Source organism: Lonchura striata, chromosome 4A (genome assembly GCF_050655825.1).
Source record: "Lonchura striata isolate lonStrDom1 chromosome 4A, ASM5065582v1, whole genome shotgun sequence".
Lineage (NCBI taxonomy): Eukaryota > Metazoa > Chordata > Aves > Passeriformes > Estrildidae > Lonchura > Lonchura striata.
In genome coordinates, this window is record NC_140742.1 from 20,613,679 (window position 1) to 20,679,023 (window position 65,345).

General features: G+C 53.5%; 2 protein-coding genes across 2 annotated transcripts in view; both read left to right on the forward strand.

The window, feature by feature from the left end:
- Window positions 1-1,544, forward strand: part of LOC144248776 (olfactory receptor 14A16-like) — a 2,630-nt gene extending 1,086 nt beyond the window's left edge. Inside the window, exon 1 of the mRNA XM_077790771.2 lies at window positions 1-1,544. This exon is cut by the window's left edge and continues 1,086 nt beyond it. Coding sequence (XP_077646897.2) covers window positions 1-547 — 547 coding nt within the window. The 3' untranslated portion in view covers window positions 548-1,544.
- Window positions 1,545-35,227: 33,683 nt separating this feature from the next.
- LOC144247133 (serine/threonine-protein kinase PAK 3-like) lies at window positions 35,228-60,136 on the forward strand. The gene is made up of 9 exons (XM_085570737.1): window positions 35,228-35,249; window positions 47,710-47,773; window positions 48,604-48,652; window positions 49,663-49,772; window positions 57,141-57,258; window positions 57,651-57,750; window positions 58,165-58,361; window positions 58,779-58,916; window positions 59,365-60,136. The coding sequence occupies exons 1-9, from the start codon at window positions 35,228-35,230 to the stop codon at window positions 59,452-59,454; spliced, it is 888 nt and encodes a 295-aa protein (XP_085426863.1). The 3' UTR covers window positions 59,455-60,136.
- Window positions 60,137-65,345: the final 5,209 nt, after the last annotated feature.

Sequence of the window (65,345 nt, forward strand, 5' to 3'; positions counted from 1 at the left end):
CTACGGGACCCTCCTGGGCAGCAGAGCTTGTGCCCACATGGCAGCAGCTGCCTGGGCCAGTGCCTTTCTCAATGCTCTCATGCACACAGCCAATACATTTTCCCTACCCCTGTGCCATGGCAATGTCCTGGGCCAGTTCTTCTGTGAAATCCCACAGATCCTCAAGCTCTCCTGCTCCAAGTTTTATCTCAGGGAACTTGGGCTTCTTGTGGTTACTGGTAGTTTATCATTGTGTTGTTCTGTGTTCATTATTTTCTCCTATGTGCAAATCTTCAGGGCTGTGCTGAGGATCCCCTCTGAGCAGGGACGGCACAAAGCCTTTTCTACCTGCCTCCCTCACCTGGCCGTGGTCTCTCTGTTTGTCAGCACTGGTGTATTTGCCTACCTGCAGCCCCCCTTAAAGTCCTCCCCATCCCTGGATCTGTCCCTGTCAGTTCTGTACTCAGTGATGCCTCCAGCCCTGAACCCCCTCATCTACAGCCTGAGTAACCAGGAGCTCAAGGCTGTAGTGAGGAGACTGATGACTGGATGGTTTCAGAAACATTAAATAGCTGGCCAATTTCTGCAAATCACTTGTAATAAAAGTAATCTTTGATACTAATTGTTGGTTTCATTATAGAGGTGCTTTTTTACTTTGTTTTAGGTTTTTGAGATTGCCCACAAAAAAGTATCATTGTTTGTGCCATTTCTCATTTTGTTACTTCCACCTTCCCTGTGCCCACAAACTGTGTCAATGAGGGGTTGAACTCTTGGTGGATTTAAGGAACTAAATTATCTCCCAGCACAGTTTTCTGCAGAGATGCCCTTTTGCTGCATTCTCTGGAGCTGCAGCAGCAATGTCTGTGTGCAGAGCTGGGGCAGATCAGTGCTGGCACAGCAGCTCTGCTCCTGCTGGCCACACCATTCCTGATCCAGGCCAGGAGCCATTGGCCTTCTTGGCCACCTGGGCACACTGCTGGCTCATGTCTAGCCTGCTGTCCATCAGTCCCTGCAGGTCCCTTTCTGCCTGGCTGCTGTCCAGCCCCTCTGTCCCCAGCCTGTAGCGCTGCAGGGGTTGTTGTGGTCAAAGTGCAGGACCCAGCACTGGGACTTGTTAAACCTCACCTTGTTGGATTTGGGCCCTGGATCCAGACTACCCTGGACTCTCTGCAGAGCCCTCCTACCCTCCAGCAGATCCACACTCCTATCCAGCTTGGTGTCATCTGCAAAGATGTCCTTGGTTCCAAGGGGCCCCTCAGCGTCAAAATGTCCCTTTGGTTACACCAGGCCCTGCACTGTCACACTGGTCTCCTTGGTTCCATGGGGCCGCAAAATGTGACAATGGATTCCTTGGTTCCATGGGTCTCCACAGTGTCACAATGTTCTTGTTGGTGCCGCAGTTTCACAGTGGCCCCTTGGTTCCATGGGGCCCCATGGTGTCACAAAGGCCCCATGGTCACATGAGGTCCCACACTGTCACAATGCTCTCTGTGGTTCCACAAGTCCCCTCAGTGTCACAATGGACTCCTTGTTTCCACGAGGCCACACAGTGTCACAACGGCCTTCCAGATTCCCTGAGGCCCCAGAGTGTCACAGTGGCCCCTTGGTTACACAAGGTCTTGCAGTGTCACAATGTCCCCTTGGTTCCATGAGGCCCCGCAGTGTCAGAAGGGCCCCTTGGTTCCCCTGGGCCCTGGACTCTCCCAATGCTCTCCTTGGTTTGGCAGTGTCATAGTGGTGAAACCCCTCGGTCACACGAGGCCCCGCAGTGTCACCATGGCCTCTGTGGTTCCACCAGGACCCAGTGTCACGGGGACTCCCTGTTTCCATTTGGCCCCAGAGCACCACAATGGAGCCCTGGTTCTATGGGGCTGCACAGTGTCACCATGGTCCTCTTAGTTCCACGAGGCCCTGCAGGGTCAAAATGGCCCCAGAGTGCCCCAATCATCACAGGATGTCAGAATCAAATAGGCTGGAAAAGACCTTTGGGATCATCAAATCCAACCAATGCCCTAATACCACCTTGTCACCCAGACCATGCCACTGAGTGCCACTGGAGAGGGACAGTGACTCTGCCACCTCCCCCCTGGCCTGCCCATTCCAATGCTCACTCACCCTTTCTGTGAAGAACTTCTTCCTCTTGTCCAGCCTAAACCTCCCCTGGCGCAGCTGAAGGCTGTGTCTTCTTGTCCTGCCCTCCAGCAGATCCACACTCACACCCAGCTTGGTGTCACCTGCAAATTTGGGGATGGTGAGCTCGATCCCCTCCCCCAGATCATCAGCGAAGATGTTAGACAGGACTGGGCCCAACACAGATCCCTGGGGACAGCGCCAGGGACTGGACACCAGCTGGGTGCAGCACCATCCCCACCCCTCTCTGGGCCCAGCCTCCAGCCAGCTCTTCCATCTCCCAGCCAGGAGGGAACCTGCCCAAGCCGTGGGCTGCAGCTTTTCCAGGGAATGCTGTCAGAGACAGTGTCCAAGGCTCTGCTGAAGTCCAGATGGACACATCCACAGCCTTTCCCACACCCACAGGTGCGTTACCTGGTTATAAAAGGAGATCAGGTTGCTCAGGCAGGACTTGCCCCTCTTAAATCCACGCTGGCTGGCTCTGACCCCTCGGCCATCCTGTGGGTGCCCTGTGGTGGCTCTCAAGGTGATCTGTTCCATAACCTTGCCGGGCACCGAGGTCAGGCTGGCAGGCCTGGAGCTCCCCACATCCTCCTTCCAGCCCTTCTTGGGGATGGGCTCCCACTGGCACCTCCAGTGCTCTGGGACCTCCCTGGTGAGCCAGGACTGATGGTAAATGATGGAAAGCAGCTTGGGGAGCTCATCCACCAGCTCCCTCATCCCCCTAGGATGGATCCCATCCCATCCACCTGTGAGCATCTGAGTGGCTCAGTAGGTCAGCAGCTGCTTTCTCCTGGATTACAGGGGCCTGTCCTGCTCCCTGTGTCCATCTACTAGCTCAGGAGAAAGCTTGTCCTGAGGACAACCTCTCCATAAAATGAAAATTGAGACATACAAGTTATTAAGTAGTTTGGCCTTTTCCTTTTCTTTAGTTACTCTAATCTCCACTTCATCCAATAAAGAGTAGAATTCCCCTTATACCACGTTTTGCTATTAACTTATTCATAGACAACTTTTTTATTATTTTTCACAGAAGTGGCCAGGTTAATCTCTAATTGAGATTTCACCTCTTTCCTTTTTTTTTTCCTACATTACCTAACAACATCCTTAAACGCTTGCTAAGTTGCCTGACCTTCTGCCCAAAGTTGATGCACCCTCTTCTTTCCCCTAAGTTCCCACAAAAGCTCCATGGGCAGCCAGGACAGTCATTTTCCTCACCAGCTCATCTTTTGCCACACTGGGATGGGTTGCTCCTTCCCCCTTAAGATAGTCTTGAACTATGTCCATCCTTCCTGGACTCCTTTGTTTTTAAGGGCTGTTTCCCATTAAAAAATCAGTACCTGGAATTGTTTGAGTTGTATTGCCCCCACTCCAGGATGAGCATCCTGATACAAGAACTTAATTGTGTTTATATCTATCACAGAACCATGTTTGTCTAAAATTAATTTTAGTATGGAAATCACTTGTGGATGCTGGACTCATTAGACACTTCTGGGATGTTGCACATAGCTCAGGGAAGAGCGTGATTGTTATTAAATTGTGTCCTGTTCATCCATGGTCTGTTGGCCATGAAGAGAAACTTTCTGTGCCTCTGAGCCTCACCAGTACCTGTTCAGGCATCTTGAACAAATGTTTATGAGCTTTTGTAAATGAATTCCTGAAGTGAAGAGCTCAAGAAAGAAGAGGCATCTGGAGCAGTAAAAATCATCAGCAACCCCCAAGTGACTGAGGATCCATCCCCATCAGGGCAGCAATGAGCAGAAATGGGCACAGCTTTGTGGCTGCCCCAGCTCTGGGATGGGCCCTGGGCCTGGAGCAGGAGCAGCTCTGGAGGGCCCCAAGGCCGGGGCTCTTGTGCTGGCGTGGGCAGATGGGATGGCAGGAGGGGCTGCAGAGCTCTCAGCACCTCAGGCAGAGGGGAGCAGGGCAGCCAGGGAGCTCCTTTGGCCTTGGCCAAGCCCCTTCCCCCATGGTGGGGCTGAGTCCTGGCTGAGCTGCAGCTGCTGCTGTGCCCTTGGCAGGGGCTGAGGCCGTGGGGCAGTGCCCAGAGCAGCCTGGGCTGAGCAGAGCTGTGGGGCCAGAGCTGGCTGGGCTGTGCTGGGGAGAGGCCCTTGGTGCTGCCCAGAGCTCAGGGCAGCTGGCAGAGCTGGCAGGGAGCTGGGCTGGGCTGGGAGAGCCTGGCACAGAAACCATCAGTGTCCATCTCAGCCTGGCTGAGCGGGCAGGGGCAGGACTCAGCCCAGGCCTTGTGGGGCAGGGCCAGCGCCTGGGCAGGCATTGAAAACAGGCAAGAGCCCGAGAGAGGAGGCTGCTCTGTGCCATTGGGGCATGGACAGAGCAGGGAGGGGCCCAGGACATTTGTCAGTGCCAGCCTCTGTCTGTGCCAGCCCTGGGCAGCCCTGGCTGCTGAGCCCAGCTCTGCCCTGGGCTGAGTTTGGCTGTGGCCCAGCTCCATCCTCCTGCGGGGCTCAGGGCCTGTTCCCAGCCATGGCCAGCCCTGGCCGCCTCTCTGCTGGCCCCGAGGCCGGCAGAGCCCGGGCAGGGCTGTCTGTGCAGCCCCACAGGTGCCACGGGCTCGGCAGGAGCTGGCAGAGGCTGCCCAGCAGGGAGGCCATGGGGCACAGAGCCCCAAGGCTGCCCAGGGCCCCACGGCACAGGGGCCGTTCCCAGCCCCAATGCTCCTGTCCTGGCCTGGGCTGCACAGGGGCTGTGGCACCATGGCTGGGCCAGCACAGGGCCACAGAGGGGCCACGCAGCCGCTGCCGGGGCTGGCAGCAAGGCCGGGCACAGACAAGGAATTGCTGAGCATGGCCTGCGCTGGCCAGGGCTGCCTGTGCCCAAGGCAGAGCTCAGCTGCCCTTGGGGCTGCAGGAACACTCAGGAGCCCAAAGAGCCTCCATGGCTGTGCTGGAGACCAAGGCTGGAGGAGGGAAATGCAGGGCTGCTGTGCCATGGGGAGGGCATGGAATTCCAGCACACACCTCAGCTCTCTGATGGTCCCGGCACCGTGCTGGGCCCTGTTCCAGACTGGAGCAGAGCAGATGTTGATGGCACAGGAGCCCTGCGGGGCTGGCAGGGACCTGCAGCTTGCAAGGTGCTCTGCTCTCCCTCAGCTCCTCTCTGAGAGATCCAGTCCCAGCTTGGCACCTCAGGGCACAAGTGGCACTGCCTGTTCATGGGCACACAGCTGATGTCTGCCTGGAAAGGGGCCCAGGTGTTAATACTCATACATTTCATGTTATGGAATCAAATTTTTATTATCTGGGTTACTTCAGTACTTTTAAGAAATGGCAAAGTTTTCCCACCTGGAACAGGAATTTCCTAGAAGTGTAGTGTTGGCAGGAGGAGAAATACTGACATTGCCTTCTACTTGTGTCACCAATATTCAGTTTATTATTTCCTCTCCCTCTTCCTTCAGGCGTTTCCAGCTCTCCTGTATAAATGGCCATGTCTAAGGTCATCACTAGTCCAACTGGATTTATGTCCTTCCTGCTGCTCCCAGATTTCCTTCACCAGATGGTTTCTGGTCATTAAAGTGCCTCTCAACTGACTGGCTTCATGCTTTGAGCTTCCAGAAGTTGCCCAGTCTTTCAGAGGTTAATATAAATACCATATCAGTCAACATCCTTATTGTGCTTATATATATCAAAGAACTACCTTTTCTTATGTCTTTATCTGAAGCTGTTCCTGTACAGAAATGCCTTGGGTGTGGGGGACATGTCAGATGCTGCAGGGACATCCCAGAGAGATGAGGGAAGAGCTGTGATGGTTATTAAACTGTTCAAATGTTCAACTTGTGTTTGTTGGCAAGAAACCTTTCTGTGCCTCCGAGTGTCACCAGTCCCTGAGCCCAAAGGACACAAACCTGATGAGTTGTGGTTCCCACTGCCGGGGCACTTGTGTTGGAGGGTGCCGTGGGAGACAAGACTCATGCTATCATGATCATCAAGTCTCAGTTTATTGTGACAGATTACACAGTTTATATATGTTCATTAATTAGCTCATACATATTGCAAAAGCCAAGCTCATGATTGGTTGCTATGTGACTTGTACTGTTATTTTAAAAGTATCTTTGTGTTTGATACTTGCCTGTCCAGCTGGCCTTGCAGTTAGAAGGGCTTAGCACTTCTTTGTTCTTCTCTATCTACTTCTACATACCAAGCAGTTTCAATATCCTGCTTTCTGCACACCATCTGCTCTTCAGGGTCATGCGAACCTTGCAGCAGTCACGTAGCCCACCCTACTTGGATTAATTTTACACCATCATGTGCCCTGTTGTACAACCATTCCTCTGCCAACCTCTCTTCAGACAAGGACAAGGAGGATGATGAGGATGAGGAGGAGGAGGACAACGAGGAAGAGGAGGAGGAGAAGAAGGATGAGGACGAGGATTAGGAGGAGAAGGATGAAGATAAGGAAAAGGATGAAGATGCAGAGGACAAGGAGGACGAGGAGGTCGAGGAGGAGGAGGAGGAGGAGGAGAAGGAGGACGACGAGGACGAGGAAGAGGACGAGGACGAGGACGAGGAGGAAGAGGACGAGGAGGAGGACGAGGAGGAGGACGAGGAGGATGACGAGGACGACGAGGAGGACGACGAGGAGGACGAGGAGGAGGACGACGAAGAAAAGGTGGAAGATGAGGAGGAGGAATAGGAGGAGGAAGAGAGAGAACGAGGACAAGGAGGACGAGGAGGAGGAGGTCGAGGAGGAGGAGGAGGAGGAGGACGACGACGACGAGGACGAGGACGAGGACGAGGACGAGGACGAGGACGAGGAAGACGAGTAGGAGTACGAGGAGGAGGACGAAGAGGACGACAAGGACAACGAGGAGAAGGACGAGGAGGAGGACGAGGAGGAGGACGAGGAGGACGACGACGAAGAAAAGGTGGAAGATGAGGAGGAGGAATAGGAGGAGGAAGAGAGAGAACGAGGACAAGGAGTATGATGATGAGGAGGAGGAGAACGAGGAGGAAGAGGAGAATGAGAATGAGGAAGAGGAGGAGGAGGAGAACAATGACAAGGAGGATGAGGAGGGGGAGGAGAAAGAGGGGGAGCAGGAGGAGGAAGAGGAGGAGGAGGAAGATGACAAGGACTAGGGCAAGCACAAGGAAGATGAGGAGGAGGAGGAGGAGGAGGAGAATGAGGATGAGGACGACAATGAGGAGGATGAGGAGGATAAGGATGCGGAGGATAAGGAGGAGGAGGATGAGGAGTAGGACAAGGATGAGGAAAAGGACGAGGAAGAGGAGGACAAGGAGGACGAGGAGGACGAAGAGGACAAGGAGGAGGAGGATGAGGAAGACGAGGAGGAAGAAGAGGAATAGGAGGATAAAGAGGATGAGAATGAGGATGTGGAGGAGGACAAGGAGGAGGAGGACGAGGAAGACGAGGAGGAGGAGGAGGAGGAGGACGATGAGGAGGACGAGGAGGACGAGGAGGAGGACGAGGAGGAAGATGAGGAGGACGAGTAGAACGAGGAGGAGGACGAGGAGGATGAGGAGGAGAAGGAGGAGGACGAGGAGGAGGACGAGGAGGAGGACGAGGACAACGACAACGATGACGACGACGACGACAACGAGGACAAAGAGGAGGTGGAAGATGAGGAGGAGGAACAGGAGGAGGAAGAGAGAGAACGAGGACAAGGAGGATGATGATGAGGAGGAGGACAACGAGGAGGAAGAGGAGAATGAGGATGAGGAGGAGGAGGAGGAGGAGGAGGAGGAGGAGGAGGACAATGACAAGGAGGATGAGGAGGGGGAGGAGAATGAGGAGGAGCAGGAGGAGGAAGAGGAGGAGGAGGAAGATGAAAAGGACTAGGGCAAGCACAAGGAAGATGAGGAGGAGGAGGAGGAGGACAAGGAAGAGGAGGAAGCAGAGAAGCATGAAGAGGAGGAATAGAAGGAGGAAGAGAGAGGACAAGGACAAGGAGGATGATGAGGATGAGGAGGAGGAGGACAGCGAGGAGAAGGAGGAGGAGAAGAAGGATGAGGACGAGGACGAGGAGGAGAAGGATGAGGATGAGGAAAAGGATGAAGACGCAGAGGACAAGTAGGAGGAGGAGGAGGAGGAGAAGGAAGATGAACAGGAGGAGGAGGAGGACAAGGTGGAGAATAAACAAAAGGAGTACAAGGATGAGGAGGACCAGGAGGAGAAGGACGAGGAAGATGAGGATGAGCAGGGTGGGGAGGATAAGGAGGAGGAAGAGGAGGAAGATTAGGAGGAGGAGAAGGAGGAGAATGAGGATGAGGAGGACAATGAGGATGACGAGGATAAGGATGTGGAGGATAAGGAGGAGGAGGATGAGGAGGAGGACAAGGATGAGGAAAAGGACGAGGATGAGGAGGACGAGGAGGACAAGGAGGACAAGGAGGAGGAGGACGAGGAAGACGAGGAGGAGGAGGAGAAATAGGAGGATAAAGAGGATGAGAATGAGGATGTGGAGGAGGACAAGGAGGAGGAGGACGAGGAAGATGAGGAGGAGGAGGAGGAATAGGAGGATAAAGAGGATGAGAATGAGGATGTGGAGGAGGACAATGACGAGGATGAGGAAGACAAGGAGGAGGAGGAGGACAAGGAGGAGGACGAGGAGGAGGACAAGGAGGACGAGGAGGAGGAAGAGGAGGAGGAGGAGGACGAGGACGACGAGGAGGACAAAGACGAGGAGGAGGAAGATGAGGAGGAGGAGGAGGATGAAGACGAGGAGGACGAGGACGAGGAGGACAAGGAGGATGAGGAGGACGAGGAGGACAAGGGGAAGGAGAACGAGGAGGACGAGGAGGAGGAGGAAGAGGAGGAGGAGGGGGAAGAGGAGGAGGAGGACGATGAGGAGGAGGACGAGGAGGAGGACGAGGAGAAGGACGAGGAGGAGGACAAGGAGGACGACGAGGAGGACGATGACGAAGAGGAGGTGGAAGATGAGGAGGAATAGGAGGAGGAAGAGAGAGAACGAGGACAAGGAGGATGATGATGAGGAGGAGGAGAACGAGGAGGAAGAGGAGAATGAGGATGAGGAGGAGGAGGAGGACAATGACAAAGAGGTTGAGGATGGGGAGGAGAAAGAGGAGGAGCAGAAGGAGGAAGAGGAGGAGGAGGAAGATGACAAAGACTAGGGCAGGCACAAGGAAGATGAGGAGGAGGAGGACAAGGAAGAGGAGGAGGCAGAGAAGCATGAAGAGGAGGAATAGGAGGAGGAAGAGAGAGGACAAGGACAAGGAGGATGATGAGGATGAGGACGAGGAGGAGAAGGATGAGGATGAGGAAAAGGATGAAGATGAAGAGGACAAGGAGGAGGAGGAGGAGGAGGAGGAGAATGAAGATGAACAGGAGGAGGAGGAGGAGGACAAAGTGGAGAATAAAGAGGAGGAGGACAAGGATGAGGAGGACCAGGATGAGAAGGACGAGAAGGATGAGGATGAGCAGGATGGGGAGGACGAGGAGGAGGAAGAGGAGGAAGATGAGGAGGAGGAGAAGGAGGAGAATGAGAATAAGGAGGACAATGAGGAGGATGAGGAGGATAATGATGCAGAGGATAAGGAGGAGGAGGAGGAGGATGAGGACAAGGATGAGGAAAAGGATGAGGATGAGGAGGACAAGGAGGACGAAGAGGATAAGTAGGACAAGGAGGAGGAGGATGGGGAAGACGAGGAGGACGAGGAAGACGAGGACGAGGAGGAGGAATAGAATAAAGAGGATGAGAATGAGGATGTGGAGGAGGACAATGAGGAGGAGGAGGAGTAGGAGGAGGAGTAGGAGGAGGACGAGGAGGACGAGGAGGATGAGGAGGACGAGGAGGAGGAGGAGGAAGAGGAGGAGGACGAGGAGGACGAAGAGGAGGAGGAGGATAAGGAGGAGGACAAGGACGAGAACGTCCTCCTTGTCCTCTGTGTCTTCATCCGTTTCCTCATTCTCATCCTTCTCCTCCTCATCCTCATCCTTCTTCTCCTCCTCCTCCTCCTCGTTGTCCTCCTCCTCCTCATCCTCATCATCCTCCTTGTCCTTGTCCTCTCTCTTCCTCCTCCTATTCCTCCTCTTCATGTTTCTCTGCCTCCTCCTCTTCCTTGTCCTCCTCCTTACCCTCATCTTCCTTGTGCTTACCCTAGTCCTTGCTGTCTTCCTCCTCCTCCTCTTCCTCCTCCTGCTTCCCCTCTTTTTCCTCCCCATCCTCATCCTCCTTGTCATTGTCCTCCTCCTCCTCCTCCTCCCCTCATTCTCCTCTTCCTCCTCGTTCTCCTCCTCCTCCTCATCATCATCCTCCTTGTCCTCATTCTCTTTCTTCCTCCTCCTATTCCTCCTCCGCATCTTCCACCTCCTCTTCGTCGTCGTCGTCCTCGTCCTCGTCCTCGTCCTCCTCCTCGTCCACCTCGTCCTCCTCCTCCTTGTCCTCCTCCACATCCTCATTCTCATCCTCTTTATCCTCCTATTTCTCCTCATCCTCATCCTTTTCCCCATCCTTGTCCTCCTCCTCATCTTCCTCCTCTTTATCCTCCTCATCCTTCTCATTGTCCTCCTCATCCTCATTATCCTCATTCTCCTCCTCCTCATCCTCCTCCTCTTCCTCCTCCTCGTCCTCCCCATCCTGCTCATTCTCATCCTTCTCGTCCTTCTCCTCCTGGTCCTCCTCATCCTTGTCCTCCTCCTGTTTATTCTCCACCTTGTCCTCCTCCTCCTCCTGTTCATCTTTCTTTTCCTCCTCCTCCTCCTCCTCCTACTTGTCGTCTGCATCTTCATCCTTTTTCTCATCCTCATCCTTCTCCCCCTCGTCCTCGTCCTCATCCTTCTTCTCCTCCTCCTCCTCTTTGTTGTCCTCCTCCTCCTCATCCTCATCATCCTCCTTGTCCTTGTCCTCTCTCTTCCTCCTTCTATTCCTCCTCTTCATGCTTCTCTGCCTCGTCCTCTTCCTTGTCCTCCTCCTCCTCGTCATCTTCCTTGTGCTTGCCCCAGTCCTTGTTGTCGTCCTCCTCCTCCTCTTCCTCCTCCTGCTCCTCCTCTTTCTCCTCCCCCTCCTCATCGTCCTTGTCATTGTCCTCCTCCTCCTCCTCCTCCTCCTCCTCATCCTCATTCTCCTCTTCCTCCTCGTTCTCCACCTCCTCCTCCTCATCCTCCTTGTCCTTGTTCTCTCTCTTCCTCCTCCTATTCCTCCTCCTCATCTTCCACCTCCTCTTCGTCGTCGTCCTCCTCGTCCTCCTCCTCGTCCTTTTCCTCGTCCTCCTCCTCATCCTCCTCATCCTCCTCCTCCTCCTCCTCGTCCTTCTCCGCCTCCTCCTCTTCCTCCTCCTCTTCCTCTTCCTTCTCCTCCTCCTCCTTATCCTCCTCCTCCTCATTTTCCTCCTCCTCCTCCTCCTCTTCCTCCTCCCTCTCCGCCTCCTCCTCCTCCTCCTCCTCTGTGTGTGGTTCTCAAGATTCAATGACTCTAGGATTCCAGGAACCTGGAACTCTGGGATTCCATGGCTCTGTGACCCCATGGATGGATTCATGACTGTCTCCAAGGCCACAAGGGAACGTTGGTGCCAGCGGGAGGGGCTGCAGTGCAGGGGCACCAACAGGTGAGAGGCGACTGCAGCTGCTGCTGCTGCTGCTGCTGCTGCTACTTCTGCTGCTGCTGCTGCTGCTGCTGCTGATGCTGCTTGTGGGGGTGCTGCTGGCAGGGGCAGTGCCCTGGTTTGGCTGAGCGTTGCCATTTCAGCCTGCGAGCTCCTGGGAGATCAGGACAGGGCCAGGACTGACCCAGGTTGGCACTGCACTTGAGGACAGACACAGAGAATGGAAAGTGCCCATGGAGTGGTTCAGAGCAGGTCTGTGGGAAGGAGGAGGGAGGGAGGATGAATCCCCTGCCCAAGGCTGCCAAGGGAAGCCTTTGGGAGGGAAAGCAAGCCTTGACCTGACACTAAGTCCTTCAAGGGCTTAGTTGCCCACGCTGAGCAGGATTTCATCGCGCAGAACTGACAGGGCCAGATCCAGGGATAGGGAGGACATCGAGGCAGGCTTCAGGTGAGCAAATTCTGCAGTGCTGACAAAGAGAGAGATTACAGCCAGGTGAGGGAGGCAGGTGGAAAAGGCTTTGTGCCGTCCCTGCTCAGAAGGGAACCTCAGCACAGCCCTGACGATCTGTACATAGGAGAAAACAAGAAGCCCAAGTTCCCTGAGGTGGGAATTGGAGCAGGAGAGCTTGAGGATCTGTGGGATTTCACAGAAGAACTGGCCCAGGACATTGCCATGGCACAGGGGTAGGGAAAATGTATTGGCTGTGTGCATGAGAGCATTGAGAAAGCCACTGGCCCAGGCAGCTGCTGCCATGTGGGCAAAAGCTCTGCTGCCCAGGAGGGTCCCGTAGTGCAGGGGTTTGCAGATGGACATGCAGCGGTCGTAGCACATGATGGTCAGGATGGAAATCTCTGCTCCAATGAAGAGCATAAAGAAAAAGATCTGAGCAGCACATCCTGTGTAGGAGATGTTCCTGGTGTCCCAGAGGGAATTGTGCATGGCTTTGGGGACAGTGGTGCAGATGGAGCCCAGGTCACTGAGGGCCAGGTTGAGCAGGAAGAAGAACATGGGTGTGTGCAGGTGGTGGCCGCAGGCTACGGCGCTGATGATGAGGCCGTTGCCCAGGAGGGCAGCCAGGGAGATGCCCAGGAAGAGGCAGAAGTGCAGGAGCTGCAGCTGCCGCATGTCTGCCAGTGCCAGCAGGAGGAAGTGGCTGATGGAGCTGCTGTTGGACATTTGCTGTGGCTGCACATGGGCACCTGTTCATGGAGAAAGGACAGTGAAGAATTAGAGGCGATGCCTGTAACCAAAATCAAAGTAATTTCCCATACCCCCTCACATGGAACACATATAGACAGTTTTTGTGTTCTACAATTCTGGGGTTTTCTTCATAAACACCCTTATATCAGTCCTGCTGTTCCTGGAAATCAGAAATCCTCAACATTCCTGCTGCACTCTGGGAGAAATGAGTAAGTTCTCTGTGGCAAAGTGATGAGAGGAGAGTGAGGGGAGATGCTCTGTCATTCTGACGTCTTTAGAATTTCTCTGGGCTTTAACCTTTCTCTGGGTTAGGATGATCAGCTTCCCACATTTTCCCATAAAAACCCCCAGGTACATCTGAGAGCAGATGGATCCACCACAGCCCAGCTCCACATTTGTAGTCAGGGACTCACATTGCTCATTTCACCAACCCAGAAGCATTTTCAGTCTCAGAACATTTCTGCCTCTCCCCATCAATCTTATAACTCAGAGATGCTCTAAGACAGGTTGGCACCCTGCATTGAAGCTCCCAGCTTGGACTGAAATCTCAGGGACACTTCCAAGTGTCCCTCTGATGGCACTGGATGAAGGGAGGTGCAGCTCCTTCCCTGGCTGCACTGCCAGCATTGCCCAGAGCCGGGCACTGGGGACAGCTGTGTCACCCTGAGCCAGCTGTGCCCCCTGCCAGAGCCCCCAGTGCCGGGCAGCTGCTCCCAGCCCTGTGCTCTGCAGAGGGAACTGGGCCCGGGGCTGCAGAGCTGCCCCACGGCTCTGCTGCAGCTCTGCCTGCACAGGAGGGGCTGCACGCCTTGGAGCCCCGGCCCTGAGGGCAGAGGCTTGGCTGGGGCACAGGAGGGAGGGGGCTTGTGCAGAGGGAGGGGCTGCACTGGAGGGGATCCTCTGGATATCTCTAAACTCTCCCTGCCTCAGCATTTCTGGGTTTTGTTTTCTCTCCTTCCCTGATCTTCTCTCTGCTTCCGGGAGATTTTCCTCCTGCAGGTGTTTCCCTGTGCCTCATCTCTCCCTGTCAGCACTCCCAGACCCCAAATCTCTGTGCCCTCTCCTTGGCCTGACAGAACCCTGCCTGTTTGCAGGGCACGGGCTGGGGGCAGGTTCTGTTTGCAGCTGGGAGAGAGGACAGCTCAGACTGAGCCTGATGGCTCCAGCAAAGGTGATGCTGGTGCTGTCCATGGGCAGAGTGGCTGAAAGCACATTAGGGATCTCCTGTGAACCTACTGATCACTAAAAGTAACAGTTCAGACGTCTCATGCACTTGTCAATATTCATAATCAACCTTTAATATTTATCCTTCTTTCCCTGCCATTCTTCAATAGTAGACAGCTGACTACAAATTCTTAGGAAATTTCCAAATTTTTATCAAAATCCTTGTCTTGGAAATATTCTATGACTAATCAGAAGCCCTCAGCATGTCAGAGCTTCATGAGCATTTCACCTTCCCTGCACCAGAAACACTCAGTACTCACAGGGTCTGTGGGCATTGGCATGTTCCAGCTTTAGGAGATCTCTCCAGGAGCTGCAGCTGCATTGTCCTGCAGCCAGAGGTTCCTGTGCCAAGGGCTGGCAGTGATTCTGCCCCGGGCACTTCTCAGCCTCTTCCCAGCCCTGACTGATTGAAGCTCTCTGTGCCTCTGTGCTGTGCCTGGGCTGGCTGCAGGCAGTGCCCCAGCCCTGCTGGGCTGGGAGAAGAGCCGCTCAGCAAGAGAAATGTGCTTTTGAAGCTCTGCTTGATTACCAGGATCTCCCTCTGTGCCAGGAGCCCGGCCCAGCTCAGCAGCACAGACACAGCACAAGGACTTTAATGACCCTCTGGGGCTTTGTGCTCAGGCCCTGAACATCAGGCCCTGAGAGGGAGCTGCAGAAACCTCTCCAGAACTCCAAGTCAGAATCCAACTCCAAAGTTTCTTGGACTTTTAATGGGTCCCACTGAGAGACACGACTGAGAAAGTGTCCCCAGGCCCCAGGCAGAGCAGAGAACTGGAGGCACTGATGCCAGGTGGGGACAAAGAGAAGCCAAGTCTTGTTGCCCTGGGGCACAGCAGTGTCTGTGCCACCAAGGGCTGTGAGGAGACACCTTGTCCTGAGGCCCTGGGGCCTCCTGGCACAGCCCCAGCCAGGCTGGGCACTGTCAGCCCCTGCTCCTGCCCTCTGCATCCCCCCCCAGCCCACATCCCAGTGGCCTCAAGGATCTGCTGGAAGGAGTCCCTGGGGAGCCTTGGTCAGGAATGGCTCTGCGGGCTCCTTCATGCTCCCAGGGACTGCAGGTTTTTCAAAGGTCTTTGGGTTTGGCTTTTGCCTTGGAGTCTCTGAGAGCTTTGTGCAATCCTGGCCTCCAATTATCTGCTTTAATTAGTCCCTGGAGAGGCTTTGTCAGGAACAACACTCAGTGGGGCGCATTAATGCTTCAAGATACTCAGTTCTTTAAGGAACTTGGCTTTCCCTTTTGATACAGACTCTGTGAGAAGTTTGTGCAATCATGGCCCCAATTATCTGCTTTAATGAGTCCCTGGAGAGCTTTCTACTGACACTCAGTGAGGTTCATTAATACTTTGAGATACTCACCATTTTTCAGGTACTTTGGATTTTCCTTTCCACACTGAGAGGTTTTTGTGCCATTTTGAGTCTCTGAGCGGGTTTTTATGCCATCCTGGCCTCTAATTCTCTTCTCCAAGGAGTCCATGAGGAGCCTGTGTTGGGCATGGACCTCAGTGGGTCCCATTAATGCTTTGAGACACTTTGAGGTTTTCTTCTGACTTTGACTCCTGGAAAGTTTGTGCAATCTCCTCTCAGGGCTCGAGGTTCCAGGTCTCAGCTCCAAATGCACCATGAGGCTCATTAGGATCAAGCAAGTCCTGACAAACCATGGGTCTTCCTTGATTTCTCTCTGCTCTAGTGCAGTTCATCAGGAAGTCTCTGTAGTGGTTTTGGTTCATCAGTTTCAGGTTTCTCAGCCAATGCATCAATTAGTGTGGTGTGTTCAGTGTTGGCTAATTACCAGTGCACTGACTAGAATATAGTTACTCATTTCCTGCTGTAAGATAGAATTAGGAGAAAGGCAAAGTAGGCTCAGAGTTAAGGAGTATAGAGAAAAGTTTGTTATAAGTAACTAAAAAAAAGAGAATAATAATTACAACAAAACATTCAGAACACTTCCCTTCTCCATACAACATTTTCTTACTTACTAACTATGTTAAGGGGCAAAACCTAAAATTTTCCATCAGTTTTCCAACTGTAGAATAGTCTTTCTTCAGTTCACTTAGGGAGAGAAGTTTCTCTCGTTAATGTTATGGAGACTTCTCTACAAGAAAACAATTATCTCATGGCTTTTCATTTCCAGAAATAGCAGCTGCCTGGAGAAATCTGCAATCATGAAGTCCCTCCCATTTTTTCACAGCTTTTCCCACAGCTGTGTTTATGGGCCATGTCAACTTATGCAGTATTGGTTTAAAGATGAGCTATTTAAGACCAAAGGTTCTCTTCATCTATTTCCAAAATCATCTTCAGCTCTGGGAACAGAGGTCTTCTTCTCTCCCTGAGGGCACAGGGTCTCATGACTCTGTACTCTTTGTCTGTTCAAACCTCTTATGGGATCACAGCTACTGCAACATTTGCTTACTTTAGCATGGAGGCCTTTGCTGAACAAGTCACCTCCCCATACTTTTCAATGCATTATAGGGAAAAAGAGAGTCTGATGTATCAATGAAATCCTTCTCCATAGCTTTAGCAGAGGATTCCAGCCCCAAGATCAAGGCATCTCCTCATCCCTCCCATCTGGGTCTCAACTTCCTCTTCCCTGCCCTCGGTGTGTTCATGTTGCTCCTCTGTGCGCCTGCCCTGTGTCCTTTTCTCTCACTGGAGGGAGGATGGCAGCACTGGCAGAGTCAATATCTCCCTGGGGCCTGCAGATGGTTATGTAACACTGGCCAGGCTTGGTGGCCAATTCTTATTTTGGCCATGGGCCTTGGACATGAAGACCATTTCTATTCCATAGGAATGAAGGAACATACCTCAATATTTTGGGGGCAGATGAGAGGTGACCACCAGAGGCAAAGGCCAGACGCAGCGCCCCGATTTTGTTCTGAGAGAACCCCTTGAATATGGGGAATGTATTAGGCACTGTCAGTTTTGGCAATGGGCATCTGAAATGCCAGACAGTTCTTTTCCGAAAGAGAGCACTAGGCCCCATGCTCCAGGAGCTGATGAGAGGCAGCCCTTGACATTCCAACATCAGCCAGACATCTCAGGAGGCCCCTGGCAGGCCAAGCCAGCCAGACCTGGTCCATGTTCCCTCAGTTCCATGGGGCCCCACAGTGTCCCAATGGTCCCTTGCTTCTAGGAGGCCCTGAGGTGTCACAATGCCCCCTTGGTGACACAAGCTCCTGAAGGGTCTCCATGGTTCCATCAGGCCCCACAGAGTCATAATGGTCTCTGGGTCCATGAAGCCCCACGGTGTCATCATGGCCCCTTGGTTCCATGGGTTCCAGTGGTGCCACAATGATCCCCTTGGTTCCATGAGGTGCCCACAGTGTCACAGTGATCTCCATGGGAAGGAAAGAACTGAGCCCCAGTGTGGCAGGGGCAGCCACCAGAGGCCAAGGGCAGCCAGCCTTGATGGTACGGGCACTTTGCCTGGGAGCAACCCTTGGATATAGGGAAATTGGGAGGTGGAACCCCAATTCCAGCCATTTCTGTGTAGATTAGAAGGAGGGCTCTTTTCCATAGGAAGGAAAGCCCAGAGCCCCAGTGTTTCAAATGCAGGTGAGAGGCAGCCCCCAAGGGGACAAAGGCAGCCAGACCTGTCTCGCCTGACTGGTTTCACTTGGAAGCACTCCTTGGATGTACGGAGTTTTGGAGGTGGAATTCCAGTTTTGGCCATGAGAGGATGAATGATTTTTTTTTTCCTGTAGGAAAGAGAAGTACGAAGTTTAAGTGTTCTGGAAGAAGATGAGAGGTGGCCACCATTAGGCCAAGCCATCCAGACCTGTCTCTCCTGGTACCTTTCGTCTAGGGGCTATCCTTGGACACAGGGCATTTTGGAGATGGAATCTCAGTTTTGTCTGTGGGTGCCTGGACAGGAAGAAGAGTTCTTTTCATTAGGAAGGAAAGCATAGAGCCGCAGTGTTTCAGAGACAGATGAGTGCCAGCCCTCAGGAAGCCAAGGCCATCCAGACTTGTCAGTCCTGGCAGCTTTTATCTGGGAGCTATGCTTGGATACAGGGAATTCTGGAGGCAGATGCCCAGTTTTGGCCATAGGTGCCTGGTTGAGAAAGAAAAGAAAAGCACATGATTCCAGTGTTTGAAATGCAGATGAGAGGTGGCCCCTAGGTGACCAAGGCAGCTAGAGCTGTCTCTCCTGGCAGATTTCATCTGGGAACAATCTTTGCAATATAAGGAAATTTGGAGAAGGAATCCCAATTTCGGCCATGGCCCATGGAGGAGAAGGAGAGTTCTCTCCCATAGGAAGGAAAGCCCAGAGCCCCAGGGCTTCAGGGCAGGTGAGAAGCAGCCCTCGACATGCCAAGGTGGCCAGGTGGTCCCCAGGAGGCCCAGCCAGCCAGACCTGGTCCGTGTTCCCTTGGTTTGGTGGTGATGCCTTGAGAGGCTGCCTAGAACAGAGCCAGGCAGTGTTAAAGGAATAAAGCAGGTATTTATTAAAAGGCCTTCAAGGGATGCACCTTGGGCAGTACAAGAGCCTGGCCCTGGCTCCATCCTAGATGGAGCCCAGGTCACGAGTTTTCACTGGGGCAAACAGGGAGATTTGGTCTGGCAGGATGTGTAAAACAATCTCCTGTAATATCTACCTGTTCTCACACAGAGCACTTGGCTGCAGGGACACATTCCCATCATTCCTGCCCAGGTTTCAGGATTCAAACACTGCTGTCCTTCCCAGGAGCTGTTCCTTCAGCTGCCTCGGGAGGGCCTTTTGGCCTCTGGAGCCACACTCTGGCTCCATTATTAGCACTGCTGGATCCAAACCCTTTATCTCCACCAACAGCAGTGATTTGAGGTGGATCTCCTTTTTTCCCAATTGTTTTAAACACAATGTCAATAATTGTGCTACCCTGTCATGGGTTTGAATAATCCAATCTTGTTCACTGTCCTTTAACCAAATTACTGCATTTACCCCTTGATAATCTCCATCAGTTCCTCCTCCCATGACATGAGCACTTTGCAAGGCCAAGCTCCAGTGAGCAGTTACCAAACCAAAGTGTCCTGGAGGACTCTGGATTCCTGTTCCTGTATTGTTAACTCTCCTTTGCTTCTGATTTATCCTGACTAATTCCAGTGCATGAAGGTCCAGCCCTGCAGCCTCTGGGTTGGCCCTGCCAGGGCCATCACACCCAGAACAATTTCCCAGGCAGTCCCAGTCTCACTGCCCAGGGCTGTATTTGCACATTGGGAGCAGCCGTGCACAGCCAGGGGGTTTCCATTTCCCCAGGAGCCATTGTTAAGGGCATGGAGCACATCTGGAGATGGGTTCTCCATGGGGACAGGTTCCCAGATCCTCATTCTTCAACTGCTCTTTTAACAACCCCTTCACCCGTTCAACCAATCCTGCAGCTTGTGGATTGTCTGGTACATGAAAACCCCAGCACTCCTAATCACTGTATTTCTCATGTAACCCACAAAGCATTCCACACCACAGTATCAGCAAGCCCTATAAAAATAGCCAATTTCATCCCTTCCTCCTTTATTCTTTGTATACAATCTTGCAGAATTTACCACTGACATTTGCGTCTTGCCCAGTCCTTTTCTGTAGGGGATTCAGTGTCACAGCGAGCAGCCAAAGCTGACAAATTAGTATTGTCAGAATTATTTCACATTATCAATTTTTTATTATGTCAAAAAATATATATGATCACATTATATTTTTATATAACTGCTATTATTAATAATAATAATTATATTTCCCTTGCACAAATGAACCTGATTCATTATTTAAACCTTTCTCTGTCCCTCCATGTGGGAGCATTCCAAAAACAATTCTTCCTTCTGTTGGTGCTGTTTCAAATGTGCTGTTAACAAAATTCACCCTCATCTTCCCAAACCCACAAGTTTTTTTCCTTCTTCCATATGCAATTTTTGGATGCATTTTAAGGCATCCAGGGGTTCAGCCTCTTTTAACCGACTGTTCCACTGCTCACATGGTGCTCCCACCTCAGCCCACTCCAGAGTTAGGGAACTCCAGGGAAGGGCTTCCCATCTGGGAATTTCTGATGGGACTGATTCCTCACATTTACATATAAAAAGTGACATTTTGTTGTGATCTGGCCAGACTGTGCCAGTTTTGTTTTACCCCTGGGCAGGGTCAGCACCAAAGGCACAGACACCAGCTGAAGGAACCAGTGCCATTGACTGTAGCTCAAAGCACAAAGGATCACAGCAGGAGCAGCTCAGCAATGCACCCAACCATCACCACCAAAGGTTGCAGCAGTGGCTAAGAAAGATCCAGCACCAGTTACCCTCAGGCTTTGCCATCCCCCAGATCCACACAGCAGCTGGGGAAGCTGTCACAGCCAAGGGCTGCAGAGCCACTCCTGGACACTGGGAATTCCTGCAGGTGCCTCCAGCCACAGGTGAGGCTCCAGCCTCGCTGGGAGAGGGCCCAGCTCTGACAGTGCTGAATGAACAGACTGACAGCACTTCTGCTGCGGGAGCATCTGGACCCCCAGACCCCCCAAAACCGCTCCAGGACCCCCAGACCCCTCCCGAAACTCCCCCCGGATCCCTCCCCAAAGGCCCCGATCCCCCCAGCCCCCCCATCCCCAGCCCCAGCCCCTGTGCGGACCCCCCTCCCCAGCGGCGCCGCCCCAGCCGCTCCCGCAGCTCCGGCCTCTCCCAGCGCCTCCCCCGCTCTGGCAGCGCCGCCCGCAGGGCCCGCCCGAGCCCGCTCCCGGCTCCCTCTGATTGGCTGCCGCGGCGCGGGGAGGCGGGCGCTGCTGAGGGGAGCCGCACGCTGATTGGTCGGTTCGGCACGGGGCGCGCCGCTATTGGCTGGGGAGCCCGCGCGCGCGGCGGAGGCGGGAAACTGTGAGGGGAGCGCGGCTGAGGAGGAGCTGAGGGGGGGCCGGGGGGAGCTGGGGGGGTTTGGGGCGGGTCTGGGGAGAAATTGGGGATTTTGGGGGGGATTGACGGGAAATAGGGAGTGTGCGGTGGGTTTGGGGGGAATGAGGGGTCTGAGGGGGCTTTGGTGGGTCTGAGGGGGTTTAGGGAGCTTAGGGGGGAGCTTGAGAGGGTCTGGAGCATTCTCAGATGAGTTTAGCGGGATCTGAGGGGAATTGGGAGGGTCTGAGGGGATTTTGGGGGGGGTTGTGAGAGGAATTGGGGGGTTCTGAGGGGATCTGAGGGAATTTGGGGGGGTCCGAGGGGATTTCATAGGGTTTAGGTAGGATTCAGGGGTGTAAGGGGGATTTGGGGGGGTCCAATAGGATTTGGGCGGTCTCAGGTGGGTCTGGGGTCAATTTTGGGGTAAAGTGGGGGGATCTGAGGGTACCTGGGGGCTTTAGGTGGGTCTGGGGTGGATTTGGGGCTCTGGGGACACCTAAAGGGGTGCCAGGGGGTGAAGGGGTCGCAGCCCCCCAGACGCCCCTGAAGCCCCCCTGTCCCCACAGAGGGGTCCCGGCCCTGGCGGTGCAGGACCCCCGGCCCCAGCCCAGCATCTCCATCAACCACCTGAACCGGGACACCAAGGAGGACGGGGATGGCTGGGGGGTCCTGGGGGCTCTGAGAGTGTCCGTGCCTGTCCCCAGGGGCTCAGGCTGTCCCCTGGGTGTCCCCGAGCTGGAGAAGTCCCTCTGCGCCGTTTCCTCGCCGTTTGGGCAGATTTTGGACATTTTGGTGCGGCGCAGTCTCGGCCTGCGGGGCCAGGCCTTCCTCACCTTCAGGGAGATGAGCAGCGCCACCAACGCCCTGCGCTCCCTGCAGGGCTTCCCCTCCTGCGGCCAACCCGTGGGGAGACAGCGACTGGGGGAGTTCTGGCACTGGGGAAAGAACTGGAATTCTGGGGAAAACCCGCCAAACTCTGGCCTCAGATATCCCCAAAATCCAACTTGGAAACCCTCCAAATGCACCCCGAACACCCCAAAGCTTCCCCTTTTATGACAAGCCCGTGGTGAGACAGAAATGCAGGGGAAAATCCTGGAATTCTCAGGGAAAAAACCCAAAATCCTGAGGGAAAAAAACCAAACTCAACCAGGATTCCCCCCAAAATCCCATCAAGAATCCCTGAAATCGAATTGGGAACACCCCCTAAATCCAACCAGGAACCTCTTAAAGCTTCCCCTTCTATGACAAGTCCATGGTGAGATCCAAATCCTTGGGAAAATCCTGACATTTTGGGAAAAAATCCTGAAATTCTGGGATAAATCCTTAATTCCTGAGGGAAAAACTGAAAATGCAGCCTCAAATATCCCCATAGTCCAACCAGGAGCCCCCCAAAGCTTCCCCTTCTACCACAAGCCCATGGTGAGAGAGAAATAAGAGTAGATGTCCTGCGATTTTGGGAACAATCCTGAAATCCTGGGGAAAACTCCAAAATCCTTGGGAAAAAAACCCAAATCCAGCCTCAATTATCCCTAAAATCCACCCTAAAACTCCCCAGAGCTTCCCCTTCTGGGATAAACCCGTGGTAACAGCAGAATCTTCAGAAAAATACCCCAATTTTGGGAACAATCCTGAAATTCTGGGAAAAAAAGCACAAAATTCAATTGGGAACCCACCCAAAATCCTGTGGGAAACACCCAAATCCAGCCAGGAACCCCCCAGAATTCACCCTGAATCTCCCAAACCTTCCCCTTCTACCCCACAGTGAGATCCAAATCCAGGGGAAAATCCACAGATCCTTGGGAAAACAGGAAATGTTGGGAAAAAGCCTGAAATCCAGGGAAGAAACAGAAATCCACCCCCAATCCCCTGGGAAGGACCCCAGACCCCTGTTGGAACCTCCTAAATTCCTCTGAATTCCCCCAAAATCCTGCTGGAATTTACCAAATTCCTTCTAGGACTTGCCAATATCCCTCAAAAACGTCCCTGATTGCTCTTGGAACTGCCCCAGATCCCTTCTGGAGCCTCCCCAAATCCCTCAGAACTCTTGAAAATCGCTTGGAAAACCCCAAAATCCTTCTTGGAACTGCCCCAAATCCCTGAGAATTCCCCCAGATCCCTCAGAAAGCCCCAAATCCTCCCCAGATCCCCTCTGAATTCCCACAGACCCCTCAGAAAGCCCCAGATCCCCTCTGGAACCTCTCCCAGATTCCCCCAAAATCCTCGGTAACAACCCCAAACCCCCCGAGCCGTCCCCAGCTCCTCCCGGAGTGATCCCAAATCCCCCCGGAGCCAGCCCAGGTCCCCTCTGGAAGCTCCCCGAGTCCCTCGGGAAGCCGCAGATCCCCGGGAGCCGCCGGGCAGCGCCGGGAAAGCCCAAAGCCCCGCGGCAGTGCCGCATCCCGGCCGGAGCTGCCCCGGGAGCCCCGCGGGGCCGGGGCCGGGGCCGGGATGCGCCGTCCCAGCGGATCCAGCGCGCCCGGCCGGGCTCGGCCAGCGCGGCCCAGGGCAGGGAGCGCTGGTGGGGCGGGAGCGGGAGCGGAGCGCGAACGGGACCAGCGCAGAGCCAAGGGGGGAGAGGCCCCGGCCCCACAGAGAGCGGGGCCGGAGCGCGGGGCCGGGCGGGGATGGCTCGGCGATTGTTCCGGGCGATTCGGGCACTCGCAGCGATCTCTGCGGGATTCTTGGGCTGCTTCTGGGAGGTTTGGCTGGGATTTTGAGGGAAGTTTTCGTGGGGATTTTTTGGGTGGATTTCCTCGCACTTCGGGTGGGATGTGATAGGACTTGGGGGCATTTTTGGGGAATTTGAGAGGGGCTTGGTGGGATTTTGGTGCGAATTTTTTGAGTGGATTTGGTGTGGATTTTGGGGGGGTTTTGGGGAAATTTTGGTGGGATATTTTGGGTGATTTGGTGGGATTTTTTTGTGTGGATTTTGTGTGATTGGGGAACTTTTGGGGGCATTTTTGTACAGTTTTTTTCTGTGTGGATTCTGTGGGATTTTCATGGGAATTTAGTGGGACTTTTTGAGGGATTTTTCTGTGGGATTTCTGGGGATTTTGAGGGCAATTTTTTATGGGGATTTTGAGGGATTTCTATGAGCCTTGGGGTGATTTTTGTGAGGAGTTTTGGGGTGATTTTTGTGGGCTTTTGGGTGGAATTTTTGTGGAGATTTTCCTGGGATTTTGTGTGGATTTTCTGGCATTTTCGAGGATTCTATGGTGGATTTTTTATGTGATTTTAATGGTATTTTTGGTGGGATTTTTTGTGAGGATTTTGAGTGATTTTTATTGGATTTTGGTGGGGTTTTGGGAGTATTTTTTGGGAGATTTTTGCTGGATTTTGGGTAGTTTTTTTGGGGATTTTATGGGATTTTGGTGATATTTTTGTGGGGGATTTTGGGGAGATTTTTGTGAGTTTTTTTAAATTATTAATATTTCGGTGGGGTATTTTTTTGTGGTTTTTTTTTCAGGATTTTGTTGGGATTTTGGTGTTTTCTCTTGGGATTTTGGGCAGATTTTGTGTTGCGTATCCAGAGTGACTTTGGGCAGCTCTGGGGCAGCTTTTGGGGTTTGTCTCCCGTGTCCCCCGGCTGTGGGAAAGCCCCGAAGCACATCCTGTTCCTGCCCAGCTCCCTGAGCAGCCCCAGGAGCTGATGCTCCCCCTGCTCCTCAGCCAGGGAGATCTGGGGCAATCCCGGCATTCCGGCATTCCGGCCGGGCTTTGGGGCACTGCGGGATTTTGGGGCTTGGGGGGTGAGAGGCTGAGGGGGCTTGGGGCTGGATTTTTTTTGGACAATATTGGAATTTTGGGGGGGAATGTCTGGATTTTTAGGAGGAAATTTCTGAGTTTTTTGAGGAAAATAACAAATTTGAGTGGGAGGAAATTCTGGACTTCTTAGGGAGGAATAATTTGGAGTTTTGGTGGGAAATTTCTGGATTTTTGGGGATGAATTTCTGGATTTTTTAGGGGGGAATTTCTGAATTTTTTTTGGTGGGGGAGTTTCTGGTTTTTTGGGGAGGGATTTTTGGATTTTTTTGAGGGGGAATTTCTGGATTTTTTTGGAATGTTTCTGTATTGTTTGGAAATTATTCCGGATGGGGAACAGGGTTGGGTTTGGATTTGGGGAGAAATGTTTCTGGATTTTCTGGGTAAATTTCCTAGTTTTTTGAGAATATTTCAGGAGTTTTTTGAGGAACATTTCTGGATTTCTTTGGGGAACATTTCTGAATTTCTGGGGGAAATGTTTAGGATTTTTTTTTTTTTTTGAGCATTTCTTGATTTTGGGGGATATTCCCGGGTGTCTGGGGAACATTTCTGGGTGTCTGGGGAACATTCCCGGGGTGTATGGGGGAGGTTCCCGGGGTGTCTGGGGGAGGTTCCCGGGTGTCTGGGGAACATTCCCGGGTGTCTGGGGAACATTCCCGGGTGTCTGGGGAAGGTTCCCGGGTGTCTAGGGAAGGTTCCCGGGTGTTCCGGGCTCTCCTGGCCCTGTTCCCATCCCAGGTTCCCGGGGTTCCAGGAGCTGCGCTGGTGCCTGGGCGCCGCGACATCGCCTCGCTGCAGTTGGACACCGAGGTGCAGGCGGGCGCCGCCCGCGAGGCCCTGCAGGGCTCCAGCATCACCCAGAGCCACCCATGGAGATCTCCTTCACCAAAAAGTGACCCAGAACACCCCAAACCCCACCAAAATAACCCCAAACCCCCCCAAAATGGGCCTGAAATACCCCTCAAAAACTGCCTCAAACCCACCACTAAATAACCAAAATCTGCCCCCAAACACCCCAAATCCCTCCAAACCACCCTGTAATCTCAGAGGAATGCCTTGAAATCCCTCCAAACCACCCTGAAATTCTTCAAAGCTGCACCTGAATGCCATAAATCTGCCCCAAAACACCTCAAATGCCTTCAAGCTGCCCCAAAATCCCATGGAAACACCCTGCAGTCCCTCCAGACCACCTAAAAATCCCATAGAAATACCCTGAAATCCCTCAAAGCACCCCAAAATCCCATAGAAACCCCTGAAATCCCATAAAAGTGCTCCCAAATCCCATAGAAACACCCAAAAATCCCTTAAAACCACCCCTAAACACCCTAAATCCCATAAACCTGCACCCAAATCCCATAGACCTCCCGCCAAATCCCAAGAAAATACTCCAAAATCTCAGAAAACTGCCCCAAAAATGGTCCTGACCCTGCCCCAAACCCCCTGCACGCCCCCACTCCCCCAGGTAAGTTCAGCTCAGCCCAGCCCAAATCCTCCCTTTTTTATCCTAAATCCTTTTTTGTCCTACATCCTCCTTTTCTATCCCAAATCCTCATTTTTTTTTATTCCAAATCCTCCTTTTTTAACCCCAAAATCACTTTTAATCCCTAATGTCTTTTTGACCCTAAATCCTTCTTTTCCCAACCTAAATCCTCCTTTTCCCATGACAAATTCTCCTTTTTTCTCCCCACATCCTTTGTCTGTCCCCAAATCCCTTTTCCAATACCAAAATCTCTCTTTTCCACCCCAATTCCCCGCCTCGCTCCCCTTTCCACATCCCAAATCCCCTTTTCCCATCCCAAATCCTTCCCTGTCCACCATAAATCCCCTTTTCCCACGCAGGATCTTTCCCCATCCTGAATCCCCCAATTCCCACCCATTCCCCTTTTTTTCCCGGTGTTGTACCCAGGGTCTTTCTGCAGACATTGCACCTGGAGCTGCCCCAAATAACCCCAAACAAACCCCAAATAACCCCAAACAAACCCCAAAAAACCCCAAACAAACCCCCAAAAACCCCAAACAAACCCCAAATAACCCCAAACAAACCCCAAATAACCCCAAACAAACCCCACTGTGTCCCCCAGGACTGGAGTGGATATGGGGGGGTCATGACCCGAAACTTTGGGGACTGGGAGGATTGATCCTAAAATTTGGGGTTTAGGGGGGTTTGACACCTTGGGGTTTGGGAGTTTTTGACCCCAAACTTTGGGAACTGGGGGAGTTCAACACCCCAGGCTTTGGGATTTTGCGGTTTTTTTCCCATGATTTGGGGATCAGGGGGTTTCACCCCCAAACGTTGGGATCAGGGTGATTGGACAACCCAGGTGTTTCAACCCCCAGGATTTGGGGTTTGGGGGTTTAGACCCAAAAATTTGGAAACTGGGGGGATTGACCAACTGATTTTGGGGGATTTAACCCCAAAGTGGGGGAGATCAGGGGTATTTGACACCCCAGGGTTTGGGATTGAGGAGGTTGACCCCAAAGTTTGGGAATTGAGGGGTTTCACCCCAAACTTTGGAGAGGAGGAGGGTTGGACAACCCAGGTATTTCAAACCCCAGGAGTCGGGGATTGGGGGTTTTAACCCCAAACTTTGGGGGCTGGGGGTGTTTGACACATCAGGATTTGGGATTTGGTGGTATTTGACCCCAGACTTTGGGAATTGGGGGTGTTGGACACCCCAAATATTTTGAAACCCAGGATTTCGGGTCAGGAGGGTTTAACACCAACGTTTGGGATTTTGGGAGTGTTTGACACCCCAGGATCTGGGATTTGGGGGGTTTGATCCTAAAATTTGGGGTTTGGGGCAGGGGGGAGGTTGACATCCCAGAGTTTGGTTTTGGGGGTGTTTGACCTCTCCCCTCCCAGTGTTGGGATTTGGGGTGTTTGACCCCAATGTTTGACCCCCCGGGTTTGGGGTCGGGGTTGGGATAGGAGCCATTCCCTGGAAACAGCGGTGGGATCGGGATCGAGAACAGGAACGGGAATGGGATCGGGATCCGGAGTGGGAGTGTAATGGGGTTGGGAATGAGATCGGGATCGGGAACTGGCCCGGGAACGGGAACAGAAATGGGAATGGGATCGGGAACAGGATCAGGGAACGGGATTGGGATCGGGAAGGGGAGAGACCCTGACTCAATAATGGAGCCCACCCCCAGGGAGCGATCCTGCCCCAGTCCCGGAATGGACCCATCCCCTCAATCCCGGACCCCTCCCCAATCCCAGCCCCTCCGCAGGCGCTGACCGGACCCTCCCTCAATCCCAGCCCGCCCCAATCCGGATCGGAGCCATTCCCGGACCGGACCCTTCAATCCCTTCTTGGGGCGGCTCCTGCCGCTTCCAGCCCATTTTTGGGACTTCCAAGCGGCTCCGGGGACCCTCCCCATTTTGGGGTGTTGGGGTGGCCCCAAGGCCGCCCCGGGGGCCGAGGGGGGATGGAAACCCCCAAACCCGGGGGGCTCCTGGGGGTCCCCAGTTCCTCCCGGCCCCGCCCCGAAGCAGATCCTGGCCAATCAGAGCGCGCGGCGTTGATGACGATTCAGTTCCCAGGCAGGAACTCGGCGCTGGTCCCGCCTGGCGATTTTCAGCCAATCAGCGCCCGGGATGGCTCTGACTCATCAGTTGCCAGGCAGAGCCCAGCGCCTCTCGCAGCACCGGCCAATCTAAATATACAATGGAACACAGCTTAGTAAAACAATTCATACTACAAATATACTAAACACGAAACCAAACACCACTATAATGTCTCATACAATTTAACCAAACAATTAAACTTTAAAAACACCCTTAAACACTCTAAAAAAATTTAAATAGTTTTAAAAAATATAATTGCAGATGGGTGGTTTTATATTAATGTTGGTTTTTGGATTGTTTGGGCCAGCTGATTTTAAAAAAATGATTTTTATAGGAATTTAATCAGCTGAGAAGGAGCCACTCTACAAACAGAACTGACTGAAAATGAAGGGGACATAAATCAGTAACTCTGAAAGTTTTCTTTGCTATCAAATACATCCCACCACTCCAAACTGGGATCCCACTTCTCCCAATCTCCTCCCAACCCCATCTCACCCTGGCAGCTGTGGAATCAAGTGAGCTTTCTGTGGGATTGAGTTTTTTTGAGGTCAGAACATGCAATTTGAGGTGGGATTGTGCCTTTATAGGTAAAAATTCAGTTGTTTTTAGTGGAATTGAGTGGTTTTGTGGTGACAAATTCATCCCTCTTGGCTTTTGGAGTGCAAAGAGATGGAGAACACTGCCCAAAATTCCCCCAGAACCCACAAATCCTCCAGAAGTTGAGTTCATGGTGTCCAGGGAGCGTGCAGCTGCGGGTGCCAGGAACAAACGAGACGGGGCTTGGTTTCACAAAGCTACAGAATCCATTTCTTACCCCCAAAAGACAGGGCAAAGGCAGGGCTGTAGGGTTTTTAGAGAACCTGGCAGAGGGGCAGGGCAAGGGAGAAGCCTGTGAAGAGCAGGTTTGGCATCCACCTGGACCTGCAGAGACCAACCCAAGCACCTGCAGCAGCGTGTGTTACCCCCCTTTGGACAGAGGGGTGAGCAGAACCATCTCTGTCCATCTGTGAGCCCCAAAGCTCTCTGTGGGAGCTGTGAATTAAAAGGCCTTTACACACTCACTTTTCACATCTTCCCTGTCTGCTGTGTTGCGACTCTTGGCAAGATTTGCCTCCTGCTTACTGGGAGCTGCTGTGGCCCAGGGCCAGCACAGAGCTGGGCTGGGTGGGCCAGGCAGTGTGGTGGAGAGTCTTGGCTGATCTTGGTGTGTGCCAGGCCTCAGAAAAGGCTTGGAAGGTTTGCCTCCCAAGTGCCCTGCTCACTGGCTCTCCCTGTGCATCTTGGAGAGCACAAGGGAGGCATTTCTGGCAGCTGGACATCAGCAGGCCTTCCAATGGGGGCGTGTTGTGGAGCGAGCCCAGCTGAGATACCCTGAGAGGAGCCCAGGGCTCCTTGCTCCTCTCTGCTGGCCCGTGAGCGTCTGTCTGCTCTCGGGATGGCCCTGGCTGTGTCAGGGCTGCTGCGTGGGCACGAGACAGCCGGTCCTGTCCCGCTGGGTCCCAGCAGTGCCTGGCAGCCGTCCTGCATCCACGTCAGGATGCTGGCCAAGAGAGGCCCTGGAAGCTGAGGCAGCTGATTTGAAGCTTTTGCAGGTGCCAACAGGTCAAGGCCAACAGTGTTCCCTCAGGATACAGCATTCCTGAGGGGCTTCCCCAGAGCTGCCTGGTGCCACCCACTCCTTCTGGCAGCAGTTGCTTTCCTGTGGAAGGTTCTACCTTCCCCAAGAGCACAGAGGGAGCTGGAGAAAGAGCTTGCCAGGCTGCTCTCCATCCTTTACCAGGAGCCCTGGGTGAGCGGAGTAATCCCAGCTGAGCGCAGATGTGCCAATGGAAGAGCCGTGCCAATGGAAGGCTCCGTGGGAAGGATGATCCGGGATCCATAGGCCTGGCAGCCTGAGCTTGCTGCTGGGGAAGGCCTTGGAGCAGATCCTCCTGAGTGCCATCCCATGGCATATCAGGGAACCAGGGCATCTGTGGGAGGGTGGGAAAGGGACAGGGACAAGGACAGGGACAGGGACAGGGACAGGGACCGGGACAGGGACAGGGACAGCTGGGGGTCCTGGCGGGATGCTGAGGGCTTCTGTGTGGTGTTTGCAGGCTGTTGGTGTTGGAGGTGTGTTGGAGAATGAGTTGTCTGGGAGGTGAGAGGTCTAGGCTGGAATTTGAGTCTGTTTGAAGGCAGCATCTGTGGTTTGGCACAGCTTTGCTTATAGGGCCCAGAAAGAATATCTGTGACTGCTTTTGTTCATGGTCCTGATTCTGCTGCAGGGAACAAGAGGGGAGAGCTGTACTCTAATGGCCACTTAGATCTCTATCCCGGGGCAGGGTTAACCATTTTGCCATCTACTCATTGTTGCCAGCAGTTGCTCCAGGTGTTCCTGCCAACAGCCCCTGCAGGCAGGAGCACAGTCCCCAGTGCCCCTGGGCTTTGGCTCCCTCTGGCACAGAAGCCCCCCAGGGGCACAGGTCTTTGGGGCAGGAGATGGCACCAGCCCTGCCAGGGCTTCGGGGGTGGCAGGTCTGCTTGGGCAGGGACTCTGCCTCACCTGCTGGTGCCAGCGCTCCCCAGGCCCCAGGGCTCAGAGCAGCATTCCTTCCCTGGCCCACAGTTCCTTGTCTGTGTCACACTTGCGGGTTTGGGATGGCCACAAGCCAGGACATGTCCCGAGGAGGCCGTGCCAGCTTCTGTGGAACACCCTGTGCCCTTCCCAGCGCGGCTGCGTCGGCAGCCCTGGGGGCTCCTTCTGCTGCCCTGAGCCTGCAGAGCAGGGCAGCGTTTGCTGATGGGCTGAGCCCTTCCTAAAGATCCTGCTGGGCTGTCTCAGACACTTGAGGCCAGGGATTCCTTCCAACCTGGACCACTTTGGGTGGGCAGGGGGCAGCCCCAGCGCAGGGGGCAGTGTTTCCAAGGGCCCTTTGTGACACATGCAGCATGGAATGGAGCCCGGTGTCCAAGGGCCCTTGCTGACACGGTGCAGCATGGAATGGAGCTGGGTTTCCAAGGGCCCTTTGTGACACATGCTGGCATAGGAGCTGGAAGTGGCAAGAGCACGCCTCAGTGCTCAGAGCAGGCGAAGCGACAGGACGGGACAGAGCGGTGCCGTGAGGAGCGCCCGCACAGTGCGCTCGTTCCTGTCCGACCCAGAGCTTTTCTGAGGCATTATTCCTGCAGCTGACCTCGAGGCCAGACCACAGGACTCGGTGACCTGCGGCCTTCCGAGACTTAAATTCTGCAGGTGCCCTTGAGGGCAGAGCGTGGGACTTGGTAGCCCAGAGTTTTCCAAGGCATCTCTCCTGAGGGTAGCCAGAAATCCAGTCAGTGACATGGGGCAGGGAGCCCTGAGAGTGCCCAAGCTGACCTGGATGGAGGAGGAAGAAGGAGACCCTGCAGCTGCCCCAGCACCGGAGACTGAAGAGGTGGTGCCGTTCCATCCACCACAGGAGGGTGAGTGGCAGAGCCAGGCTGCAAGGCCGGTGCCTTCAGCCAGCTTTGCCCAATCCCATCCCATCCCATCCCATCCCATCCCATCCCATCCCATCCCGTCACATCCCATACTCTGGTGACATGTCCATGGACAGGACGGAAGAGCGGCCCGGGCAGTGTTGCCTTCATGGGAGGCAACGGCGACCTGGTTGCAAGGAACAGCACGGCAGCCCAGTCTTCCCTGGTCCACTCGGGCTAACGACACACGCAGGACACCAATGTGGTGGATGGTCGAAAAGCCTTTATTATCTTATCTCATGGGTTTAAATAGTCTTGGGGGACTCTGCTACGTCAGGGGGGGTTGGCAGGGTCTCTAGGGTTAGTCAGGAGTGGAAAACTACTGGGTTAGGTGTGGTTACATTCTTTGGGGTAATGGATAACATGTTGCAGGGTGAGAGGGGGATGGGGGTCTTTCTTTCCGTCACATCCCGAAATCTTCCGTTCGCCTGTCCCTATCTACTACATCTCTCCCCTCCTTTTTATAAATAAAATGAGGTAGTTGTAGATATAGGCACTGGAGTGAGGTACAAACTTGTAACTTGGTAAGGAAAAAAGGGGTTTGGTAAACCTGAGTAATTCTCGCAAGGTGAGTTTCGAAGGCTTTTGCAACTGACTGTGTTCGCAGTTTTTGGTTTACAGCATTTGTTGCTGGCCCACGAACAGAATGTTCGCCCGTTCTAGACGGGCCTGAACAAACGAGACTAGCTTGTTTAGCAGGCATGGTCTTATGGTAACAGCTAAAAGCAGTATTGCCAGTGGACCTACCAGGGCGGAAATTAAAGTGGTGAGCTAAGGTGATTGATTGAACCAGGATTCGAACTAGCTCTGCTGGGTTTCCCTGTCTCTCTTTCTCTGAGCCAGTCTATCTTGGAGTTCTGCCATGGAGTCTTTAACGACTCCCGTATGATCTGCATAAAAGCAGCATTCCTCTTTTAAAGCTGCACACAGTCCTTCTTGTTGCATGAACAAGAGGTCTATTCCTCGCTTATTCTGTAAAATTATTTCTGAAAGCAAAGAGACTGATTTTTCTAGATAGGAGATGGATTTCTTGATCTTCTACAGGTCTTTGTTAATGGTCATTTGTAGCTGAGAGAGTCCGTGCTGTTGGGTTGCGATGGCTGAGACAGTCGTGGCTGTGCTAGCTGCTCTCAGGCCGAGCAGCATTGCGATAGTTATACCTGTGATTATTTCTCTTTTGTGGAGTTTGTCAGGTTCTTCGAAAAGGTGGTGCATTTCTTTATCTGAGTGGTACAGGACCTTAGGAACAATCAGAACTTGGACACAGAAGTCGATAGAGTCATTAAATTTGGCAAGGAACACACAAGGACTCACTCTGGATCGCTAGCAAACCCACATTCTAGATGCGGATGGGACCACCTACTTATTGGTCTTTCTGTTGGGCTTGACAACTTTAGTGCAGAAGTTGCTTTTTTGCTTTGCTAAAGTTGCATTGCCAAAACATTTGCCCTGTCCTGTGATTTGACTCAGGGTGATTCTTCTGCGGGGAGTGTCCCATCTGCACTGGTGGGGGGCATCGGCTGTGGAGTAACTGAAGGGGGTGTTTAAAGCAATGCCTTCGTAGAAAGGGGGTTTAACATTATAACAAAGCTAACAGGAGTTAGTCAGGTTCGGTTTGGTTTTGTTTAGGGTTAGAAAGGTAGCTTTTAGTATACGAAAGTTTGGGTTTGGATCGGACTTGGCTGTGCAGCTTATCTGGAAGGCATCTGTATGGCTAGCCGGGGTGTCGGTGACTTTTGGGGGCAAGGTTTTGGGGTGGGTTGTGTTTTTTTCTTTTTTGTATGAAGTGTTATAGCTACTAATTGGGTGCTTTTCCAAGCTCGGGATGGCTTTTTCACTCCGTTCACTGGGGAGACTTCTTTGCATTGCCAGTGTCGGGGCTACAGTGCTTGGGGAAAAACTGAGCAGTCTGCTCCTGTGTCTGCCTAAAACTGAAGCCCTATGACGTGGGGGTCCTGACTACCAAAAAGGCAGCACGTCCCCCACACCTTCGGGGGCTCTTTTCCTATTTTCATGGCCAGGGCTACCCAGGGGTCCCGTTCTGGGGCGAGTCTTGCTGACTCTGCGGTGCAGGCGCTGCTTGCGGTGCTAGTGGGTACGAAGGTACCGCAGGCTGTGTTGCGAAATTTGCTGGTGAGGGTACGAAGCTGGCTGCCTCCTGTGGGGGTATGGGGTATAAGGGCACCCCGTCCCACTGGGGGTTGGCATAGATGGGCTGCCTTGCATTCGCGGCGGGAGGAGGCTGAGTGCGGCCCGCACACCCCTTCTCTCTCCTGTTTCCCTGGGGCTGGGACCTGCAGTCCTTGGCGAGATGCCCCTTCCTCCCGCAGCCCCAACAGGCTCTTCTTGGGCGTGTTTGGGGTGGAGGCGCCGCGGCGGGCTGCCATGCCGGCTGGGGACCATTCAGCGCAGGCTATTTTTATTTCTCCCCAGTCGGTAAACTGGGCTGGTTCGTATTGTGGCTGCTTTTCGGTGCGGCTTAAAGCTTTACTCGGTTTTGTTTTAAATTGCGTTGGCTCTGTTTCCTCCGTCTCAGAGTCCCAGCCGGCTCCCGGCAGCTCTTCTGAGCTGCCGGAGCTGCTGCCGGACTCCGAGTCGGAAGTCAAATGCCAGCAAACTTCTGGGGCTTGGTGCCATTTTGTGCGGCTCCGACCCCGCTCCTCCCCCCGGGGGTGGCACTGCTGCCGCCCCCCGGGCTCGCCCTGCCTCCTGCAGAGGGGGGTTTCTCCCTTACATGGTAGTGGCGTTAGGCGCGGCTGCCAATTGGCTCCGAGCCCTCTGCCGCTCTCCTCCTCTTTCTCCCGCACACGCTCATTAGCAAAACTCCGTGCCTCTGGGCTCTTTGCGCCGAGACTGCCCGCGCCCGGCCCCTCCCCTTGGCTGCCGGCGCCATTTTCAAAGGGGTATGGAGGTGGCGTGGGTAGGATCTCCTCCCGAGCCATGGCTTCCGCGCCTCTGGCTTCCCCCGCCAGCCTCCGCCAACAGAACCCCGCGCGCCGCTGCACTTCTGGCAGCGGGCCACCGACCGGCGGCGGTGGGGCGGATGGGGAAGCCGCGGATTTTTGGGAAGGTTCCGTGGGGGGATTTGGGCTCTGGTCTGGGGAGGGGGGTGACGCGCTGGGCCCCCCCGGATCCCCACTCCTGGGCGGATTACCCTCAGGGGCGGTTTGCGTTGCCGCTCCTACGCCTAGCTTGGGTGTAACCAATAAACACGTACGCGCTGCGCTACATGTCTCTTGCTCTTCTATTGCTCTGCGCAGGGCTTTCTCTACTTTGCCCTACGCCTTAAGGCATTTGCCGCTGCCTGAGGATTTCGTGTCCTCGGCCAGCATGGCTGTGCATTTTTCCCATATTTCTGGATGCAAAACCTCCACAGGGCGTTCAATTGCCCCAAGCTCAAGCAGCCTTGCTATAGCAAGATAAAAGTCTTTGGGCTTACACTCAATTCCCCATTGCTTATGAACCTCACTTATGACCCTGGCGATGGCGTCCATGACGATCGTGGGTCCTGGGACGTCTCCCTCGCCGAGAACACGGTCTCACCGGTCTGGCCGCTGCTCTTGTCCAGGCGACACCTGCTACCCGAGCGAATTTTTTCCGTGTTTCAGCACCAGATATCTTGCCTTCATGGGAGGCAACGGCGACCTGGTTGCAAGGAACAGCACGGCAGCCCAGTCTTCCCTGGGCCACTCGGGCTAACGACACACACAGGACACCAATGTGGTGGACGGTCGAAAAGCCTTTATTATCTTATCTCATGGGTTTAAATAGTCTTGGGGGACTCTGCTATGTCAGGGGGGGTTGGCAGGGTCTCTAGGGTTAGTCAGGAGTGGAAAACTACTGGGTTAGGTGTGGTTACATTCTTTGGGGTAATGGATAACATGTTGCAGGGTGAGAGGGGGATGGGGGTCTTTCTTTCCGTCACATCCCAAAATCATCCGTTCGCCTGTCCCTATCTACTACAGGTCAGACACCCTGCAGTGGCCGTGCTCCATCCACCTGGGGCATCCCGGGGCTGTCCCTGCCTGGGCAGCGCAGGGCTGGGCTGTGTTCTCCGGCCTCTCCCGCAGCCCCTCAGCTCGGGCTGCGCTCGCTCTTTGCCAGGTGCAGCCCTGGACCAGACACAAGAGCAGGAACCCGCCCATGGCCGCTTCCGCAGAACAGCGCAGGTACCTGCAGCCATCCCCACCTGGGCTGGGCCTGCTGGCACTGCTCAGCTCAGCAACACACCTGCAGCACTCCATGGCTTCTTGACCTTCTCCAAAGCTCGTTTGCAAATTCATCAAGAGAATTTGGCAGGAAGAGACCAGCGCCATGGGGCCTGGGCTCAGAGCATACTCAGAGCTCCTCGGACATGAGACCAGTGCCACCCTGCTGGATTTGCTTGTGCAGAGGGGTGTTTCCAGAGCAGAGTAAGTAGGCAGCTGTGGCCAGGCTTCAATTCCCCCATAAGTCACATAGCTTCCCAAGCCACAGTGCTGGGCCCTGTGAGCCTTTGAGGCCATCGCAGTGCGGTGGGGAGGGAAACACTTCTCTGGGGACCCTGGGAACACTGCTCCCTCTGGCAGCTTTCCAAGTCTCCCTGTGCCTTCTCCAGGTGCCCGCCATGGTGAGGTACATCCACCAGTGGCTCACGGCCAATGATTCTGCTGAGCACAGGCTGGACAACGCCCTGCTGTATCTCACAGAAGCGCAGCCAAATGACGCAGTAATGACACTCCTGCGTGTGGCCCCATCCTGTGACAGGTACGGGGCCCACCTGCCCAGAGGGCTCAGGGCTCACCCCAACCCATCGCCCTGCACAGCCTGTCCCAGGTGTCTGACCCACAGAGAGTCCCAGGGCCCTCTGGCTGCTCCCTCTGCCAGCCCTGGCACGTCAGCCCCCGAGCCTGCTGCCATGCTCCCTCGCTGCCCCACAGGGGCCTGTCCCCACAGGGCTGGGCTGTCTGAATGCTGCTGGAGAGGGGCAGTGGGAAAAGACAGAGCCGTCGGTCAACCCAGGCCCCTAGAGATGCCCAGGCCACGGTGCTGTGTCTGAGATCCCCTGAGACAGAGCTCTAACCCCACAGAGCTGCCATGGCCATGTGGAAGACCATCATGTGCACGGCCTGGACTGCAGAGCTGGCACAGCAGATACTCCTGGATGTGCTGGGGAGCTGGCCAGAGCACAGCACGTGCACCTCCGATGGGGACAAAATGGGTGTCTTTGTTCTGGCTGTGAGTTTCTGCCAGTGGCCTTTGCTGGCCCCAAGGTCACCTGTCCAGCAGCTCTCCATCCTCCTTCCCCCACTGCATCTCCCTGCCTCAGGGCCTGAAAGCTGGCCTAGGGACAGCTGCAGGGCCACCAGGCCCGCTGCTCCCCCTGTGTCTCTCTGGGCCTCTCCCTGCCACGCTCGGGCCCTTTCACACGAACACCTCGGCACTGAGCGCTGTCTCAGGGGGCTTTGTCCTTTTCAGGCAACTGTGGTGATATGGAAGATCCTCCAGGAGTCCTGTGTCCCAGATATAGTGATGGAGCATTTCCCACAGTTATTTTTGCATCTGCTCTTCCAAGTGCTCTTCAGAACCAAAGAGATGCCAGAGGCGGTTGATACCTTCTGGAAGGGATGCCAGGAAGAACACGGCCTTGCCACCAGCCCCAACAGGTGCTCTATCCCAATCCTTCTGTCCCTGCCACATGGCCAGGGCAGGAGCCAGTGCTCCCAGTGTGATCCGGGCTTTGCTCTGCACTCAGGTTTGCAGTGAGGACCCTGAAGTCCCTGCTGTGCCAAATGGACTATGAGGATGTGGTGGTGTCAATGGAACGCAAGCGTGGCTGGGACATGCTGCTCTGTGCTGACACCCACCATTATGCCGTGGGTCTGCTGGCCAGGTGAGACCCCCTTCTCCCCATTGCTCCCGGCATTTGTGCTCTGTGTCTGGGGTATCCCACTCAGTCCCCGTGGCTGTGGGCCAGAGGGACGAGGGATGGCCAAGCAGACTGGGAAAGGCTGGGAGAGGAGGGTGCCCAGTAGCAGCCACATCTCAAAGGGCCCAAGTCCCCCTGCAGGGTGGGGGGTAGAGACAAGAACTGCATCAGTCTGTCCTGGGAGGGGCTTCCCCCCCGGCTCAGGGTCTTAGTGTCATAGGAGCGGGCCCCCAGCCGGGTAATCATTATCACTGACTCCATGTATTGCAGAAGTCTGATCAATAATTAACTTTATTAGGAAACCCATTGTTCTTATAGATAGTTATGATATAGGTAGATTTAATTGGTTTTCTAGTCTAAACACTATCACCATTAGTTAATTAAGAAAGCACCCTTTGGTAGACAAATCTCCGTAACATATTCCATATGTTCACAAAACCAGGTGCAGCATGTTAAGATAAGAATGATTTTTATTCTTTCCTCTGATCTTCTCAGACTTTCTCAGGCGATGCCTGGGAAGGTTGTCTGTTTCTCTCTGAGGCCAGAGAGCTGCTGCCACATCTTAGTGCCATTTTCCGCCTTCCAGGGAGATGCGCAATGAATCCACCCCCTTGTGCAAAAGCATCTCAGGCTGTCTCCTTGAGTTGCTCAGCAAAGAGATGCCATACTGGCACTTCCCTGCCCTGGCATTCCTTGTGGAGGTGAGTCTGAAGGCCGGCGCTGCCTCCCAGCTCTCTGCCCTCTCGTAGCCGCAGCTGCCTGGGACGGTGCCCACGCCCTGCGCTGCTGCCTGGTCCCCGCCCTGTGCGGTTCTGGGCTCCTGCCGGCCGGGTCCCCTGTCACTGCCCTGTGCCTTTCAGGTCCTGCATTGCCTGGACTTGAGAGCATGCAGTGACAGCATCATGGATCTCTTGTCGAGGCACTTGCTGAGTGAGCACACAGAGATGCGCCGCCAGGTTCTGAGGGCCCTCCTCTTGATCAGGGATAATCCCTCACTGGTAAGGAGGGGCAGCAGCTGAAGCCGTGCAGGCAGCGTGGGGCTGGGGAACGCAGTCGCTGGAACTTGGCTGGGCTTCAGGCACTGGTTCAGCCGCTCCCAGCTCTCCTGCCTCCCACTTCAGCTGCCCGAGTGCTGCGGGACAGGCCTTTGGCCTCTGGGCCCTGTGGCAGCAGGGTGGCCTTTCACACACTTGTGTTCCATACAGGCCAAAAGAATGTGGAGCCTGACTGAGGCCTCGCACTGCTCACCAAGGATCCTTGGATGGTGAGAAGGGGGCAGTGGCTGAAGCTGTGTTGGGCAAAGCAGCCCCTTGGTCTGTCAGGGCTTCAGGAGCTGAGGCAGCTGCTCCCAGCTCTCCTGCCTCACCTGCCCCAGTGCTTTGGGACAGGCCTTCGGCCTCTCTGTGATGTCACACGGACATCTCTGTGATGTCACACTGAAACTGTGAGGTCACATAGCTGTTTGTGATGTCACAGTGACAGCTATGTGATGTCACAAAGCCCTCTGTGATGTCCCACAAACATTTCTGTGATATCATACAACTTCCTGTGATGTCACACTGACATCTCTGTTGTGTCACACAGCTCTCTGTGATTTCACAGGGACATCTTTCTGATGTCACAATATCTCTTGTGATGTACACAGACAACTCTGTGACGCCACAAAGCTCTATGTGATGTCACATGGACATCGCTGTGCTCTCACACATCCTCCTCTGATGTCACAGAGACATTTTTGTGATGTCACACTGACATCTCTCTAATGTCAGACAGCTCTCTGTGATGTCACACGGGCATCTCTGTGATGTCACACAACTCTCTTTGATGTCACACTGATATGTCTGTGACGTCACACAGCTCTCTGTGATGTCACACTTAGATCTCTGTGATATCACACAACCTCCTGTGATGTCACACAATCAACTCTGTGATTTCACACATCTTTTTGTGAGGTCACACAGACACACAACTCTCTTTGATGTCACACTGATATTTCTGTGATGTCACACAACTGTCTTTAATGTCACATAGCTCTCTGAGATGTCACACAGCTTTTTGTGATGTCACATGGACATCTCTGTGATGTCACACTGCTCTCTGTCATGTCACAAGATCATCTTTGTGATGTCACACAATCTCCACTTGATGTCACAAAGACATCTGTGTGAGGTCACTCTGACATCTCTGTGATGTCACACAGCTCTCTGTGATGCCACACGGTCAGCTCAGTGATGTCATACAACCTCCTATGATGTCACAATTACATCTCTATGATGTCACACTGAAACCTTTGTGACGTGGCACAGCTCTCTGTGATTTCACACTAACCCTGTGATGTCACAAAGCTCTCTGTGAGGTCACACTGACATCTCTGTTATGTCACACAACTTCCTGTGATGTCACAGAGACATATCTGTGAGGTCACACTGACATATCTGTGATGTCACATAGCTCTCTGTGACATCACATGGACATCTCTGTGATGTCACACAGCCTCCTGTGATGTCACATGAACATCTCTGTGATGTCAAGATGACATCTCTGTGATGTCACACTGACATCTCTGTGATGTCACACAGCTCTCTGTGATGTCACATGGACACCTTTGTGATGTCACACAACCTCCTATGATGTCACAGAGACATTTCTGTGATGTCACATGGAGATCTCTATGATGTCACACAGCTCTTTGTGATGTCACACAGATATCTGTGATGTCACATGGATATCTCTGTGATGTCACATTGACTCACTGTGATGTCACACAGCTCTCTGTGATGTCACACGGTCATCTCTGTTATGTCACACTGAGATCTCAGTGATGTCACACAACCTCCTGTGATGTCACACAGTCATCTCTGTGATGTCACACAGTATTTTGTAATGTCACACAGACATCTCTCTGATGTCACACAACTCTCTTTGATGTCACACTGACATTTCTGTGATGTCACACAACTCTCTTTAATGTCACACAGCTCTCTGTGGTGTCACACAACTTTTTGTGATGTCACCCGGACATCTCTGTGATGTCACACTGGCATATCCGTGATGTCGCACAAAATACTGTGATATTACATTGGCATCCCTTTGATGTCACACATCTCTCTGTCATGTCACGCGGTCACATCTGTGATGTCACACTGACATTTCTGTGATGTCACACAATTTTTTGTGATGTCACATGGACATCTCTTTGATGTCACACAACTCTCTGTCATGTCACACGGTTCTCTGTCATGCCACAAGGTCATCTTTGTGATGTCACACAAGCTCCACTTGATGTTACCTAGACATCTCTGTGATGTCACTCTGACATCCCTGTGATGTCACACAGCTCTCTGTGATGTCACATTGACATCTCTGTGATGTCACAACGACATGTCTGTGATGTCACACAGACAGCTGTCTTTGATGTCACACTTACATCTTTGTGATGTCATGCAAGGTCCTGTGATGTCACAGAGACATCTCTGTGATTTCACACAGCTCTCTGTGATGTGACACTGACATCTCTATGATACCATGAAGCTCTCTGTGATGTCACAGAGTCATCTCTGTGATGTCACACTGACATGTCTGTGATGTGACACTGACAGCACAGCCTGGAGCAGAGCCCGCGCGGCCTCGGGCTGCAGCAGCGGGCAGGGGCACAGCTGCCAGCCCGCACACCGAGCACCGCACTCAGGGGCTGCTCCAGGCTGGGGCTGCAGCTTCCCGGCCCTCCTTACCAGGATCTTAATGAACCTCCACAGTTTCTCCTTCTTTACAGATTTTTCAAGGTCTCTCCTATTCAGGAATTTGGCCAAACAAAGCAGGGTTTCCTGAGAAGCCTGGAGAGCAATAGAGACATGGAAATGTCCCCGCAGCCCAGAGCCCAGGATCATCATGCTTGTGCCAGGGCCAGGAAGAGGCTGCAGCCCGCAAGGCGCCAGGACAGGAGGCAGCCGAGCCCCCTCCCAAGGGGACAGCAGCAGCCCGCGAGTCCTCACCTCTGCCACACACTGATTCTCCTCATGGCAGTGGAAGAAGAGTGGCAGCAGGCTCTTACACACTTGTGTCATCAGGGGCTTTTTTCCTTCTTCTGCTACAGCAGACAGCAAGGTTGGAAAGACAAACATGGAGAGCTGCTGCACGTGGCTATCATCCTGTGGAACAGGAAGGAAACAAGACCTTGGCATCAGCTGATTCTGGCCCACGTTGGTGCAGGCCTGCATCTCCACAGGGCACCAAGTGTCTGGGCAGCAGCCAGTGGCCGTGGCTGAGGGCACAGAGCCTTACGTGGTCAAAGAGTGGCAGGAGCACCTTAGCCAGCTGCAGGGTGATGCGGCTGGGTATTGGGGCGTCATTATCCAGGAACAAATCACTAACTAGAACAATGGCCATCCTGACCATATCACTATCATTTTCCTGCAGGAGCTCTCCGAGGCTTTCGGTCAGGCTCCACATTCTTTTGGCCTGGGCGGAGCAAAGGTGTGTGAAAGGCCACCCTGCTGCCACAGGGCCCAGAGGCCAAAGGCCTGTCCCACAGAACTCGGGCAGCTGAAGTGGGAGGCAGGAGAGCTGGGAGCGGCTGCCCCAGTGCCTGAAGCCCAGCCAAGTTCCAGCGACTGCGTTCCCCAGCCCCACGCTGCCTGCACGGCTTCAGCTGCTGCCCCTCCTTACCAGCAAGGGATTATCCCTGAGCAAGAGGAGGGCCCTCAGAACCTGGCGGCACATCTCTGTGCGCTCACTCAGCAAGTGCCTCGACAAGAGATCCATGATGCTGTCACTGCATGCTCTCAAGTCCAGGCAATGCAGAACCTGAAAGGCACAGGGCAGTGACAGGGGACCCGGCCGGCAGGAGCCCAGAACCGCACAGGGCGGGGACCAGGCAGCAGCACAGGGCGTGGGCACCATCCCAGGCAGCTGCGGCTACGAGAGGGCAGAGAGCTGGGAGGCAGCGCCGGCCTTCAGACTCACCTCCACAAGGAATGCCAGGGCAGGGAAGTTCCAGTATGGCATCTCTTTGCGGAGCAACTCAAGGAGACAGCATGAGATGCTTTTGCACAAGCAGATGGATTCATTGCGCATCTCCCTGGAAGGCGGAAAATGGCACTAAGATGTGGCAGCAGCTCTCTGGCCTCAGAGAGAAACAGACAACTTTCCCAGGCATTGCCTGAGAAAGTCTGAGAAGATCAGAGGAAAGAAAGAAAAAACATTCTTATCTTAACATGCTGCACCTCATATTGTGAAGATGTGGAATATGTTATGGAGATTTGTCTACCAAAGGGTTCTTTCTTAATTAACTAATGGTGATAGTGTTTAGACTAGAAAACCAATTAAATCTACCTATATCATAACTATCTATAAGAACAATGGGTTTCCTAATAAAGTTAATTATTGATCAGACTTCTGCAATACATGGAGTCAGTGATAATGATTACCCGGCTGGGGGCCCGCTCCTATGACACTAAGACCCTGAGCCGGGGGGGAAGCCCCTCCCAGGACAGACTGATGCAGTTCTTGTCTCTACCCCCCACCCTGCAGGGGGACTTGGGCCCTTTGAGATGTGGCTGCTACTGGGCACCCTCCTCTCCCAGCCTTTCCCAGTCTGCTTGGCCATCCCTCGTCCCTCTGGCCCACAGCCACGGGGACTGAGTGGGATACCCCAGACACAGAGCACAAATGCCGGGAGCAATGGGGAGAAGGGGGTCTCACCTGGCCAGCAGACCCACGGCATAATGGTGGGTGTCAGCACAGAGCAGCATGTCCCAGCCACGCTTGCGTTCCATTGACACCACCACATCCTCATAGTCCATTTGGCACAGCAGGGACTTCAGGGTCCTCACTGCAAACCTGAGTGCAGAGCAAAGCCCGGATCACACTGGGAGCACTGGCTCCTGCCCTGGCCATGTGGCAGGGACAGAAGGATTGGGATAGAGCACCTGTTGGGGCTGGTGGCAAGGCCGTGTTCTTCCTGGCATCCCTTCCAGAAGGTATCAACCGCCTCTGGCATCTCTTTGGTTCTGAAGAGCACTTGGAAGAGCAGATGCAAAAATAACTGTGGGAAATGCTCCATCACTATATCTGGGACACAGGACTCCTGGAGGATCTTCCATATCACCACAGTTGCCTGAAAAGGACAAAGCCCCCTGAGACAGCGCTCAGTGCCGAGGTGTTCGTGTGAAAGGGCCCGAGCGTGGCAGGGAGAGGCCCAGAGAGACACAGGGGGAGCAGCGGGCCTGGTGGCCCTGCAGCTGTCCCTAGGCCAGCTTTCAGGCCCTGAGGCAGGGAGATGCAGTGGGGGAAGGAGGATGGAGAGCTGCTGGACAGGTGACCTTGGGGCCAGCAAAGGCCACTGGCAGAAACTCACAGCCAGAACAAAGACACCCATTTTGTCCCCATCGGAGGTGCACGTGCTGTGCTCTGGCCAGCTCCCCAGCACATCCAGGAGTATCTGCTGTGCCAGCTCTGCAGTCCAGGCCGTGCACATGATGGTCTTCCACATGGCCATGGCAGCTCTGTGGGGTTAGAGCTCTGTCTCAGGGGATCTCAGACACAGCACCGTGGCCTGGGCATCTCTAGGGGCCTGGGTTGACCGACGGCTCTGTCTTTTCCCACTGCCCCTCTCCAGCAGCATTCAGACAGCCCAGCCCTGTGGGGACAGGCCCCTGTGGGGCAGCGAGGGAGCATGGCAGCAGGCTCGGGGGCTGACGTGCCAGGGCTGGCAGAGGGAGCAGCCAGAGGGCCCTGGGACTCTCTGTGGGTCAGACACCTGGGACAGGCTGTGCAGGGCGATGGGTTGGGGTGAGCCCTGAGCCCTCTGGGCAGGTGGGCCCCGTACCTGTCACAGGATGGGGCCACACGCAGGAGTGTCATTACTGCGTCATTTGGCTGCGCTTCTGTGAGATACAGCAGGGCGTTGTCCAGCCTGTGCTCAGCAGAATCATTGGCCGTGAGCCACTGGTGGATGTACCTCACCATGGCGGGCACCTGGAGAAGGCACAGGGAGACTTGGAAAGCTGCCAGAGGGAGCAGTGTTCCCAGGGTCCCCAGAGAAGTGTTTCCCTCCCCACCGCACTGCGATGGCCTCAAAGGCTCACAGGGCCCAGCACTGTGGCTTGGGAAGCCATGTGACTCATAGGGGAATTGAAGCCTGGCCACAGCTGCCTACTTACTCTGCTCTGGAAACACCCCTCTGCACAAGCAAATCCAGCAGGGTGGCACTGGTCTCATGTCCGAGGAGCTCTGAGTATGCTCTGAGCCCAGGGCCCATGGCGCTGGTCTCTTCCTGCCGAATTCTCTTGATGAATTTGCAAACGAGCTTTGGAGAAGGTCAAGAAGCCATGGAGTGCTGCAGGCGTGCTGCTGGGCTGAGCAGTGCCAGCAGGCCCAGCCCAGGTGGGGATGGCTGCAGGTACCTGCGCTGTTCTGTGGAAGCGGCCACGGGTGCGTTCCTGCTCTCGTGTGCGCTGCACGGCTGCACCTGGCAAAGAGCGAGTGCAGCCCGAGCTGAGGGGCTGCGGGAGAGGCCGGAGAACACAGCCCAGCCCTGCGCTGCCCAGGCAGGGACAGACCCGGGATGCCCCAGGGCATGTAGCACGGGCACTGCGGGGTGTCTGCCCAGGCCCTCTTCTGTCCTGTCTATGGGCACGTCCCCAGGGGATGGGATGGGATGGGATGGGATGGGATGGGATGGGATGGGATGGGATGGGATGGGATGGGATGGGATGGGATGGGATGGGATGGGATGGGATGGGATGGGGCCAAGCTGTCTGTGTCCAAGTGGCCTGGCTCTGCCACTCACCCTTCTGCCGTGTCTGGAACTGCTTCACTTCTTCAGGCTGCTGTGCTGGGGCAGCTCCAGGGCCTTCTTTCTTTTCCTTGCCCCAGGCCACCCTGGGCACAGTTGTAGGTCTGTGCTCTACGTCACTACCTGGATTCATGGCTACTTGTAGGAGAAGGTGGCTCGGAAACGGTCCAAGTCAGCAAGTCCTGCACTCTGCTCTTGGGGGCTCCAGCCACAAGGACAGGAGACTCCTGTCAAGGATGGTGCAAATGCCACAGTCTGCCCTCGAGGGCAGCTGCAGAAGAGATGCCTTGGGAAGGCCAAGGGTCACCAAATGCTCTGCTCTGCCCACGACATCACCTGCAGGAGTAACGCCTCGGGAAAGCCTCGGAGTCAGCCAGGAACGAGTGGCTGTGCGAGGGCTCCTCACAGCACCACTCTGTCCTGTCCTGTCCCGTCGCGTGCACCGAGCACTGTGGTGTGGCCTTGTCACTGCCAACACCTCTGCCACTGCGTGTCACAAAGGGCCCTTGGAATCCCTGTCCCGTTCCATTCCACGGTGACCATGCTGCACCGTGTCACCAAGGGCCCTTGGATCCCCTGTCCCGTTCCATTCCACGGTGACCATGCTGCACCGTGTCACCAAGGGCCCTTGCACGCACTGCCACCTGCCCTGGGGCCACCCCCAGCCCCCCAGAGTGGCCCAGGGTGGAAGGAATGCCTTGCCCCAGGTGTGTCAGACAGCCCAACAGGATCTTTAGGAAGGGCTCAGCCCATCAGCAAACGCTGCCCTGCTCTGCGGGCTCAGAGCAGCAGGAGCCCCCGCAGCTGCCGACGCAGCCGCGGCGGGAAGGGCACGGGGCCTCCACAGAAGCTGGCACGGCCTCCTCGGGACACGTCCCACATGGTGGCCATCCTGAGCACGGCCGTGGGACACAGACCAGGAACGTGTGGGCCAGGGCAGGAATGCTGCTCTGAGCCCTGGGGCCCGGGCAGCGCTGACAGCAGCAGGTGAGGCACAGTCCCTGCCCAAGCAGAGTTCCCCCGAGCCCTGGCAGCACCGGTGCCCGTCTCGTGCCCCAGAAACCTGTGCCCCAAAAGGGCTTCTCTGCCCGAGGGCAGCCAAAGCTGGTTTCTGTTGGAGCAGTGGTCCTGTAGAAAAGTTGTAGTCGGTCCAGTGGAAAACCCTAGCTGTGTCCTCTTGGAAACCTGTGGGAAGGCTGCCTCTCTGTCTAGAAATCCCAGGATATATCTAGGTGGGATTGTTTAGCTCTTCCCCCTGGATGGAGCATCTCACCATGGGCTGATTTCATTCTCAGTAACACAGTGGGTCCTTGATAAAAGCCAGGGACGTCATAAAACCAGAAAGCTGGCCGGACAGAACGCACATCCAAACAATATTATTAATGCAATGTTCTCCACTTATTTGAGAGAAGATGGCAGTTTTTATACACTTCTACATAGTTTACAATTTACAAAGGCACTCTGATTGGCAAGCTAACATTGTTTATCTTTGTCTTAAAGTGGCCGAAACCTTATACTATAAACCTATACTACTTCACACCCAGACAGCCCAGTGCTCCCCATCACACCTTAATACAATTTCTAACTGCACCACAAACTCTTAATTTCTAACTGTTTCAGAGGCTGGAAGGCCTCACAGGGCCCAAATCTGAGGCCCAGACTGGAGTAGCTCAAATCTCATTCCAAACATAAATCATGACCTCAGAAATGCTCAGAAATGCTGCAACACTTGATCCCCTGTTAAACAGAAATGGCTCTGGAGGGAGTTATCTCTGAGCCATGTGGGAAACATTGATGGGCCCATTCACAGGAGATAAGGAAAACAGTCCAGAGGCAACTGGAAAGATGATGGCGAACCTGCAGCATTTTGGGAAGAGGACCCAGAACCTCCCTGTGCTTGGGAAGAGGACACTGATCCTCCCTGTGCTTGGGAAGAGGACACGGAACCTCCCTCTGCTGTGGGATCCTGGGCTGAAGGTTCTGACAGCAGCACAGCCCTGCAGCCAGAGGGGAGAGGGGAGTGGTGCCTGGTGCAGCTGAGTACGTCTGCTCTGTTCCTGTGTTCAGAGCAGGGGCTGTGTGTGTGTCTCGGCATCAGCTGCAGCCAGCGTTACTCTGCAGCTGAATGTCACAGGGGCATTTATTGTCCTTCCCCAGCTGAGACCAAGGGGCTCACGGCCCCAGGGAGTGGGGCTGCATTCTGGCTCTGCTCTGGCGGGGTCTCGCTCTGGGAGGGAGCCTCTTCCACGTGGTTTCTTTCAGGGAACATCGTGAGCATGGAGGAGCCTGCCAAGAAATACCTGGAGGTGGAGCAGATTGGCCAAGGGTAAGTGCACGGCAGCTACTTCTGCACAAGCAGCCCAGGGGCTGTGCTGGTGCAGGATCAAGGGAGAAGTCAGGAGAGCTCCAAACACCTTCAGACACTGGGGTGCCATCCTGCTGTCTCTCAGTCCTGATCAGAATTGAGAACTGTGGTCAGAAGGAGCCGTCACAGGCCCCTGAGGCTGGCAGTGTCCTGCCTGCAGCAAGGAGCAGGACCTGGGAGATCTTCTGTGTCTGGAACTGGATTGCTTAAAAGAGCCACACACCATCTGGTGACTGTCAGAAAAGAGTTCTCAAGGAGATTTCTTTCAAATATTTTGCTTCAAAAAATATCCTCTAGTCAGCATTAACAACCTAATGGTTTTGAAACAGGAACCAGAGATGAACTAATGAGTGCTCTATTCTAGCACAGCTCGTAGAGCCCATACATTCAGCAACAGACACAGATCTGATGCACTCTGGGGGAAAATGCATCACCTGCCTGATGGCAGGGCCCTTGTGGATCCTGCAGGTCTTAGGCAGGAAATGGAAAAGGATGAAATGCATTCTTTTCCAGTTCTTTAGACACCCATTGCTCACCTCAGGTTTTCAACTAAAGCAATTAACTGTGGACATTTGGGATTTGCTCCAGCCCAATTCCTTCGTGTTGGGTCTCAGTTTTCTCTTGCACACCTGGCATGGCAGAGGGCTGGTGGCTGCTGCGCTGTTGTTGCAAGGGTCAATGCACCCAGGTGTTTGTGAGCACTGCAGGCAGCAGAGATCTCCTGTCTGGGCTGGCTTTCACTCCCAGGGCCTCAAGTGCTGCTTCTTTCTTCTCTGCTGTTTTGTCTCCAGGGCTTTCGGAACCGTTTCCAAAGGACTCGACAGGGCCACTGGAGGAGAGGTCAGTGCCAACACGCCCAGCACGTCTGGCAGCTCTCCAAGGCTCTCCCCTCTGCTGGGAGCTGTGGCTGCAGCTCTGGGGGCCAGCAGAGCTTTCCTGCACAGGCTGCTCCTCTGAAGGCAGAGCAGTGTCAGCCTGCAGAGCACAGCTGGGACACACTCAGTCCTTCTGGAGTGCCCAAAGGGATGCAAGGAGGGCAGCGGTGTCTGTCAGAGCAGGACACGCTGGCTTGCTCTTCATATCTAAAAGTGTGAATGGATCAGGGCTGGAGACTGAGGCCCAATTTATCTTCACCTTAGCTGCAAACAGGAACACTATTTAGCAGTTTTTCCATACTGCCTTTCATCTTCAAAGGGTACCTCAAGGCCTAATTAGGGTGAGATCCTGCTTGGGCTCAATTTGGGGATTTAATTCCACTTCAGCTGTCCACAGAGAGAGAGGGAGAGAAATGAGAAGATGGATGTCCAGAGCAAAGCTCTCTCCTAAACCCTGCAGTTGTTTGGGTCTGGGGTCAGTGACAGCCTGTGACAGGGATCACCTGAGCAATGGATGTGTGTGTTTGCTTTGTTGTGCAATCCCAAACAAAGCAGCTGCATCTGAAATCATGACCAAATCCCATGCAATTGCTAAAGGGTTACTGGCTGTTTTGCTCTGTTTTCACAGAACCAGAATGACCTCCTGCTTGCAAAATGTGTTTGAATAATAATGAGAGTGTTGAGGCCATTTGAGAAGACTGTAGGTGCAGAGAATGTGGTTAGAGCTGGGAGGCTGACAGCTGAGGGGCCATTTCTGCAGAGCTTGCAAGGCCAAATGTCTCTGGCCATGTGTCCTGTAAGCAGCCCCAGCGAGCAGAGCAATGGGCTGTGGGAGTGGCCCTTGCTGAGCTCTGGTGCCCATCCCGGGGCAGTTTGGCACAGCCCGGCTCTGTCACTCCAAAAAGCCTCGCCCCGTGTTGGCTGTGGCCTCCTGCCACAGACTCCTCCAGTTAAAGGTCTGCAATGTCCCCTCAGGTGGCCATAAAGAAAATGAGTCTCAGAGGGCAGAACGGGGAACGCGCTGTGAACGAGCTCCTGCTCCTGAAGGACAAGAAGAACCCCAACATTGTCAACTCTTTGGACAGGTGAGTGCTCCAGGCCTCATCCCGTGCATGGGCCCTGCCTTAACCTTTCCTGGCACCCGTAGTCTGTAGCCTGTTTTGAAAATGCCTGACCCAGCCGTATCTTCCCAAAACAGCAGCCTGACAGTTCGCTCCCTCCGTGTGCTTTGGTTACTTTGGTTTGTTTTTTCCTTCAAGTTGACCCCATTTTCTGTGTCTTACAACAAGTGCTGATAAACCACAGCAGAAATTATTTCCCTTGGCTTCTTCTTCCCAGCCCTTTTCCATTGCTGCAGATGCCAGGAAAACCAGGGCCTTGTTTCCAGAAATGCCTCATTTGCCCATTTTTCACTGGCCTTGCCTGTTTCTGAAGGGACTTTCTGAAAGGTTTCTGATTGCTTTTGTCCCAAGTGCTGCATGGCCTCCTCCCCTGGATAACCCTGGGAGTTGTGTTGCCTTGTTCTGCAGGGAATGGTGGAACTGATGAGCTCAGAAGCTGGACCAGCTGGGGGCCAGTGTTGTGGTTCCACACTGATCTGGGCTGTTGCTAAACTGCATTTTTCACCTGCTTGCCATCTAAGGCCTCTCCTTTCTCACAGGGGTCTCTTCCTTTAGACTGTTGTCCTGGGTTGTAAGATAAGCTTGTATTCCATTTGCCATCTGTCGAAGGCGAACCGGTTGGACAGGTTTTTTGTTATCTCTCTCAGAGACAATGGTTTGTGTATACACCTTTGACTGATTCAATGAAAGGCTGAAAAAATGTAACGCCGTGAGGGGTCCCACCCAGAGGGGGGAAGCAGCTCTCTCACTCTCTCTTCGCGGGATTCCGAGAGAAGCAGCTCTCCCTCTTCTTTGCGGGACTCCGAGAGAAGCAGCTCTCTCTCTCTCTTCGCGGGATTCCCGGGGAAAGCAGCTCTCGCTCTCTCTCTCTTCGGCGGCACTCGCAGCGAAGCAGCCGGCGCGCGCAGAGGCGACGGCAGCGGAGCTCAGAGGCAACCCCGGCGCAGAGGAAGACCGGCCCCCACTGCCACCAGATCTTCAGAGAAAAATTATACCCTTCTAAAGATCACCACTTCAGCTGCAACTCATCAACTATTGCAAGGGAAAGCAATTGTCCCAGCAAAACCTGATACTGGCATTCCTCAGGTTCTAGACTTTTTCTTTCACTAGTTTTGTTTGTACCGATTGCATTTTCCTTTTTAAATTGTTGTCTAGTTTTCTCCTAGTAAAGAATTGTTACTCCCACTCCCATATCTTTGCCTGAGAGCCTTTTAATTTAAAGATCCTCGTAATTCAGAGGGAGGGGGGTTTGCCGTTCTCCATTGCACAGGAGGCTTTGCCCTCTTTCACAGACTCCTGTCTTGTCTAACCAAGACAGAATTTGGCGCCCAACGTGGGGCCCGAGGGCATTGAGAGGGAAAAAGGATTAACAGTTCTTAAGTAATTTGGTTTTGTTGTGTGTAAAAACATCTTCAGCATCACCATGTGGTCTAGTTTACCTTGGTTTGGGTGGCATGTGATCGTAGCTATACTTTTCCCATTTGCAGACCCTTATCTAAAAATGGGTCCTATGACTAAGGCTACGGTGTCTGTTATCAAGTTTGGCTTCTGGGTTAATTGGGTGAGGAATTCATGGATCTTTAATTTCCTCTGGAAGGCAGGTACATGGATTCATAGCTATCACACGTTAACTGTATGTTTTTGGGGTTACTTTAATAACGGTACCTACTGCGAGGAAATAGCACCTGGGCAAACTTTCTCTCAACCTTTTAACCATCTTTTTGGGTCTGTTCCACCAGTTCTCAAAGGGTTAAGATCCTTTATAAGTGCTAATGATACCATACAATGGGTGGTGTTGCTGATAGTCCTGTTATATTTAGCATTCAGAGATAAGGGAAGATTAACCTGGATAACTACCCTCACACCTACACCACAGACTCGAGATGCTGCTGCTCCAGAGCCTGACCCTGCCCCACAGCCCACCTCAGAAATGAACCGCCCAGATTGGGTGAGGGTTCTGGTTAAGGAGATACGAGAGATGCTGAAGGAGTGCATTTCCCCAGCTGGTGAGAAACCGGCCCTTTGCCTTGAGGAGGGACAGTCTAATAGTACAGCTGTGGAACCCACTAATGTTACAACTGTCCAGGTTCCAGCTGAACCACAAGGGCAGTCACGGTCAGCAGCAGTGGCCCCGGTAGAAACAAGGAAGTCTAAGGTGAAAGCAGAGCACCCTGCAGATAGGGACAGGAATGGAGGAACCTCACAACCCACAGGGGAGCCAGAGATTGCTATCATCACCGAGTCCCTGACGTACGAAAGTCTTCGCAATCTGCATAAAGACATTGTGCGACGAGGGCGTGAGGCTTATGCTACCTGGCTACTCCGGGTTTGGGATCTTATGGGTACAGGCGTGCAGCTGGACGGTGGTGAGGCAAGGAACTTGGGACCCTTGACCCAGGACTCGGGTATAAATCAGGTTTTTGTAAGGGAACCAGGGTCCCTTTCTCTCTGGGAGCGGCTCTTAATGAGTGTCAGGGAGAGGTTTATCCACAGAGAGAGAATGCAAGAGCACCATCATAGAATGCGCTGGAAGACCCTCGAGGAAGGGATCCAACAGCTGAGAGAAGTGGCAGTATTGGAGGTACTCTTTGGGAGGGATGGACGACACAATAATGACCCTGACAAGGTCAGGTGTACGGGACAAATGCTGTGGAGTCTGGCAAATCTTGGGCCATCTCAATACGCCACCTTCATTGCAACGATCAATGCTGACACCCACCGGGAGACAATAGGTTCTGTTGCCAACAAACTTAGGAATTATGAGAGTATGATTAATGGCCCAATGCAGGCTCATATCTCAGCTGTGATTAAGGAGTTTAAAGAGGAGATGAGAGAGGAGATAAAGAAGGTTAATACAGCACCCGTGAGAGTCACAGGCCCCAGAATCAGCACCCAACAATCCCCAGCTAGAGAGAGAGGGTACACCCCAAGGGCTAATCTGTGGTTCTTCCTGCGTGACCATGGGGAAGACATGGGGAGGTGGAATGGGAAACCCACCTCTGTCCTGGCAGCACGGGTCCGTCAACTCAAGGAGGGAAACTCTAACCGGGGGAGTTCCACCAAAGTGAAAGTAGCCTCAACCTCCCGTGACCAAGCTTGTGGGTACGATCTGTCAGACCCCCTTGAAGGGACCTCTAGTATGTATGCCCAGGGAAGGAATGATAACCAGTGTTAGAGGGGCCCTGTCTCTAGCCAGGGAGAGGCACGGGAAAACCGGATCTTCTGGACAGTGTAGATCCGATGGCCTGGCACATCAGAGCCACAAAAATATGATGCTTTAGTTGATACTGGTGCACAGTGTACTCTGATACCATCGGGACATGTGAGGGCAGAGCCTGTTTCCATTGCTGGTGTGACAGGGAGATCACAACAATTGACTCTGGTGGAAGCTGAGGTAAGCCTGACTGGGAAGGAGTGGAAGAAACACCCTATAGTGACTGGCCCAGATGCTCCGTGTATCCTAAGTATAGACTTCCTCCGGAACGGATATTACAAAGACCCAAAGGGACTCAGGTGGGCTTTTGGAATAGCCGTTGTAGAGGCAGAAGACATTAAGCAATTGAACACCTTGCCTGGACTGTCAGAAAACCCCTCTGCAGTAGGACTCCTAAGGGTGGAAAAACAACGCGTGCCAATTGCGACCTCGACAGTGCACCGCCGGCAGTATCGGACAGATCGAGATGCCGTGATCCCCATCCACAAAATGATTCGGGAGCTGGAGAGCCAAGGGGTGGTCAGCAAAACCCACTCACCCTTCAACAGCCCCATCTGGCCTGTGCGCAAATCTAACAAAGAATGGAAATTGACTGTAGACTATCGTGGCTTAAATGAAGTGACTCCACCGCTGAGCGCTGCTGTGCCGGACATGCTGGAACTCCAGTACGAGCTGGAGTCCAAGGCAGCAAAGTGGTATGCCACCATTGATATTGCTAATGCGTTTTTCTCCATTCCTCTGGCAGCAGAATGCAGGCCTCAGTTTGCTTTCACCTGGAGAGGCGTGCAGTACACCTAGAACCGACTGCCCCAGGGGTGGAAACACAGCCCCACCATCTGCCATGGACTAATCCAGGCTGCACTAGAAAAGGGTGAGGCTCCAGAACACCTGCAATACATTGATGACATCATTGTGTGGGAGAGCACAGCGGCAGAAGTGTTTGAGAAAGGTAAGAGGATCATCCAGATACTACTAGAAGCTGGCTTTGCCGTCAAGAAGAGCAAAGTCAAGAGACCTGCCCGAGAGATCCAGTTCCTGGGAGTGAAATGGCAAGATGGACGGCGCCAGATTCCCACTGAGGTCATCAACAAGATCACAGCTATGTCCCCACCAACCAGCAAAAAGGAAACACAAGCTTTCCTGGGTGCCATAGGTTTCTGGAGAATGCACATTCCTGAGTATAGCCAGATTGTGAGCCCTCTTTATCTGGTTACCCGAAAGAAGAATGATTTCCACTGGGGCCCTGAGCAGCAACAAGCCTTCACCCAGATCAAGCAAGAGATCGCTCATGCTGTAGCCCTTGGCCCAGTCAGAACGGGACCAGAGGTCAAGAATGTGCTCTACTCTGCAGCCGGGAACCATGGGTTGTCTTAGAGCCTTTGGCAAAAAGTGCCTGAAGAGACTCGAGGCCAACCACTGGGATTCTGGAGCCGAAGTTACAGAGGGTCTGAAGCCAACTACACTCCCACAGAGAAGAAAATCTTGGCTGCCTTTGAAGGAGTTCAAGCAGCCTCGGAAGTAATTGGCACAGAAGCACAACTCCTCCTGGCACCCCGACTACCGGTGCTGGGGTGGATGTTTAAAGGAAAGGTTCCTACTACCCACCATGCCACTGACGCCACATGGAGCAAATGGATTGCCCTCATCACTCAACGCGCCCGTATTGGAAACCTGAATCGCCCTGAGATTTTGGAGATAATTACGAACTGGCCAGAAGGTGAAAACTTTAGTCTCACTGATGATGAAGAGCAGGTACAAGTGGCAAGGACTGAAGAAGCTCCACCATACAACCAACTACCAGCAGAGGAGACCTGCTACGCTCTTTTCACTGACGGTTCCTGTCGCATCGTAGGGATGAACCGGAAGTGGAAAGCAGCCGTATGGAGCCCCACACGCCAAGTTGCACAAGCTACCGAAGGAGAAGGTGGATCGAGCCAACTCGCTGAACTCAAGGCCGTTCAGCTGGCTCTAGACATTGCTGAAAGGGAAAAGTGGCCAAAACTCTACCTTTATACTGATTCATGGATGGTAGCCAATGCTCTGTGGGGCTGGCTGGGAAGGTGGAGAAAGGCCAACTGACAACGTAGAGGAAAGCCAATCTGGGCTGCTGATATATGGAAAGACATTGCCTCTCGGGTGGAAAAGCTGACGGTGAAAGTCCGTCATGTAGATGCCCATGTCCCCAAAAGTCGGGCTAATGAGGAGCACCGGAACAACGAGCAGGTAGATCAGGCAGCAAAAATAGAGGTGTCAAAGATAGACTTAGATTGGCACCATAAGGGGGAGTTGTTCCTGGCTCGATGAGCTCATGATGCCTCAGGTCATCAGGGCAGAGATGCCACCTACAAGTGGGCACGAGACCGAGAAGTAAATCTAACCATGGACAGTATTTCCCAGGTTATCCATGACTGTGAGACGTGTGCTGCCATCAAACAGGCCAAGAGGGTGAAGCCCCTATGGTATGGTGGGCGGTGGTCCAAGTACAAGTATGGAGAGGCCTGGCAGATTGACTACATCACACTGCCCCAGACACGCCAAGACAAGCGCTACGTGCTGACCATGGTAGAAGCCACCACTGGATGGCTGGAGACTTTCCCTGTACCTCATGCCACTGCCCGGAACACCATCTTAGGCTTGGAAAAACAAGTCCTGTGGAGACACGGCACCCCTGAGAGAATTGAGTCTGACAACGGCACCCATTTCAAGAACAGCCTTATCAACACCTGGGCCAGAGAACATGGTATCGAATGGATATATCATATTCCCTATCATGCTCCAGCTGCCGGCAAAGTTGAACGGTGCAACGGACTCCTTAAGACTACCCTGAAGGCACTCGGTGGGAGAACATTTAGAAACTGGAAAATTAACCTGGCAAAAGCAACCTGGATGGTCAACACCCGGGGGTCTGTCAATCGAGCTGGCCCTGCTCAGTCAGAACCCTTACACGCAGTAGATGGAGATAAGGTCCCTGTAGTACATATGAAAGGTATTTTAGGGAAAACTGTTTGGATTAATCCCACCTCAGGCAAAGACCAACCCATTCGTGAGATTGTCTTTGCTCAAGGACCTGGTTACACTTGGTAGGTAATGCAGGAAGATGGGAAGACCCGCTGTGTACCACAGGGAAACTTAGTCTTAAGAGAGAACTGGGTGTAAGATTTCATGGTGTGCAGATGGAAATAGAATAAGGGGTGGATAATGTCCTGGGTTGTAAGATAAGCTTGTATTCCATTTGCCATCTGTCGAAGGCGAACGGGTTGGACAGGTTTTTTGTTATCTCTCTCAGAGACAATGGTTTGTGTATACACCTTTGACTGATTCAATGAAAGGCTGAAAAAATGTAACGCCGTGAGGGGTCCCACCCAGAAGGGGGAAGCAGCTCTCTCACTCTCTCTTCGCGGGATTCCGAGAGAAGCAGCTCTCCCTCTTCTTTGCGGGACTCCGAGAGAAGCAGCTCTCTCTCTCTCTTCGCGGGATTCCCGGGGAAAGCAGCTCTCGCTCTCTCTCTCTTCGGCGGCACTCGCAGCGAAGCAGCCGGCGCGCGCAGAGGCGACGGCAGCGGAGCTCAGAGGCAACCCCGGCGCAGAGGAAGACCGGCCCCCACTGCCACCAGATCTTCAGAAAAAAATTATACCCTTCTAAAGATCACCACTTCAGCTGCAACTCATCAACTATTGCAAGAGAAAGCAATTGTCCCAGCAAAACCTGATACTGGCATTCCTCAGGTTCTAGACTTTTTCTTTCACTAGTTTTGTTTGTACCGATTGCATTTTCCTTTTTAAATTGTTGTCTAGTTTTCTCCTAGTAAAGAATTGTTACTCCCACTCCCATATCTTTGCCTGAGAGCCTTTTAATTTAAAGATCCTCGTAATTCAGAGGGAGGGGGATTTGCCGTTCTCCATTGCACAGGAGGCTTTGCCCTCTTTCACAGACTCCTGTCTTGTCTAACCAAGACAACTGTGCAGATTCCAAGGACTCTGCAGCCTGGCAGGAATGTCTCTCCATCTGATTCTGTCCTCATGGACAAGTGACCTGGAAACAAAACTCCACTCCAGGCTTTTCCATGGGGGAATTGAGCACTGCACATTTGTCTCCATGCCACTGCTTTCCTCTTCCAGCTTCCTTGTTGACGGAGATCTCTGGCTGGTGATGGAATACATGGATGGAGGAATTTTGCAGGACGTTGTCAGACAGACACGCATGGCTGAAGGAGAGATGGCAGCTGTAAGTCGGGAGGTGAGGGATCCTGCCTGTGGCTGCCACGGCTTGGACACGATGGTCCTTCCACACAGGCGTGAGAACAGGAGTGGCTCCATGCTCAGGGCTCTGTTTCTCTGTTGTTTTTATGAGCTGGAGAAGAAAGAGCCTCTGCAGTGAACGGCCTGCCAGCATCGCTGCACTTCTGCTCTGTTCTTGCTCTCTTTCCTGCTGTTGTGGCACTCTCTGTCTGTTCTGGATTTGATGTGCTGTTCTCAGCTTTGCCCTGAACCGTTTGCCTGGAGCCTGTCTGCTCTGCACTCCTGGCCTGTCACAGCAAAGCTGCTGCTGGCAGAATTCAGACCTGTCCCTTCTTGTGTGATAGATTCCGGCCACTGGTTTTTGTCCTGGTGTTTCTTGTTCTCTCTCAGTGCCTGCAGGGCCTGGATTTCCTCCATGCGAACCGGATGATCCACAGAGATCTGAAGAGCTCCAACATCCTCCTGGGCATGGCCGGCTCTGTCAAGCTGGGTGGGTGTTCCTGGCCAGGCACGGCGCTCCCGGGTGCGGCTGTGGGGTTGCTTCCCAGTGCCGGCCAGAGCCCCACAAGGGCTGCTGGGGGCACTGCCCGGCCCCTGCTGCCAGCTGAGAGCGGCTGCCCCTGCAGAGAGCTCCGGAGAGCAGCAGGGTGCCAGGGGTGGCTTTGCTCTGGGTATGGCCCAGCCAGAGGGGCAGGAGTTGGAATCTAAAGCTTCAAGGGAATCAGTAAAAGCCACTGCACGAAAGCTGAGGGTTTCTTTAAGGGTCCAGTTCCACCTTCCCTTGGCTACAGCCCGGAGCACTTTTCCAGCTGACTTCACTACTGCATTCTCAGACTGGGTGGCGAGTCTTGGTGCTCAGTTTCCTCATTCCAGCTGCCCTTGACGTGTTTGTTTCTGTCCTCAGCTGATTTTGGCCTCTGTGCTCAGCTCAGCTCTGAGCAGGACCGGCGCAGCTCCATGGTGGGCACTGCTCACTGGATGGCCCCAGAAGTTGTGACCAGTTCTCCTTATGGCCCCAAGGTGGACATCTGGTCCTTTGGCATTGTGACCATCGAGATGGTGGAAGGAGAACCTCCTTACTTCAAGGAAACGAGGGCCATGGTAAGAGGCAAATTCTCCAGGGGCTGCAGAGCCCTGTGAGCACAGGGTGACCCTGCACTGGGAGCAGCAGCTGGAGGTTTCTGCACCTGGGGAAGGGAATTCCCAGAGCACTCGAGCCCCAACACAGACAAATATTCTGCAGTCTCCAGCAACAATTTGCTTTGGGATTTACGCTGTTGCAGCTCTTCTGGCTCTGAGGATGACCTGAAAATGTGAAGCAAGCGCATCAGCTCTTTCCAATGGCTGTGGCAGCACCAGGGTTTGGGTTTTTTGGTTGGCACAGGAAAATAAGCTGTGAGCAGCATCCGTGCCAGGGAGGAAAGTGCCCCTGGAGCTGGGGCTGAGAACCTGGGGTCGCTGTGAGCACCTGTGGGTGGGAAGGAAGCTGGCAGAGCGCTGAGTTTGCTTTTCCTGCAGGCTCGCGCTCTGATCCGGCACAACGGGACCCCGCAGCTGCAGGAGCCCTGGCGCCTGTCGGCTCTGCTGCGGGACTTCCTCGAGTGCAGCCTGGAGCCGGACGAGGAGCAGCGCTGGTCTGCCCAGGAGCTGCTGCAGGTGAATGCCGAGCGGCCGAGGGGAAGCAGCAGCACCAGGGAGGGGTTTTCTGCTGGGGCCCCTCCGATAGTCTCCAGCCTCGCTGCGTTCCACACGCAAAGCAAGCAGAATCCTCGCCGGGTTTGGCTTGGCAGGGTCCTTTCGAGGGCATCTGCCCCTGGTGCCCCACGAGGAGCAGGGCCATCTTCAGGCAGGTCAGGTGCTCAGAGCCCTGCCTGGCCTGAGCTTGGATGTTCCCAGGGAGGAGGCACCTCCCACATCCCTGGGCACCTTCTGTCAGTGTTTCCCCACTCTCCTGGCAAAAAGATTCTGCCTGCGATCTAACCTGAGCCTGCTTCCCTCTCCTGAGTTTCAGACCATTTCCCTTTGTCCTGTTGCAACAGAGCCTGTGAGGAAGTTGGCTCTGGAAAGTAACAGTTCATTTATTTCTTTTTTATTTTTTGGGCAGCACCCATTTTTATCATCAGCCAAGCCTCTCTCCAGCCTGACCCCTCTGATCACCGCAGCAAAGCAACTGAGGGAGCAGCGGAGGAGATGAAGCACTTGAGGACAGCTTTTAGTTAAAGTAGTTAGTTAGGACAACTGATTAGTGATGGTAGTTAGCAGTGCTAGTTGGTTATGGTAGTTAGGACAGCCTGTTTGTTACGGCTCTTATGACAGCCTGTTTGGTATGGCAGTTTTTTGAATAAAAACTCTCTTAAGCCTCAACTCCCTTGAGGTGTCCCTTCCTCCTCCTCCCTCCGTGACTCGGCTGCCCGGAGCAATGTGAGGGGAGAGCGGGCCCAGCCTGGCCCAGAGCTGAGCCCCAGCAGAGCCCTGGCAGAGCCCAGAGCAGCCTCGGATCTGCAGAGTCGGCCTGGGAGGAGGCGCTCGGAGCCTTCTGGGCTGCACCCGACTCTTGGTTACAAACTGCGTGTGCTGGAAAATGCCACCGGCTCTGCCAGAGGGCAGAAGGGGCCCGGGGAAGGCCCCAGTGCTCCCTGCAAGGGAAACACCGGCCCTGGGTTTGTTATAGAGAACTATGTAGTTGGTGGCTTTTGCTCTTATGTCTTGACTTCTGCAAATTATTCTTAATCACAACGATTTTGATACAGTACAGTTTGTAATCACTTTTAACTGCTTTTGCTGTAGTATAATTTGTCAGCTTTTTGTGGCCAATGCCCTGGCCCCTGTGTAGCTCATATCCTCAGAACATCATTCATGGCTGATAGTTTAGTTTGTGCACAGTGTGAAAAACATACATGATAGTTTTGGCTTTTGCAAAATATTGAAGTGAATGCCATGTGTTGTGCATTAGAATGTTAACTTTTGCAGAAGTAGCTGTAGTTGTGAAATAATAACTAATTCTTTTATTTTTGTAACTAACTGACAGTAATAACTCAGAGGTATTTGTGAAACAGCCAATGTTGATTTAAAGTACTTGTGGAAGTAGCTAAAACCGTCTGCATGGCCAGATAACATTTAAGGAACGGGTGTGATGAGGACCCTGCCACTGACCCTTCGACTGTCAGGAACTGTCTCCTGCTGATGTGGGAACCCAGGTGTCCCAGGGTGAGGTTCTGGTGTTTGTATCCCCAATCGTGGGTTCTGTTCATGTTTGATATTCTGTTCTGTGCTCTCAGAACTGACTCTAAAATGAAGGTTTGTTTTGTCTTGTTATCAGCTGGCTCACCTCCCACCATGGTCTGTTCTCCACAAGAGGCTTGTGCAGGCTGGCTTGGCTTGCTTTTGCTGGCTTTGTTTGCTTGCTCTTGCTTCCGCTCTTGCCTTTGCTTTTTCCTGTTAGTTAGTTTAACTAGGCATTCCAATTCTTTCCCTGGACTGTTTCTTTCCCTTTCCCTTTCCTGAATACCATCCAACCTGCTCTGGACTGGGACCTGGGAACCCCGAGGAGCACCGGGAGCCTGCGCTCTGTGATCTGCAGCAGCCATCCCCAGTGCCCAGAGCAATCCCCAGCGCCCAGACCCGGGCGACCACCCCCAGGAGAGACTTTCTGGATTTGTCATCTCTTCAGAGTGGTGAAAGAGTTTTGTTGTCATCTGGTGTTATTCATTTTTTTTAATGCTGGGGAGTGTTTTGTTTGTTAAATAAACAGGTTCTTTTCCACTTCTCTCAGAGAAAATTCTTCCCAAATCAGGTGGGTGGGGAGGAGCTGTGGGGGTTTGTTTTCTAGGGGCTCCTTCCCGAGGGTTGGGGGATTTGCATTCCAAGAGCACTCAGGGTTGTGGATTGAGGTTATGCCCAAGGGGATCTGGGGTTGGACAACACAGCAGGACTGAAGGTTAAAAATGTCCAAGGGGATCTGGGGTTGGAAAACAGTAACACCTAAAATTCTGCTGGGTTGAGAGACATCCAGGATTAAACCTGCTGGGTTGATGGATTAACATTCCATGAGCACTCAGGGTGTAGATATGTAATGTAGACTGAAAGTAAAAGGTACCTTGTATGTGAAAGTGAGTGAAAAATAAAAGTGAGTAAATGTAGATTAATGGAAGTATATATAATGTAGATTGTTTATTTTGAGCTTTACTTTATCTCCTTGGAGGCAGGTGGATTGTGTTGAATGGTATTGTGAGAGAAAGGACTTTTTGAGTAGTTGAAAGAAGATGGTATTCAGGTTGTTAGAGAAAGTGGGAAACAGAGGCAGAGGACTTGTGAAGAAACATGAGGAATGGACTAGCACATCTAAAATGGGCAACACCAAAACACACCAAAGGAGTGTTGAAAAGGACTTGCATAGAAAAATAAGCAAAAAGGAGTGACAAGGGAAACAGAGGGCAAGCCTGGATTGAGCACTGTACTCACCAGCGAGAAGATCACACGTACCTGCTGTGGGCAGCAGCCCCACAGGCAGGGGAGGTGGGGGTATAAGCCATGCCAGACCTCTGTCATTCCTGTTTCTCTCTCTCATTTGTTGTCTTTTCCCTTCGGAGATAGCAGCAAGATCATGTCACAAATGCTACAGAAAGTGTTACACGGAAAGAAACCAAAGTTCATTTTTATTACACACCCCCATGTCAACAGCCACTGTTATGACCCATCCAAATTAAGTACCTGCAGGCAAAATGGGGAAAAACTGCAGTGTACCAGAATAGGTTGGTTTTAGACTATTTATTGGCTAATGAAGGGGGTGTTTGTGGAAAGTTTAATATATCAGACTGTTGAAAATAGATGACAACGGTGAGGTCATCCTAGAAAAAAACAACCCAGACACCAATCCAAAAATGGGAAAACAGTGTTAAAAACTAACTGGTGGGGTAATGTATTGAGGATGGGATGGTGGAAGAAATGGGGATTCTTCCTTTTATGTGTTACAACTGTTATAAATGAAAATTTGTCCAGCCAAATTAATATGAAAAAATAAAATATTTATTTTGCAATCAAATTCTACCTGGCCAGCCACAAGGAAAGAACAGAGCCGAGCCCGGGGTCGGCCCTGGGTGTGCAACGAAGAGATCAGCCTCAGCAGAGGTTTTCCTCTAAGCCCACACACCTCCAGCCTGGCACATGCAGGTTTTATAGGGAAAATTCTGCCTGAGGCCAAGATTTCGGCAGTCAGTCTTCTCTTTAGAGTCCACATGTTAATAAGATTTTCTTTTTTGGTGATGAGGGAGAACAATTCAGTGTCTGGAGTTTGTTGAATCCCTTGATGAAATTTACGGGAGGGAACGCTGCATTCACCTGTGTCTGCCCAAGGATTTCCATGATATCCATCTCGGGTCCTTCAGGCAGGGATCAGCACCGGGGTTCCTGTATCTCCCCAGCCATGGCCCATCTCCTGGGGAGCCTCACCTTCTTACTTGTAAATCAGTTTCCAATATACACCCGGTCTCACCTGCGAGGGAGGGGGGGAATCCTAATACAAACGTGTAGACTGTTAGAGTGTTCTAACAAATCTAACAAATATTCAATATCACATATATCGTGCTAGAAATGGCGCCAATTATATCTGCTACATATAACAGTATGGTAAATGTAGCTTTGTAGATAAAATGAAGCTTTAGTAGTAAAAAAGAAACTATGTATGTGTGTCTTGGGGGAGGGGTTTAAGGAATGAGATACTCGCTTCAAGGAACATGCAAATTCTCCAGAGAAGAGCAATTTATGGTTTTCTTATTAGAAGAAGCTGATTTCTTCACGCCTTGCTCAGACTCGAAGACCCCGTGGGAATTAAAGAAAGCAGTTGACATACAACAGACAGAGTTTTTTGTTTCAAATATAATGTATGCATAACCATGAAGGATATATGAATATGCAACAGTGTATTGTTTTAGGGGTGATTCCTTCATTCGCAAGGTACATTCCTCTTGGCTTAAGTGCCTGAGAGCATCTGGACCTCAGATATTCTTTCCTTTTTATTGTCTTGTAATTGTCCTAACTATAAATTTTTATCAGTCTAATTACATTCCTATTTTTTCACCATTTTTTTATTACTAAACTTTTAAAATTCTAAAAACCAAGTGATTGGCATTTTTCACAAATTCCTATCAGGAGACAGAGAACCCATTTATCATTTCAATGGCATCATTAGATTACAAACTGTCCTCGGAATGAGAACCAACCAGACAGCTCCAGCTCCTGACCTTCCTGCCGACCAAGCCACTGAAATGAGGAACACAACATTTCACCAGGGGATGGGATCAGATTATCTGTTAGCAGAAAAAAAAGCAGTTTGTGGAAAACTAAATTAATCAGACTGATGTTGGCAAAGAGATGACAATGGGAAAGTATTGAAAAAGATAATAAAGGAAATAGGAAAGCAGTTTCTGTATTGGTCCAAGCATGGAAAGGATGGGAATGGGACACGGTTTTCTGGCTCCCCGGCAGACCAGAGGTTAAACGTTGGGTGTCTCCTGGATTTTCCCCGGAAAGGGCCCATCTCTGCACCGAGCTACCTTTTTTCATTTGTAAATTAGGTCTTTCTTTCTCTGCCAACTGTGGTTTCTCCAGCCCCGGCTGCAGCCACTGCTCATTTAAAACTTGAAGAATCTTTTTCTAGAGGCACAACTGACTTGATGTATATTTTTCATAAGCACAAATTATTCCATAACATATATTACAATGGGGCTGCAGAGATCCCCCTGCAGGTCCATGGGGATGCAGGGATCCCCTGCAGATCCATGGGGATGCAGAGATCCCCTGCAGGTCCGTGGGGATGCAGAGATCCCCTGCAGCCCCTGGAGGAGCCGGGCTGGAGCTCGGCGATGCCTGAGAGGAGGCTGTGAGCCCGCGGGCAGAGGGCCCCGCTGGAGCAGCCTGTCCTGGCAGGACTGAGCCCGTGGCACAGTGACCCACGCTGCAGCACTCGGAGGGGGCTGTGCCCAGGGGATGGACTCCGCTCCGAGAAGTTCCTGGAGAAGTCTCGGCCGGGAGAGAGCGCAGGGTGCAGCAGGGAACGACTCCTGTCCCTGAGCAGAGGGAGAAGCCCCGGGGGATGAGCTGAGCATGGCCCCATTCCCTGTCTCCTGCCCTGCCGGGGGAGGAGGTGCAGCTGGGAGCAGGGAGGCGTGGGGAAAGCTGCATTTAAGGCTCTGCACTGACTTCTCCTTCTCCTGCTCCGAGTCTTTGGAGTTTTCTGCCAGAAATCTCTCCCCTGCCCCACCCACCCACAGGGCTTCGGGCAGGTTTCCCTTTAGGGGGGAAATCAAAGCGAAGCACTGATGCGCTAACGAGGGGCAGGAGAAGTGAGGCTCCTGGGCTTCCCGCAGAGGCGGAGGCACGGGAGGCGCAGGGCCGGGAAAGCCGTGGCGGGAGGCGCGGAGAAGTTTGTTTGTGTGGGCAGCTCAATCCCGGCTCGGCCCGGGCCCGTGCCGGGGCTGTTCCTCATCTCCGGCTTTCCCCTCACGCAGCCCGGGGGCGCCGAGAGCGCGGGGCGAGGCGGGGCCGTGCGCAGAGCCCGCCCCGAGCTCGCTGCCATTGGCCGCCGGTGCCGTCAGTCGCGGTTGCGGCGCGCTGATTGGTGGGAGCGGGGCGCGGCGCGGCCCCGGCGGCGGGCTGAGGGCGGCCGTGGCCGCCCAGCGCCGCCATTGGCCGAGCGGCTGTGCGGGCCCGGCACCGGCGGCAGCGGCCGGAGCGCGGTGAGGCGGCGGCGGCGGAGCTCGGAGGCGGCCCCGGCGCAGGTGGGAGCCGCGCTGGGCTCTGCGGGGGCTCGGGGCTGGCTGCGGGCGGAGGGGGCGGCAGGGGGCTCCGGCGGCTCGCCGGTGCCGTGTCCGGCCCGTGCCGGCCCCGGGCTGAGGGCGCTGCGGGAGCGGCTGCCCGCGGTCTCCTTCCCGCCGGGGCCGGGCAGGAGCCGCTGCCGGAGCAGCGCTGGCTCGGCCCGGCTGCTGTGGGTAGGACAGAGGGGCTGCCCCGCGGCCGGGAGCGGGCGGGGAAATTCCCGTCGCCAGAGGTTCGTGTGCCCGGGGGAGAGCGAGGAGTCCTGTCAAAGTG

Bases quoted from the DNA above. Each gene is read 5' to 3' on its own strand.
- LOC144247133 (XM_085570737.1), top strand. From the start codon at position 35,228: ATGGCGTCCATGACGATCGTGG. The intron at 57,259-57,650 runs GTGAGGGATCCT...GTTCTCTCTCAG, and splicing joins TGGCAGCTGTAAGTCGGGAG to TGCCTGCAGGGCCTGGATTT. The intron at 57,751-58,164 runs GTGGGTGTTCCT...TTCTGTCCTCAG, and splicing joins GGCCGGCTCTGTCAAGCTGG to CTGATTTTGGCCTCTGTGCT.